General features: G+C 37.6%; 3 protein-coding genes across 3 annotated transcripts; all 3 read right to left on the minus strand.

The window, feature by feature from the left end:
• Nucleotides 1-5037: 5037 nt before the first annotated feature.
• On the minus strand, nucleotides 5038-6177 carry LOC111913223 (uncharacterized). Its single transcript, XM_023908942.3, has one exon. The coding sequence runs from the start codon at nucleotides 6175-6177 to the stop codon at nucleotides 5038-5040; it is 1140 nt and encodes a 379-aa protein (XP_023764710.1).
• Nucleotides 6178-39345: 33168 nt separating this feature from the next.
• Nucleotides 39346-40404, minus strand: LOC111913222 (uncharacterized). The gene has a single exon (XM_023908941.3). The coding sequence runs from the start codon at nucleotides 40253-40255 to the stop codon at nucleotides 39602-39604; it is 654 nt and encodes a 217-aa protein (XP_023764709.1). The 5' UTR covers nucleotides 40256-40404; the 3' UTR covers nucleotides 39346-39601.
• Nucleotides 40405-42547: 2143 nt separating this feature from the next.
• Nucleotides 42548-46850, minus strand: LOC111913221 (synaptotagmin-3). Its single transcript, XM_023908939.2, has 12 exons — nucleotides 46434-46850; nucleotides 45334-45432; nucleotides 45068-45118; nucleotides 44848-44977; nucleotides 44651-44769; nucleotides 44471-44572; nucleotides 44134-44208; nucleotides 43976-44052; nucleotides 43610-43859; nucleotides 43154-43522; nucleotides 42935-43063; nucleotides 42548-42864 (listed from the first exon to the last, which is right to left on the minus strand). Exons 1-12 carry the CDS (start codon nucleotides 46548-46550, stop codon nucleotides 42736-42738), a joined length of 1647 nt encoding a protein of 548 aa, XP_023764707.1. The 5' UTR covers nucleotides 46551-46850; the 3' UTR covers nucleotides 42548-42735.
• Nucleotides 46851-72089: the final 25239 nt, after the last annotated feature.

Genomic DNA, 72089 nt, shown 5'->3' on the forward strand with positions numbered 1-72089 from the left:
GCATAAATGAGCCGAGTACCCTACGCTTCCGCAGTTGGCTCAATCATGTACGCTATGACTTGTACTCGCCCTGATGTGGCCTTTGCATTGAGCATGGTCAGTAGATATCAAGGGAACTCGGGCAAAGCTCATTGGATTGCGGTCAAGAATATACTTAAGTACCTTCGGAGGACCAAAGAATGGTTCTTAGTTCTCAGAGGGAGTGATGACTTAAAGGTGCGAGGGTATATTGATGCCAGTTTCCAGACCGACAGGGACAACTACCGTTCGCAGTCGGGTTGGCTGTTTACCCTGAATGGAGAAGCAGTAACTTGGAAAAGTTCCAAACAAGAAACCGTAGCTGATTCAACATGCGAAGCAGAGTACATTGAAGTGAGCGAAGCGTCAAAGGAGGCGATGTGGTTGAAGAACTTCATTGGTGATCTTGGAGTTGTGCCTGCCATAAAGGAGCCTGTGGAAATTTTCTGTGATAATGAAGGAGCGGTTGCCTTGACCAAGGAACCGAGGGATCATGGTAGATCTCGGCATATCGACAAAAAATATCACTTTATTAGACATTGAGTAGAAGAAGGACACCTCGTAGTGAAGAGGGTATCGTCAGAGGATAACCCAGCAGATCCGCTTACGAAGGGACTGAGTAGGGTTAAGCATTTGTAACACGCTAGGAGCATTTGCAACACGCTAGGAGCATTGGGCTAAAAGACGATATTAGTTTAGATTAGATAGTTTGGAAACATGTAATAGATAAATGTAATTGATATTTGATAATTAAATAAAAGAGTATTATTTATGAGTAAAGCTACTGTCTTATGTTAATTGTTTAACTATTGTTTTACTTTGCATGTTTTGACTTCCTGAATAATTAAGTTATTAGGAATAATCGAATTATTCGAATGGTCCACAATCGTTCATATGTTGGAAGTAGGTATGAATGAAGATTGTCATGAATTGGTATGTAGATTGTCTAAAAGGGTATTAGACATAGCAAAAGGTTGCTGCAACATTCATGAGTGCTTATAAATAAGTTTTAAGCATTGGAATAAACCCGCGCTTGCTGGAATCACTTTATGGAATGTGACACAAGTGATCGCAAGACGATAATATCATATGGTTTTAAAACCAAGATATATGGTTTGTTGTTTATTAATTGGTTGTGCATTGATAATGTGAAACCGCATCAGTAAATTGACGTTATAAAATGCATTATTGTGTATAGTTGATTAGCAGATAGTAAATACATATAAGTCGAAGTTTATCTGTTACTTTTATCCTAAGAGAATAAAAGCGATATCACGGCTGCTCGACGATTTGATTTGACTTATGTGCCGGGCCCGGTCAGGACTGAATTGATGTGTTCAATTAAGTTCTATGTCAAATGAATCTGAGATCGAGAAAAACAATTGCTGGACAATAAGTTCCATGAGATTGTCCGCATAATATCTAAACAGAGGACTGTACGATCCCTTATCTAAAGGACAGGAGACTGATAAGATCAGAGTTGACAGCGTCTTTGAGAGCTACGATTGCTAATCGGTTTGGGTTTGCATATATAGTTACTAGACTTATCCAAGTGGGAGACTGTTGGATTAGTGTCTAAGGCTATAACTATATTTGGTAAGTACCTGACCCCGTTATGCATGGTCCTTTTGTGTTGCCTTCACCATAGCAACTTGACATGATGATTTGTTAAGAGAGAAGAAATATTATTGTTTATATATTATGAGAATAATATATTAAAGGAATAATATTGTTATTTGATTAATATAAGTCATATATTAATTAAGAATTAATTTGGTGACTTAAAGAGGTTAATTGAATAAAGGGGCATAAACTGTCAAATGTGTGATAGTTGTGTTTTGTGCTATGTATCCTTATGGATATGAGGGTGGACGAAATTTAGGGTTAGGGAACCTTAAATTCGTCCAAGCCTAGTATCTAGGAGGATATTGGATTGCTTAGGGCATAAGTTATTCAATTAGGGTTTAAGGAGAAACCCTAGTAGCTCATACTATAAATAGATCCCTAGGGTGAGGGAAATCGACACTCATGCAAGGCAAGGAACCCTAGGGCCAATTTCTCACCTTCCTTCCTCTCTCTCAAGATCATCTTCTTGTTAGTTGGTGTTTGTAAGCCATTAGAGGAGTGACAATTGTGACTCTAAGCTCCAAGAAGAAGAAGTATCAAGCAAGTAATCCAAGGTATTGTTCTAGATCCAATTTCATATGATTAGATTCAATTGTTTACATTAGATCTAGCATTGTAAGTCTTGGATTCAATGCATGTTCAACTAGAGAAACCTAGATCCAAGCAATTATGGTTTGCATGTGCACATAGGAAAGTTCTTATTGCTCAAACCCATCAATTACTTCATGACTTCCTCTCTCTCTCTCTCAATAGAACTACTCTCTAGATATCTATACAATTGGAGCTCTCTCAACCTATACAATGATACTAAGACTAGTATTTATAGGCTAGCTCAACCCAAAAACCTATATCACAAGGGGTAAGCCAAACACACCATCTAATGGAGAGCTTTATCTAACGTCCGTAGATCCGGGCTAGTCAATTTAGAGATGATAAGCATCAAAAGTGACTTTTTGATAAAAGATTATTTAGAATGAATATTCTTAACTAGGTTGTAGTGGTCGTGACAAGGATTCCGAATATTTAAAGAATGCCGAAATCCGAGTTATAACGAAGAAGTTATGACCTGTCAAAGTTTCGTGGCAGAACCGGTACGAAACTGCGTGACATAAATAGTGAATTTACGATAGAGCGATATTTAGCCTTAGTGATCTAAACGAAAGTCGTAGAATACGTTAAACCGAGAGCGTGCATAAAAAGAACGTCTAAATCTGACTTCATATGAGGAAGTTATGATTTTTCGAAGTTTCGACTTAGCGGTATGCAACCCCGAGTTCGAATATGAGTTTGAGTGATTTCTAAACGAAACAATCTAAACGAGAATCGAAGATCTCGCCGACAGTAATGCAACGGTAAAAAGACAGACGTAAACGGAAGTCATATAAAGGAGTTGTGAATTCCTAACAGAGTTCTCCTGTCCCGGCCTACTAAAAATAATATAATAAAAGTTAAAGTCAAAAATAGCCGACGGAGTCTAAACGAGAGTTGTAGAGCATAATCTCACCTGCGCGTGCATATAAAGAGCGTCGAAAACGGAGCTCGTATGCGAGAGATATGAATTTCTGAAGTTCGGAACGCAAACTTCGAGGCCTGTGTCAGAGTTCACGACGTGAGCACAGTGTTCACGACGTGAGCAGGTGATGGATGTCTTCCAGGGCAAGTGGCCTGATGACGAACGCAATGACATCGAGCTCACGATGTGATCATTAGTGGCTTGCGACCTGGGCTTAGCATTTCAGTCTCCTATAAATAGAAAGCGAGGCCAACCGAGTTTTGTTGCTCAATTTCTTTCCTCTCACCCATATTACCTCGTTTTACGTGCAAGTTATACCCCCGAAGCCCCGGTATCATCTCGACACTCGAAGCGAGTCCCGAAGCCCCGAAGATCTCGAGAAGAAAAGAGTTTCAAGCCGAAGCTCTGCCCACGAGAAGCCCGGTGCGTGAAGATATTCTGGTTTCATAGAAGAACTTCTACTTGAAAAGTCTTAGTGTTGTCCGACAATCGTCTTAACAAGTGAGTGTGTAGTTACTTTCTTCTAACACATAGATATGACATATTTGTTATGAAATACGTGTTATGTGTTTATATATTGTTTGTTTACTTGAGATGGATGTTGAATGAATGTTTTATCAGCCGCTGGGGCGGTAGTGGCGATGCAACAACGGAAGAAGGTGAAGAAGGAGAATGGGCCGGAAAAGCAACGATAGCAGTCGCGACGTCGGACGACAACTTCGTCTTCAATGGAAGCGGGCAGCGGAGACAGCAACCCCGGTCGTCGACTTCAAACCTCCCAAACAGGCGCGACTTCAGTCTTGATGCTCACTTCGTCGGCCGAGGAAAATGTGGTGGTTCACGGCGGTTCGCAACTTCGGAAACAACGGCGGCTGAAGAGAGCTCTCATGGTGGTGGCGGCTGTTGAAGGCTTAGGTTTAGGGTTTGCGTCCTTCAAACGAGAGGGAAAGAAAACACGGTTTAAATCCCGCTTCCATATAATCTTCATATGAATTTGACACTTCCAGTCCCTCCTAATCATAGTCTTCTCAACTTAAGTCCCAATAATTACCATGCAACCCCTACCTTCATAAATATTTACAATCTGAATCCAAATTTTACCTTTTAGCCCCTGTTTCCCAAAAATTTATTCAACACAAGTCCAAGTGATTACCATTTAGACCATAAATTCCCGAGTTTATTACATTTACTCCACAAGTTAACACTAATAAACAATTATGGATTTAAAGCCTTAATAAAATAATATGAAACATACTTCTCATCCCGAGGTTCATTTATTTATTTATTTTATTTAATCTTATTTATTTAAATTCCAAAATGGAATGTTACATTTTGATTAAGAATGGAGATCTGCTCCGGTTAGGATTTCCGATATTAAGCATTGTAAAACCAGGTACATATATATTCTTGTTACATTTGAGTAATGAAAAGAGTAATGTTTCACTATTTGTGAGAGTTTAATCTTGGAGCTACAAAATACGTTGTAGTTTGATTGTATTTGTATTGGGAGATCAAGTTGTAAAACAATTTTGGTTCAAAATCAATAAATTTAAGTGTATTTCAATCAGTGTGTACTGATGTGCATGTATATCAGCACATTTAAACAAGTATTTAATTTTCTAAAGTTATATTCTCGAGCTTACAACTGCAAAAGATTTCAAAATATATTATTCATGTTGCAAATCTGCTCACATGGAATATATATATAGATATATAGAGCATGGAACTTATTAGTCATCTTGATGGGGCAGGAGCTAAAAAGAATCAGAACCCATGCCCCTTTTCATAATCTACTAACTAGATCGAACATTGACTAGTCAAATTATTCACTTGCAGAAATACCTATACGATGATAAAGAAACACAAGAGGTAGGTTGATACTAGTTGATGTGATCTTTGAGTTTTGAGTTAAAACCCATGGGCTTTCTTGAGAGAGAGAGATGGACACCCGGGTCATGATGAGAAGTGGAGCAATTGTAGAGAATCGAATTGTTTACACCCTGTACGTTACTATTCATGACTGCACTCATGAGTGGCGATTTTGACTTGATTGCTTTTGACTTTCCATCTGAATTACTTCCTGACTTCTCTCCATCACTTAGTTGGCTAGCAGTAGGACTGTCTTTCTTCATGTGGAGTCTGTGTGGGTTGTCCCCGAAATTATGAGTCTTTTTGCCAAAAGGGCTCAACTCCATGATTGCTCCTTTGTTTTCACCTGCAATTGTTATAATCCTCATTCCGCCATCCTCAGAATCCGAGTGCTTCTTAGAAGTTTCTGGTTTTTTAGAGTTACGAGTACCCCAGTTACCCAAGTGTCTACGAATGTCGCCATTAAAACCCTTGTCCAGATTTTTAGGGATTTCTTTTGTTTCTTGTACGACCATGGTCTTCTGCTCGTATTCTGGCTTCAGCTGTGGTGAAGGGAGTGCCAAAGGAGACGGAGGGTGAGAAACAGGGTTGATTGGATTTGGAGGAGATGGAGGCGAGTTTTTTTGTAGTGGTTTGCTGGATTTTGGAGGGGAGTATGTAGGCGTTGATGAACGAGGGATGGGTGGTGGTGAATATGATGGCTGAGGCGGTGGAGGCGGAGGTGGAGGTGATACATGGGGAGTTGGCACCGGTGAGGGAGATCGAGATTGTTGCATTGGTGAAGTGCTAGAGGTTGAAGATGAAGTCACCTTAGGTGACGGTGGTGGTGGTGGTGGTGGTGGTGAAGCTCTGGCTGATGGCGGTTGTGGTGGTGATGTTGGTGCTACACCATTAGCAGCAGGTAAGGTTGCGATAGGTCGTGGTGGAGATACAGGCGGTGGGGTTGTGGTGGTTTGTGTAGGAGGTACAGTTGGTGGTGCTCGAAATGTCTGAGAAAATGCTGGTCGCATGAATGCTGCTGGCCTTGGTGGTGGTGGCGGGGCTTGATCAGGTTGTGGGGTTGGTGCCGGTGGAGCTGCTGGTGGTGGTGGTCGAACCATGGTTGCTAGGCGGAACCATGGACGGGATGGAGCTCCTTGCTGGGTAGCCATTGTAGCCGATGAAGAAATCTATGAGGCTGATGAGACAATATTTATAAACATTCGGAAAAAAAAAAAAACAACAACATGGAGTTACTCGTGAAATTGGAGGAAAGAATCAGATTCTGAGAGTTAATTAGCCATTACTAACGCATCAAGATTGGTATCTCATTGCATGATATATTGAACGTACAAAAGGGAAAAAGAGTAGAGCAGTAGATCTGCAATGCAATGATGAGTTGTGAATTGTGAATTGTTACAGATGAAAAAAGAAGTTATATTCCATAAAGACGTATGAGAGGTGAGCTTTGAGGCAACATCGAATAAGAATTCTTTCTTTCTTTCTGCACACACTATTAATGACATATATACCAGCCTGGTTGAAGTTCGTTTCTCATATGTTTTTATTATTTTTGGTATGGTAACAAATTCTTTTTAAAGCGGAAGTTGAGATGACATTTATTTTGTAAAGGTACAGTGAATAATATAGTTTTTGAGGGAGGAATAAATAAAAGTCAAGTATTCCTTGTTTAATTCCCACTGCACAACAAAAAAAGATATTATTTTTTTCTAAAAATGAACAAAGGAGAATGGCATACAGCTTCATCGGTGAATCTTCTTTGAGTGATCAGATTTTTGCCAATAAACACAAATGAATAGAGTTTTTTTTTTTTAAAAAAAAAAAGATGGTGTAGGAAAGTAAAAGTCACCTACAAGATATCGAAGAGAAACAGAAAAATATTGTCGTATAAGCTATATTTAAAGCAGATAGACGATCCCATGGCAGAAAGGAAGGCCGATGCTCTTTTGGTAGCAGCGTCAGTGATCGCCACCATGAATTACCAGGCGGCTATCAGCCCACCTGGTGGCTCATACCAAGATACAAGGCGCATTTTGGCAAAGCTTCCAAAAGAGTTTCGATTTTAATTTTCTCTTTACATATATATAACAAGTCTTATATCATTAAGCTAAAGCTAAGTTTTGATGATGAAGATCTGGAACACATGTTTACTCTAATGATTGATTCTTAAAGTATGTTTAAAGCTCTATCCTCAAGCTTTGGCGTCAATGATGAAAAGTTATGAGGCTGGGTCAAGTTTCTGAGTCAACTCGTATTTTTTTGGTGCTTCTTTGATGCTTCAACCACTACTAGAAAAAAAGAGCAATAACGTCTGCATGGTTCGCTTCCTATGTTACTTCCCTGTTGCTGAGGTTCTTCTGTTGTATAATGTTTATTATTTTTGGTGCTGCATTTTGAGTGGTTAGCTTTTGTGAAAATGTCATTTTTGGTTTTCTTCTTCTTGCTTGTTTCTTTTGTTTCTCTTTCTTGTGTGTTTTATAGATATGTCAGTACGATATAAGATCTATAATTTGATTCTTGAATGTGATATAAAAAATATAATAGGATCTGAGTAAAAATGAATGGTTGCATTATTATTATTATTATTTTTCTGATTTTTGTCAATGTTCAGTAGTTTTTGAAATTTTGGTAAAAGATCTCAGGAAAAAATCAACTAATCTTGAATGGTAAATGATTTGGGTATCAAAAGTATTTTGATAGAAATCCTTGATGGGATGAGATTAGATGTAGCTATCTTTCCATGTTTTTAAGACATGTGTAAATTAGCTTCTCTGATTTAGGGCATTTTGTGAAACAATATTGCGTTACAATCCTCTCCATATTCGGCAACCTTAACCAACCCAGTGTTTAGTAACACAGGCTGTCCTGATAGTTTTTCTCAAGTTTACCGTCCCAACTTTGACTTTTCAGCCGAATAAACTTCCAATTGTCTTCTTCCATATTCTGTTTAGAATATTATCTGTATGAACACTGGAATTTTTAGTTTAGTTTTGATTTATTATCATTGCCAAATATGATTATAAAGTTTCTCCAGAAGTCAAACTGCAACATTTGATGTAACATGAAAACTCATTAATCTAGCCCTACAAATTTTTCCCAATTTTTTTTTTTTTTTTTTTTTTTTTTTTTTTTTTTTTTTTTTTTTGTGTATTCTGTGTGCCTCAAATTTTAGATTATTAGGTTAAATAGGATAATATCCCCAAATGAAAGGGTCCATTGCTTGAGAGTCCACATAACATTTTGGTCATAATTAAATACCTCACCAAACTCCCCTATACAATGCATTCATCCCCACACCCTCCACATCGTTATTGTTTCCTATACTAAGCCTAAGATCCAAGAGGAGAACTCGACGTGTTGGAATAAATTGGGCACGCGGATTTTAAGATAAACTCGACGAATTGGGGAGGACCAACTCGACAAGCTGGTCGGGGTTTGGAAAACCCTTATTTTTCGGGTATTACACCCTATTTAAAGGACTTAACTTCTAGGGTTGGCCTCCCTACCAGCCTCCTTGTCCAGAGAAACCCTAGATTCGTATTCCATCTTGCATCTTGAGTGTAGTGAGCTTAAAAGTGTGGTTTTGGTGGTTCCTTGGAAGGAGCTTGAAGGCTAGGAGCATTTGGGTTGGAAGGAGTGTAGATCCAAAATCTCTTCTTTAGAATCAGCCTCTTTGAGGTATAAAGTCGACACCTTGCTTTATATCCATATAGATCTCTTTTAGCTTGAGTTTTGGGACCTTGGATGAGTTGTCCAAAATGAAGATATTTCCAAGGGTTGATGGAGTAGATCTTACCCCTAAATGACCTCTTGAGGCTTAAAGTTGCAAATTTTAATGACCTCCATGCCCCATGCTTGCCATATGTTCATCATGAAGCCTAAAATGGATCTTAGAGAGTATTTCAAGCATGCATGGACGTAACGTTAGAAACTTTACGTGATTTGTCCACCTTGGGACACCAGATCTGTGTTTTGGGACGTGGTAGTGAGGATTTAAGGGCTTAATGCGTCAAGACCTGATGGGTTTTGAGCTTTCTAACACTTCCTAAGTGTACATGCAACCTTAATAACCTTGGATCTATGTTTGTCTAATAATCATGCAAAGTTGAATTCCAAGGTTATATTCCTATCTAGCATACATGGGGAACAATTTTTTAACTTGAATGAAAGATAGAATAACATACCTTGTTGTTGCTTATGATCCTTGAAACCTTGTGAGCCTAGCACCCCAAGTGTGATGCCTCAAATGCTTCACACAATACCAAATGCAAAGGAGTAAACTTTTTGAGAGAATACACACTTGAAAAATCGGCCTAGCCCTCACTTGTTCATGTGTAGTTGATTTTGGTGGAGAACATGTTCTTTATATAGTGTTGACACATCTAGGGTTACACCATGTAAACCCTAATGTGTCATGGCTCTTCATTTCCATGACCCATGAGTTTGTAACTCCCATGGGGCATCCATGGAGCATCCTATGGGTTTAACCCAAATTGATAATCCATGGAGCCTCTTAGCCCACTATACAAGTTATGGATGATTTACATAATCAACCCATATATTTAATTAGTTATCTTTTGATCACTTAATTAATTCTAAAATAATTCTTGATCAAACTAATTAAATAATACTATTAATATATTAGAACCTATAATATATTAATAAACCACAAGTGTTACTTCTCTCATTTAGTCTATCTAATTGCATGGTGCCATGCAACCCAAATGGACCATGTCGGGTCGGGTCAAGTACATACCAGAAATAGTTATGGACTTAGACACCTTATCCAACAAGACCCTCTTTAGAGAACCTAGGGTTTGAGTTAGAAGCTTAATGGGTGACTCTTGAGAGTAAAGTTTGAAACTTTAACCTTCTAAACATCATTTTGGAAGAGATATGAGGTTTCGAGTCCTTGGATTCAAGAGAAATGTCTTAATGCACTAAGTGGGATGGCAGACTGAAGAACCCGACGAGTTGGTTTGGGATTATCCCGATCCTAATGAAAAAGGGGGCAACTTGTCGAGTTGCAAGGAAACTCGACGAGTTGGATCGAGATATCGCGACTCTGTCTTTGAGGGGAACTCGACGAGTTGAAGTATAACTTGACGAGTTGGGTTAACTCGGAGCGTTGACTTTGACTATGACATTGACTTTTGACTTTGATCAAGTTAGTCCCAAGGGGTGCTTGGAGTAAACCAACTTATAATGAAGGAGATTATGGGCTTAGGATAAGGCCGTAAGGAGTTGGGTCCCAATTTAGAAAATTAGGTCATTGATGGATTTATGCACATTATAGTGTTGGGCTTTTTTTTTTGGGGATTGGGCCTTAGTTTTGGATCATACTAGACCAAGGGTAGAATGGTCATTTTACCTTATGTATGGATTAAGGATTATAGTATGGAACCCAACTGCTAATTGGGAACATTGATTGATATTGATATCTCAGGAAACCGGTAGGGGCAGCAACTAAGGATTTCATTCGTGGAGTTTCTGCATTCGAGGTGAGTCTCCTCACCATACCAATGGGTCGAAGGCACCAAGGTTGGCCCATTATGTGTTATGTGATATGTTAGTTGTTACGCTGATATGTGATATGCTAATTGTCTCTGTGATACTTTCATGGAAGACCCCGGGAGGGGCCCGTGACATTTGGATGTGAGACCATGTGGGGGAGCCCATGGCATTCTAGGTAAAGACCATGTGTGGGAGCCCATGGCATTTTAGGTAAACACCATGGAGGGAGCCATGGCTCATAGGTATAAAACCCTGGAGGGAGCCCACATCATCCTAGAGTAAGACCCTAGAAGGAGTCCACGACATCCTTATATGTTTATACACATAGATTATATGGCTTACATGGTTTATGTGGATTTAGGTGGGGTATGTTATGGAGAACTCACTAAGATTCGTGTTTACGGTTTTGTTTATGGTGTCAGGTATCATCGGTTTGGAAAGGAAAGGTCTGACTTGATCTCAGCACACACCCATGTTTTCCGCATTATGTGATTTTGGGATGCGACTCTGATAAATATTTTTAATTAAACCATGTTTTTGAATGTTTGAAATAAGTAACATCTGTATTAGACCATAATGAAAAATGAAAATTTTCACCTTGATTTTTGGGTTGTTACAAGTTGGTATTAGAGCCTTGGTTTGAGGGATTTGGGCACACTTTCGGGTGTGTCTAAACTCAAATTGAGGACTTGGTATGAAAATTTTCAAAAAAAAAAAACATTTTTAAAAAGGATTTTTAAAAGAGAAAATGGTGTGGTGCATGCAATCAGCCAAGCTCAAGTAAGTTCTCCCAAATTACCCATACATGTTTATATTATGATATGAATTGTGAATATGTGAACTGCATGCTAGATTAGGGCTAAGGATCTATGAAGGATGCCTTTATGTGCCTGACTGTATGAGCTTTAGAATTGCATGCTAGTATGGATTCTTGATAAGCAAGTAGAATTGCTTGATTGGTGTATGGTGGTTAGAATTTCCATTGCCTGAATGTTGCTTGCATTGTGCTTTGTGGGGCTCTTAGCAATGTGAGTTAGCTACTAAGTGAATATGTTAAGTCACATGTGGCACAGGCTGGATAATTTCAAAGTGATGGAATTAACCCTATTGCGCAACTCTCGTATGAGTCCAACCGTTCTAGGGTTTAGTCTTTTACTTGAAGGATTATCTGATCTCTATTGCATGTGGCTATATTCATGAGGAGGCTAATTGACACTGGTGGAAGTCTTTCAACAGCTAAGGGATGGGTGGGTTCGGTAACCTAGGGAAATAGGATTGGTTAGTGTTGGGAGCGGCGTTAATGAAAGGGACTTGGTGGAGTCAAAGCAATCCTTGAGGAAAGTATGGATAGATGTGGAAGGTAGTATGGGCCCGTATTACTGAAAGCAAAGGATCCATACTTAATTCAAGGAGGTTGATATAAGACCAGGGAACTTGCAGTGTGTGTGATCCCTCGATATACGATGAGTACTTAAATGGTTGTTATGGTATGTTTCAGCATGATTGACGCTACATGGGAGACCAATTGGCAGTTCAGGTGCTGGTGATGGATCTGGCTCGAGCTCTGGAGTCGGGCAGCTTGATGATCGAATAAGAGAGTTTATTTCAACTGAGATTATGTGCAACATCATTGACCAGACTCCTGTGATCTACGATACGGTCAAGGAGGGTATATTGGAGATCCTTGATGAGGGTTGAGCATATTCCACACTAAGATGGTGGCTATGATGGGGGAACGTACGTTGACATTCCGGGAGTTCCGAGCTTGTGGAGCTCCAGACTATCATGGGGCTAGGGACTCCGTTGCTAGCAGCAGGTGGTTGGATGGTGTTGCCAATGCCTTTCGGATCAACCGGTGTCCCGAGGGGGACCAGGTTTGAATTGCTTCCTGCCTCCTGAAGAACGGGGCACGTGATTGGTGGGAGGAGGTTGGGCATGCTATTGGAGATGATGCAGCCATTGATTCGATGACCATGAGTGACTCTCGACCAGGTATAGGGCAGAGTTGGCACCAGTGATTGAGGTGCAACAGCTAGCACGGGAGTTCTAGGACCTCAAATAGACTATTGGGACGGTGACTAAGATCACCGCTACGTTCAGGGAAAGGGCCCTTCTCGTTATGCAGTATGTGGCGGACGAGGAGATGAAAAATGCCCGATACCACGAGATGTTGAGTAGTGACATCAGACCGTTTGTGAGCTGGTCCAGCTGAAAGACACTGGAGGATATGATTGCTCGAGCCAGGGAGAGGACGATTGATTTGGAGTCTGAGAGGAAGAGGAAGTTGGATAAGGTACAGACATCCGCGGGTTTAGGTAAGAGGCCCAAGGTGTCAGACTCGAGAGCGAGAGGCTATCAGGGCCACAACCGTTATGGCAAGTGCGGTAGGACACACGAGGGTGCGTGTAGGAGTGGCAGTGGTGGTGGTTCTAGCTGCTTCAAGTGCGGCCAAACGGGTCATTATAGCAGGGAGCGTACTGCTACCACCAGCTAGGGATCAAACTTGATTTGCTTTCATTGCAGTCAACGATGCTACAAGAAGGCCCAATGTTCGAGTTTGATTGCAGTAGGACCAATGATGGCACCAGCCCCTGCGACACTGAGGATCACCGACGGCCGTCAGGGCCGGGCAGAGGTGCCTGCAGAGAGGAGTAAGGCTTTCCAGCTAACTACGGATGAGGCACGAGCAGCTCCCACAGTTGTGGGTTTGTATCTTTTACCTTCTTTCGGTTTTATTTAATATTTTCTAGCTATTATCTTGCATCAGTCTAAGTAGTTGTACCTTGGGTTACATTTTCTACTTATGTTTGAGTTATAAAATCGGTAAATGTTATATGCCATCTGCATACTACGAATCTTAGTAGTGCAAAGTCGTCTCCTTACATAGCCAATTACTAGTATTCGGTGGACCTTTGGAGGTAGTGAGGTCGGTTTAGAGGCTTTGAGCAAAGAATTATGGTTAAGTTCCAGTGGGTCAGCTTTCCAGTATTACCAGGATTCAGTAGCTACAATAAGTGTGCTTGAAATGGTTCTTAGGACCGTCTAGGGAAGCGGGCGATGTGGAAGATCTGGGTGGAGCTCAATGTCTTGGAAATTAGGATCTAAGCATAATCTCTGGTTAAGCATCGGGGGTCATCGGTATGATTGGAACTCGAGGAGTGTTCGGCTAGTCTTCAGGGGTTGTACTGCTTTAGTATTGATTAGTTTGGAATGAAAGCATCCGAGAGCATCGGTTATGATGGGTTTTAGCCATAAGAACATCCTATGTGCTCATGCAACCCTAATGCTTGGATCTAGGTTTCTCTATTGTACATGCAATTCATCCAAGACTTTAAACCCTAGTTCTAGCGTACAATTAATCATATTAACATGTGAAAGGGTTTTTAGATCTTACCTTGATTGTTATGTAGCAATAACAATCTCAAATCCTCCTTGTAATGACTTTTGAAAGCTTAGAGTCACAAGTGTCACTCCTCTAATGGTTCATAAACACCAAGAGCAAGAGGATGAAGAACAAAGAGAGAGGAGGCTGCCCAAAACATGTAGAAACCCTAGTGGGACTCTCAGCCACGTCTTTGGGGCTTAAGGGTACTATATATACATGTAGGCTATTAGGGTTTTCAACTAGGAAACCCTAATTTGACTGCTTAAGCCCTAACTAGCCCATGGACCCTTTTAGAATATCCCTTGGACGACTTCTAATGGGTTTCCCCATAGAATTCGTCCAACCTATTATTCCAAGGTAATCCATAGCCCAAATGCAATTATCTTATAATTACAGTTCCAGTCCCTTAAGTTTAATTAATCTCTTTTAGCCACAAAATTAATTATCAATTAATTCTTGACTAATATTAATTAAACAATATGATTTCTCCTTTAATATATTATTCTCATAATATATTAATAAATCATAATTAATCTTCTCTCTCCATAATTCATCCTATCAAGTTGCTTTGGTGAAGGCAACCCAAAAGGACCATGCACCATCGGGTCAAGTACATACCAAAATAGTTATGGACTTAGACACTAATCCAACAGGTTATTAGTAGCTCGACCATTGGAAGGTGAGAAGGATTGGGAATCCTTCGATTTTCATGTGTCGAGAGGACTTAGTTGAATCTAAGTGGGGGAGAATCGTTTAGGTATCCAGGACAGAAGTAGGTATGAAGCAAGGATAGGTTCGCATCCCCATCGGGGGAGGGAAGGAGACCAAGGGACTGTCTGAATGGAGGATTATGCGAGTTGGGAGTTCGGAAAATTTCCCAACATTGGGATCATACCTCCTTGGTGTTTGATAGCAGGTTTTGGGGAACCAGGTTGAGGATCCAGTTAGGACACGAGTTTAGTTTGGGGTGTCAGACCGTGTGTGTGCTTGACTTGGGATGTATTCAGATTGGTAATCAGCAGTAAGACATAGTCAGCAGTCGAGTTAGCGTGGGAAGTGTTGTAAGACTGCAATATAGCCGTAGCATTCACCAACGGCGAGAAAGTGTGGAAAGTGTTGTAAGACTATGAGATAGCCGTAGCATTCAATAGTGGTCAGTTAGTATGGGAGTGTTGGAAGACTGCGGGGCAGACGGTAGCATTCATCGGTCCTCACTCGGCAGTGAGAATATGACGGACTGTGATTCACTCACGGATTCCTTCAGATGGTTTAGTCCAGGGCGGGTCAGTTTGCACGAATATGAGTAGGCCACAGTATGATTGGATTCGAGAAACAGTATGTCGTTGGAGACCAGACGTGATGTATGACTATAGTGGTTCTGGTGGCATCCACTTTTGTATTGGAGTCGGTGGCGGCAGGTTGTCAGGCTATTATGATCGGATGGATCAGGAGGATTGATGGAGCCTTGAGTGGCGGTATTTTAGAGCAATTATTTTTAGACGAGGATTCCTTCGGAGGTCGCGTGGGGTGAAGGTGTGGTTGTTCGATGGCTTAGCAACCGGGCAGGAATCCGGTATTCCGGGTGTGAGCATTCTTCATTTGGTTATGGTAAAGGAATTCATTCCTATATGATTTCATCCACTCCTAATTATGGAGTCCAATAGCCAAGTTTCACAACTATCAATGATTTGCAAAACAACCCCTCCATTATTAATCAGTTCCTTTAATCCCAAAATTAATATCAAATTAATTTCTGATTAATTACTAATTAAGAATATGATTTCCAAATAATATATTAATCTCATGATATATTAATAAAATCATTTTGAGTACCAGTTTATTATTCATATAATAAATCCTACTCTCTCTCTCTCTCTCTCCACTTGTCATCTTGTCAAGTTGCATGAGTGAAGGCAACCCAAAAGGACCATGCTACTATCAAATCAAGTACATACCAATTATAGTTATGGGCTTAGACACCTAATCCAACAGTAGTTTCTTGATCCACAAGCTTGCAAGCAACACTTCCTTCTTCACTAGCCTTCTTCTTCAACAAATGAGCACTAAATCACTAATAAGCTCCAAACTCTCACACACAAAGCTTAGACTCGAGATTAGGATTTTTAAGGGAAGGTGGATGATAAGGAGTGTCTAAGGGAGGCATGAGGTGTATTAAAAAGAGGAGCAAATGTAACAACGCAAATTTTCAAACAAATTTTTCATTTTTAAAATATAATTATTTTCATTCAAAACAAGGCATAAATAGTTAAGTATTCTGTCAAATACAAATATTCAAAATCCCAAGATCATAAAAAGCATTCTTCAGTGTGTATCGATCACGCCGGCGCCTTCCCACGGTCCTCGCTAGTACCTGAAACACATGCATAGCAACTGTAAGCATAAATGCTTAGTGAGTTCCCCAATATACAACTTTCGCACATACGCCTTTCCAGGCCCTGACCTTCCGGTCATCAATACCACGCCTTCCGGCCCATAACATATTCGCCTTCCGGCCCATAACATATTGCCTTCCGGCCCAACTAACATACATAGCACATATAACAATTATCTTACCACATATAGCATACATATCGCATATCGTATCTGACCTTCCGGTCATACAGTCAAACCCTTCCGGGTACAGTATAGTGAGAAGACTCACCTCGTAAATGCTGAAAGCTAGCAAATCCTGAAATCACTCGTGCACAATCCGACGAGCTACAATCTCCCTATAACATCACATATCTCATTAACACTTATCCCTTCTAAGTGTGACTATCCCTAAGAAGTCAGACTTAGGTCCACTCTGGTCAACGGTCGATGGTCAACTCGACCGGACTCGGCGAGTACCATGGCGACTCGGCGAGTCTAGACGTCCTCCAACTTTCTGAGATTCCTTATCTACTCGTCGAGTATCCTCCTCGACCCGACGAGTTACTCCTGGAAGAATCGCGGGGCCACCCCGACTCCACTCGCCGAGTCTGAAGAACAACTCGGCGAGTCCCAGTAAATCTTCAAGCTACTCGCCGAGTCTGCTCATCGAACTCGGCGAGTCCATGCCATGCAACCGCTCAAACTGCATCCTAAGGTCAGAACTGCTTCCACCATTCCTAGGTCTGGCCTTCCTAGGATGATCTACCACGTGAAGTCCTTATTTCAGTGCTCATGATACACCATGTGATTCATACTTTACATTTTGACCTAAAGCATAAGGATTCCAATCCAAAACCTTCATCAATTCCCGAAATGCATAGACATGGGACATTCTGGACCTCCATAGGTCTCAATACAGGGTTACACTCGTTTAGGGGACTAGGGTATCAGTCAATCTAATCATACAAGGGTTCCATAAACCCTAAATCCATAAATACATCAATATAGCAGAGCATACACGAATTCTTACCTGGATGATGTATTCTCTGTATCCCCAATCCTCAGAATGTGACCCCCTTGCTGCTCCTTTAGCCAATCCCTTCTCTTCCTTGCACAACCACTCTTCTATAATCAACAATGGCCTAAGATCCTTGCTCCAGATGCACACAATCGATTTAGGGTTCTTCTCAGAAGGCTAAAACGAACAATGACGGCCAATGAGTCCTTTTTATACGTCCCAAACCTGAACGGTTAGGGTTTCCGCTAAACAGCGTCGACTCGCCGAGTCCATACCCGGACTCGTCGAGTCCAGTCGCGATCCCGCGACCAAGTCTGCGATCCTACTCGGCGAGTCTAGGCTCCAACTCGCCGAGTCCCCTCTTAAATCACCCAAAAACATAATTTAAATATACCTGAGATTTCGGGCTGTTACAGCAAACCTTTAAATTTAGGGTTTATAGACATACGTACGCCCAACGTACTAGCAGGGTTTCCGTGATCCAGGTCTCTCACAAGTACGCTGCGCGTACCTCCTGTACGCCCAACATACGAGCTGAATTACAATTCTTCAAGCAAGCAAGGACCAAATGTGCAAAGTTTAAATAGACTAAGGGCTAAAATATACCTGAAAGTCGAATGTTACAATCAACGAGTACTACAACTTTCCTTTAGATTTCATTAGCTAATTAAGACTTTATTTTTAGCTCATATTTTTATAAGGAGTGTATCCAAAATGATTTTGTAAAAATCATAACTCCTTCATATGGACTCTATTTTTGGTATTCTTGATCTCACTGATTTTGTATCATGGAGGACTACGATTCTCCTTTACATTGTTCTGGTTAAAACTTAACCAATTTTCCTTCAACTTTTTATGATTCGCATTTCGTAGGGTTGATTTTAAAACTTAGAGAAATCATAACTTCCTCATACGAAGTTAGATTTTTGTGTTCCATATATTTTTGGGATCGTGTCAACGTGTACAAAATGGAAGTGATTTGTACACAACTTTTCTCTATACACAACAATTTTTGTTTAATAAGGTTGTACAATACAACATTTTAAAGCACAAATTGTTGTGTATTGAAAAAATTATTGTGTACGAATCAGCTCTCAAATATAAAACTTACATATACACACAACCGATCCTAGAAATCAAAATTCCTCTCGACACCGTTCCAACAAACGCTCATCTTCCTTCATGCCCATCGGTGCACTTCCTCCTACTAAACCATTTGCATCATCGTGTTCTTCGTTCATCGTTCGTAGTTACAAAAACATTGCCACCCTAACTGGTGGTGGTTTCAGATATAAAATTTTAGCTTTGGAACGAATTTCATCATGAGCTTGGATTTCAGTTTCAAATATATAAAATTGAGGTTTGTAGTGGTTTTCATCTTCAACTTTGATTTTCGTTTTGATGTAAATGGTTGAGGTTTGATTTTGAGATTAATTAATATATGATTTCGGATATGTTACAAGATTGATCTAGATTCAGGTTTGAGAGTTCATGCCTTGATTCAAATATGATATTAATGTTGATAGAAGAGAAGAGGGTAGTCAGTGGTGACCGGTGGTGGTGGTCGGAGGTGAACGAGAATGTTAACAGAGATTGGTGCTTTTCAAATAGGAATGGTGGGTAAACGGAGTTATGATGGGAAAATGTGATATTAATAATATAAAACAACAAGCGCTAGTCGACCGACAAGAAAACGTCTAATGATTAATCATTGTCTATACAATGAGTGAAACAGTAGCAAACGATGGAATTTTAATACTTTGAAGAAGTTCTATCGCAATAGAAACAATATGATGAATGATTATTATTGTTTTAATCTTATTAACCTATTTTGTTAAGATATTAGTGGTATTTACGAACTTTGTTATAATATTAAGTCATATTTAATTTTTTTAAAAATCAACGAATTAACAATTTAGGCTCCTCGCCTAACCGATTAATTTCTTAACCCTAGTCCACCAACTAGCTAACGTCGAGCGTTTTTCACAACATGTATGTATCTCTCTCTCTCTCTCTGTATATATATATATATATATATATATATATATATATATATATATATATATATATATATATATATATATAGAGAGAGAGAGAGAGAGAGAGAGAGAGAGCTAGGTTCAGGTATTCAAAGTAATTATTGTGTTATTGTATGCATAAATGTAGGTCAATCATTTAAATGGTAAATATGTAATATTACATTTAATTAATTATGGTAAATATATAAATCATTTAATATCCCTTTAATTTAGGAATATCAGTTTTAAAACCCAATTTCTAGTATATATCCTCACGTCCACCTCTTCCCTCTTCTCTTCTATTCATCGTCGATTTCGTAGACTCTTGCTCTGATCTCGCCGTCATCTTACTTCGTGTCATCGTCGTATCTAAACGAAGCCTTCGCAAGAACAAGTTCGTTGATTTCGTAGATACGTAATAATTAATTTATTTGCTAATCGATCCCAGCTGAATCACGATAAATTTGGGTCTTTTTCTTTATGAATGTGGTTGTGCTATAACATCCCGAAATTTCAGAAGTTCAATGAAGGGCCAAAAGAGTAACTAAAAGAAGGGAATCGACGAGTATGTCTTCTTACTTGCCGAGTCGGAGCGGGATTGAGTCGCAGACTAAGTGACCAACTCGCCAAGTCGGCGGCTTGGACTCGACGAGTTGGTGTTGAAGAGAGAAAACCCTAATCCCAGGGGTTGTGCCCTATATAAAGCACATTATAACCCACCCTCATCCTCTTTTCTACCATTTTGAGATCCAGAAACCCTAGAGTCGAGTGAGCCTCAATTAATAGAGAGAATAGAGCTTTGGAGGAGAAAATCTTGGAAATGGCTTGAAGATCAAGACGCTTGCTGCAAAGGAGTGGTGTAGATCTAAGATCTACTTCAGTTGGAACTTATATTGGAGGTAATAATCTGTTGCTTGGGCTCTTTTGCATCTAGATCTATTATCATTTGAGATTTGGGCCATTTTCGGTATGATTGAGAGCTATTTCGAGTTAGAGGCTTAAATCTGAGGTTGCTACTTCAGATCTAGGCTTGTGATGGCCCAAAATGTCATAAAGCTCCTGTCTAAGAGTTGTTAGTGAAGCCCCCTAGTCCTTAACCCTAGCCTTAGAGTGTTTTGGGCCTTTAGCTCCTTGGCTTCACGTAAAGTTTGCCACTTTATGTGAGGGTTAGACTGTAGAAGAGTGGATCTATGGATTGGAGCCCCTGCATAGCTCGAAAAGCCTCTGTATGGATTGAGAGCTAGAGAGACTCGGCGAGTCACATGGGTGTACTCGACGAGTTGTATGAACATAAGCATGGACTCGGCGAGTTGGAAGAACAAATCGGTAAGTCTGTTGAAGATTGCCTTGGACTCGGCGAGTCTGGTCGCGGAACCCTAACCTCTTCTGGTTAAGCCTCGAATCAGTGAGTCGAGGGGTGACTCTATGAGTTGATCAGGATGAGACTCGGAGATCGTTGGACTCGACGAGTCTTGGGGTGACTCGGCGAGTTGAGTCGTGTTCTAAGAGTTTTCAGAGTATAAGGACTCGACGAGTCAACTGGTTGACTCAGCGAGTAGAGTCAGTCAGGAAGTTTGACTTTGGTTTGGACTTTGACTTTGACCTTCAAGGGTGTTTTAGTATTTGGTTATTTATGTCAATGGTCCATTGATGGCAATAGGTGTTAGAGTTTGGAGTAGTGCTTCGGGTGTGTGCTTCTGTGGTTCGGTTCTTCATTTCAGGTGAGTTATCCTCACTGTACTCAAGGGTCTAAGGCACCAAGGTCGGCCCTTTGAATTGTTGTTTAGAGCTTGTTGTGCTTATGTGATGATATGCTTGCTAGTACCCTGGTAGATAGGGTAATGATATAAGGATATGCTTTGTTAGCTTAGTATCCTAGAGGAGTGGATAGTTAAGTGATGGCTAGTTCTATTGGATCAGCACCCTGGTAGTTGGGTAGTGGTTATGAGTATAGACCTGTAGTTGGTCTTGCCTTATGTATGCAGGTAGGACGTTACCTGTGGGTTATGTATGTTGAGCAGTAGCAGAGGTATTCCATATCGGTAGGATGATAGGGCCCTAGTATGTTGGTTCTGTAGAGTGTTATGTGGTTGCATGTTATATGTGCATGTTTGCTAGTGTGGGGCATTCCAACCCGATGGTTGTGGGCCAGGATTATTCCATCCCGATAGGATGATTGGACTCATAGTAGGTTGGCATTACAACCCAATGGTTGAGGGGCCTGGGGTATTCCATCCTGAGGGATGATTGGACCCATAGTAGTAGTAGTTATTGTATGTATAGGAAGTGAGGCATTCCAACCCGATGGTTATGGGCCAGGAGTATTCCATCCCGGTAGGATGATTGGACTCATATTATGTTGGCATGCCAACCCGATGGTTGAGGGGCCTGGGGTATTCCATCTTGTGAGATGATTGGACCCATAGTAGTTATTGTTGTATGTATAGGTGTATGGGTATTCCAACCCGATGGTTGTGGGCCGAGAGTATTCCATCTCGGTAGGATGATTGGGCTCGTAGTATGTAGGCATTCCAACCCGATGGTTGAGGGCCATGGGTATTCTAACCGGAAGGTTGATTGGACCCATAGTATGTTGTTCTTTGCTGTATGCGTATGTTTATGTGTGTATGGGTACTTGTTGGATTAGTGTCTAAGTCCATAACTATTTTGGTATGTACTTGACCCGATGGTGCATGGTCCTTTTGGGTTTCCTTCACCAAAGCAACTTGATAGGATGAATTATGGAGAGAAAGGATTAAATATGATTTATTAATATATTATGAGAATAATATATTAAAGGAGAAATCATATTGTTTAATTAATATTAGTCAATAATTAATTGGTAATTAGTTTTGTGACTAAAAGAGATTAATTAAACTTAAGGGACTGGAATTGTAATTATAAGATAATTGCAATTAGGGCCATGGATTGCCTTTTATTATAAGGTGGACGAATCCTAATGGGGAAGCCCATATGAAGTCGTCCAAGGCTTTAAGAAAAGGGCTCCATGGGTTGCTTAGTGCTTAAGCAACCAAATTAGGGTTTCCTTGTTAGATAACCCTAATAGCCTTACTATATAATGACCCCTTATGCCTCAAAAACGTGAAAAAAGCAACCTTCTAGGGTTTCACACGTTTTTGGGCAGCCTCTAACCTCTCTCCTATTCATCCTCTTGCTTATGGTGCTTGTGAACCATTAGAGGAGTGACACTTGTGACTCTAAGCCTTCCAAAGTCAATTCAAGGAGGAATTGGGATTGTTATTGCTACATAACAATCAAGGTAACATTATAAACTTATTCTAATATCTAATATGATTACTTGTATGCTAGAATTAGGGTTTATAGTCTTGGATTCAAAGCATGTACAATAGAGAAACCTAGATCCAAGCATTAGGGTTTGTATGAGCACATAGGATGTCTTATGCCCAAAACCCATCAGTGGTATCAGAGCCTAGCTTGGTTTCAATTGTATTGATGCATTTGATAACTAAAAAAATTTGATTTTTTGCATTCTGGAGGCTGGAATCGCCGAGTCCATAGCTGAACTCGCCGAGTCCAAGGTGACTCGACGAGTCCAAGCCTGACTCGACGAGTCAGCTCGTCAGATGGAGGGTACTTCGGGATTTCTTGCTGTTTTTGCTTATGGATAGTTACCTTATCATGTTAGATCAATATTAATCCGATTATATGATATATTTGACCATAATTTTGATCTAATTGAAGATATTTATCAATTAATAAGATAATTGTTTCCTTATGTGATAATTGATTAATTATTTTGAGTAAATTGATAAATTGTTTTGCAAGAAATCATTAAATAAATCAAATATGGATAATTATTTGATTAATTGTTAATTTAGATTATTTGTTATTTGATCCTTATTGTTATGAAAAGTTTCATATTTGGCCCTTTAGGTTTTATAGTTTAAATTTGAACCCAAAAGTTTTGTTGTTTTGAAATTTAAATAGTTGAAACTCTAATGTTTTGAAAAAGATTTCAAAAACTTGCCCTCAAGTTTTGGAATTTAATTTTTGATTAAATAGTTTAATTTTGATGCATATTTAAATTCTAAACCCTAATGTGTTGAAATGTTTCAAAACTTGCCCTCAAGTTTTGGAATTTAAAAGTTGATTAAAAGTTTAATTATGAATGTTAAATTCTAATACTCTAGTATTGTTTTGAAAAAGTTCACATCACACCCTTATGGTTTTATTAATTAATTAAGGTGTATAATTAAAAGAGGTTTAATAAATCCATAAAAGTTTAGGTTAACCATTTAATAAAATTAAAAGTGTAATTGTTAAAGTTAACCACATAGTATTTTAAAAGTTATAAAATACACCCTATACTATATATAACATTAAAGGTCTAACATTATATATATATATATATATATATATATATATATATATATATATATATATATATATATGTATATATATGTATAACTAAAAGTCAGTCTTACCGTTAGTAGGCCTCATTCACGAAGCTGGTCTATAAGGGGTGTTTAAGGAAATTGCCTATAAAATGACGATTGAATGGGTATCCACTCTTACCCACCGCACTCTTGACTAGTGGAGGGTCGTTAGCCGAACGGGTAGGATAGGACGAAACCTTCCATTATAAGTATAATGAATTACTAAAGTAACTAAATGTTTTCATAAAATTCCCAATCTTAGTTACTTAGGCAAAAGTGAATTGATGCAATTACATGAAATTACACTTTGTGCCCTTGCGAAGACGTTAGTGGAGCGTGTGTGGTTAACCGGCACACTAAATGGGTCTAAGCAAAGGTAGCAAAGGGTGACTCAATGTTTGTCATAGTTCGGTGGAGCGTGTGTGGTTTACCGGCACATCGAATAGGTGATTGTAACATGTGAGGGCACCATGTAGTTTGCATGGTTATTCACACCCGCTTTGTGATCCTCGGCATCCCAGTCACAAACAAGAGGGGCATATCGAGATATAAACATGCCATTGAAAGTTCAATGTATCTCAAAGGATCTAGGAGTTTTCATAGATTTAAAACTTAAATTTCTTTTTCGTTTTTCATGGTGGAAATTAGTGAATCGTCATTCACTTACCTTCAAATATTCTGCAACTAGATTACGGCATCCCTTTTCTAGGTTGTAGAATATTGTGTTGGATCCTAGCCTTAGTATTTCATTTGGGTGATTTACTAAGGACTCAATCAATCAACTAACTTGAATTTGTTTTTTCTCCCGTTTTGTAGATGTCAAAGTTCGACAACTATGGTCTTCCCAAATCCCGTGGAACAAGCATTCCACATGAAGATGGTATTCCACGATTCAATCGAGGAACGAAAAATCATGCTTCACTTCCTCCTCCTCCTCCTATTGTTCTCCCAACCCCCAAGATCGAAGAATTGAAAGGTTCAATATCACTAAAGCCCTATTGGAAATGAAACATGAAGATGGTAAACCCGTGTGTGCCCACGTTCTAGGAATGAAATCACACATTGATAGGTTGATAATGTTGGATGTGTCATTCCCGAATGGTTTGGCTGTGAATTGGGTTTTGCAGTCACTTCCAGAATCATATAATGAGTTCAAAAGAAAGTATTATATGATGGATCATGACGACGACCTCATTGACCTAACTTACATGCTCATTGCTGCTGAATCAGAAATGATTTGGCGAAGCAATGGAGCGTATTTGTTGGGAGAGTCAACCGACCATACATCCGAGGACGTTCTAGGAGAACCGACCTGCGTTTGCTGCCAAAAGAAAGGGCGTTGGATACAAGTCTGCCCAAAGAGCCTGAAGAGTCCAGAAGATGGGAGAGTCAAAGAGTATGGCTGCGCTTCAGGTGAAATCCACTATCTAACTCCATTAAGTTCCTATTCATTAATTCTTAATACATAATGTAATAAGATTGCATTTGAATGTTTTACAGGATCGGTGAAAAGAAAGGAAGCTTGGTGAAAGAGCAAGATGAATCTAATCACAAGGAATGGATCTTGATCGCATGGACTTGAAGATTAGATTTTGATCTTAGATAGTTATGATAGAGTTGTGAGAAAATTTTCTTTTGAAATACATAGTTTTCAATGGATTTTGCATTGTAAGGACATATGTTTTCCGCTGCTTTTATAAATAAAATAAATTTTCGTTTGACTTATTTATTTATTTGTTTATTTCCTTGCAATGAAATCGTTATGAAAATTGGTGTTTGAATACTTCTACAACAAATGGATTTGGTTCTTATTTTATTATGGAAAGTCGAGAATTTACCAAATAGGAAGAGTTTCTCATCGCCCAAGTTTCAATTGGACAGAAACTTGGAATCATGCAACGTGGATGCACGATGAATGAGAAATTTCGTATTTGGAAATTAGACTAATTCATTGACAAAGTGTCAAGTGAAGGACTAGGAGATCGAATACACAAAGTTGTGTGTTGATCAAAGTCTACCATAAGAGTAACAATGATATTCGTCATGATTTACTAAAGGTTTAGTAAATATGATTGTACTTACAAGATTAAGTATAATTCTGAATTGATTAAAGGGTTTAGATCAATAGCAGAACGAATAAGAAGAATCAAGTAGGCAGAAAGATAAAAGTTACTCCATTCTAAGATGAAGGGAGAGTACCTTTTATGCCTTATGATAGGTCTTAATGATTAAGAACCATATCTCAATTGATCCTCTAAGTGAGTCTTAGTACAATTGTATGTCTAAGAAGAGGAATCAAAGAATTGAAGAAATGGTTAAATCAATAAGTCAATCATACTTCGTTCCAATAACAAGTCTTAAAGTTAAGATTGTGACATTGAGTGAAAAAGTCTTAAGAAGGTTTGAAACATTCGTCAAATGTGGAAAGTTGTGATGTCTTGGATAAGACAAAGACCAACTAGGACCAATTTATGAAGAGTTTTGATAAAAGCTACACTAACTCTTGAATATTTGTTTGTCAAGAAATGTTTTGACAAGAGAATCGTATATGTCAAGGAGTCAGTGGGAGTCTTAATGGTCTTGAAAGGTTCTAAGAACAAATCAAATAAACCTTACCGATCATCACTAGCACACGAGTTGAGGTTTATACCTATCGTGTTGACATTATTTTGATTCTGTGCCAATCCAATCGAGTTAATTATGCATGTGAGTTCTATGAGTTCTCATTTTGAACGCATAAAAGGCAAAGCGCCTTAATCAATGAAAGGTACATTGATAGGAAAGGGTGAGCTGCTTAACTACTTGGAAGACATGGTGGGCAGCTGTGCTACCATAAAGGCAAGAAATCGAGATTAAGAAAGTTCGATCCATAAGAGTTTGAATTTGTCGTAAACTTTAGTTTTAACAAATTTACATGGATAAGAACACATACACCGCTCAAATCTAAGTGTCATAAGATTTCCTCCTTCATGAAAATGATTGTGAAGAAATGCTTTCACTAAGAGAGATTTTAAGAAGATAGTGATTGTAAAATTGCATTCTCAAATTCAATCATGGTTACGGCATCCCTTTCCATAATTTGAATTGTGAGGTTTGGCAATTAGTCTTAATTGTTTAGGCACACATATGAACTATCGAAGGCAAAGGTGTATAAGTTCAAGAATCATTGATAAAGGATTATCAAAGCACTAAGTATTAGAAACATGAACTTAAGAAATTCAATAAGTATTGTCTTTCTGGAAGTTGAGATGTTTATGAATACATGTCGAAGCTAGTGGGAGCATAAGTGTTATGTTTTACAATAATCATCATGATAGTGGGAGCATAAAAGTTATGATTGTATGATTATTAAGAAAAGTATTGCAAGGTTAGCAATATTAATTATAGAAAACAAGAGTCATACCTTGCAAAGTTGTAAGAGTTGAAAGGTTGTTTTGCTATAATTAAGGGAGAGAATATTATGCTTCATTTCAAATCTAAAGGCTTAGGTTGTGGAATAATAATAAAATTTAGTCAAAGGTACATAGTGTGTTCTTAAAATTTCGATTATGATTACGGCATCCCTCTTCACAATTCGAATTTTGAGAACATAGCAAATAAAACATTATGCGTCGTGTCCCATACGCTTCAGGTATAGGATCGATTGCAAATGCTTTAATGTTTGACCATTCTAAAATTTTCAAAATGTCTAGCACATTTAGAGGGAAAAGGGACTAGAATTGGTTTTGACTAAAACAATTAAACAACTATCAAAGGACAACCCAAAGTTCGACGAGGATTGGTCGCTTGTGAATAGTTGGAAGTATAGTATTGGAAAATATGGAAATGTTTCCATATTGGATGGACCATATCGACATCATTACGAATAGATAAGATTCTATTAAGAATGAGTTGTCATATGGAACATATGGAAGTGTGTCCATATTGGGAATTGAATATTGAGAAATCTATGATTAGATTAGAAACTTCTATGCAAAAGGATGTTCAAAGAATGTACTTTGAGTGAGAGACATCACGTCTATGGAATTGTCTTGTAACAATCTCCGATAGAGGACTTTGTAATATCATTGGCAATAGTCTTTGTGACTTTGGTGCAGTGACATTACGAAAGGATAAGTTGCATAGAATATTAGAATCTAGCATATTCTATAAGTAGCAAGAATTTGATATTCTTTAACTTATGGAAAAAGGATTTGGAGTTGAGAAATGAGAATGATTGGAAATGTGTTCAATATGATCTATTTCACAAAATAAGAACCATAAGTAAACATTGTGTGCATGCTAGGAGCATGGGACAAGTGTTGTAATTCTAGTAAGAAGTTGATTAACCGAAACGACAAATAATGAGTAATCAATATGGTGATAAATAAAAGGTGTTTTATTTATGCTCAAAGGGTTGAGGCCATATGGGATTAGTATTATTCTTGTGTTTCACATTTGCATGTTTTGACTTCCAGAATAATTGAGTTTATTAAGAATAATCGAATTATTCGAACGGGCCACAGTCATTCATATGTTGGAAGTAGATATGAATGAAGACTGTCATGAATTGGTGTGTGGATTGTCTATAAGGTATTAGACATAAGCAAATGTTTGCTGCAACGTTCATGAGTGCTTATGAATATGATTTGAGCATTGGATCAAACCCACGCTCACTTGGATCACTCCATGAATTGTATCACGAGTGATTGGTGAGACGATAACATCTTATATTCTTGAAACCGAGATGTGTGAGTTGTATCTTGCGAATCGGTTGCACATTGATAATATGTAAACGCACTAGTAACTTGGTGTTATAAAACATATTGTTGTGTGTGATTCGGTGCGTGAGTGCAAGCGAGCATTGTATCAAAGTTTATCCGTTCCTTTTATTCAAAGTAGAATAAAAGCGATATCTTTGGGCCCCTCGATGGTTTAGTGATGACAAACGTAAATGCTCGGCCGGGCTAGGGCTAATTTGATTTGTTCAATTAGTCAGTCGTCATAAATCGGAAATCGAGACATAGTACAAAGAGAATGATTTGAAATCATATCTCATATGATATCTAGAATGGAGGAATATATGATCCCTTATCTAAGGACACGCGTATCTGATAGGATCAGAGTTGACAGCGGCTTTGGAAAGCTACGATTGCAGATCGGGATCCGAAGTCATACGCAGAATAGTTGTTAGACTTATCCAAGTGGGAGACTATTGGATTAGTGTCTAAGTCCATAACTATTTTGGTATGTACTTGACCTGATGGTGCATGGTCCTTTTGGGTTGCCTTCACCAAAGCAACTTGATAGGATGAATTATGGAGAGAAAGGATTAAATATGATTTATTAATATATTATGAGAATAATATATTAAAGGAGAAATCATATTGTTTAATTAATATTAGTCAATAATTAATTGGTAATTAGTTTTGTGACTAAAAGAGATTAATTAAACTTAAGGGACTGGAATTGTAATTATAAGATAATTGCAATTAGGGCCATGGATTGCCTTTTATTATAAGGTGGACGAATCCTAATGGGGAAGCCCATATGAAGTCGTCCAAGGCTTTAAGAAAAGGGCTCCATGGGTTGCTTAGTGCTTAAGCAACCAAATTAGGGTTTCCTTGTTAGATAACCCTAATAGCCTTACTATATAATGACCCCTTATGCCTCAAAAACGTGAAAAAAGCAACCTTCTAGGGTTTCACACGTTTTTGGGCAGCCTCTAACCTCTCTCATATTCATCCTCTTGCTTATGGTGCTTGTGAACCATTAGAGGAGTGACACTTGTGACTCTAAGCCTTCCAAAGTCAATTCAAGGAGGAATTGGGATTGTTATTGCTACAGAACAATCAAGGTAACATTATAAACTTATTCTAATATCTAATATGATTACTTGTATGCTAGAATTAGGGTTTATAGTCTTGGATTCAAAGCATGTACAATAGAGAAACCTAGATCCAAGCATTAGGGTTTGTATGAGCACATAGGATGTCTTATGCCCAAAACCCATCAGTACTTTGGGGGAACTCACTAAGCTTTCGGGCTTACAGTTTTGGTTTATTGTTTCAGGTGCTTTAGGAGATCGTGACAAGGCGAAGGCGTGATCGTACCGCTCCTCATGTTTTATGATATATGTGATATGGTTTTGGGGGATACTCTGATGTTTAAACTATTTTGAAAACAAGATGTATGAACTTAATGGTTTTTGAATAAAATAAAATGTTTTAAATTGGTTGAAATTCTCTGTCGTTACATGTGCTTTTGATTAATTACTTTCACTCTTTTCATCTCTTTATCATAAATGATAAATTTATCGTTTTTTATGAACAAAACGACGGAATCATGTCGATAAAACGATAATTAATTGTCATAGGTGTTTTTCTTTTAATTATCAGGCAAGTATCATGTAGATCTTATAGTCGGATATGGAGTTGTTCGCGTGATTGTACCCCGGGTAGCGGGTGTTCATACGTTGTTGCACAGTTCGGACCTGCCCTCATCCTCACTTCGATCATCGGTGTTCTCCTCTGATGGTGGACTAGGTTTTTTTTTGGGAAAGATTCTTCTAAACTCGTCAAACAGGTTTCTTCCTTCTGCTTCTTATTTTGACTGATTTACTATAAACTAATGAAGTTTAATTTGATTTGATTTCAATATATAGAATGAATGTTTGGGTTGATTGTTTGACAGAAATCAAAGAAATTTTGGATGTGTTTAGGTTTATTGTCTAATTCTTTCAAGGTGTAATATTTTTGTTGAATTGGGAATTTGTTCCGATTGTCTAATTTTTACAGGAAATTAAAAGTTGTTTTGATGCACACCAAGCGCTCGCTAAAATGCTTCAATTGAATGGTATTTCTTCGTTATAGTATTCTATCAGAAAAAAAACGTTTTTTATAATAATCATGAACATATTCTGTTAGAATGCCCCGAATTAATATAATCATTGGTAAATGAATTTCAATTCTATCAGAATGGAATCACGAATTCCAATTATGTTGGAATGGAATATGGATATTTTCTCATTAATTTATTCATTGGATTTGTTTCCACAGAAGCTGATGCTTGAAGAACGGGCCATGAAATTTGAACGACGCCTCTTAGCAACATTATTCTTTTAGAATGAATTAGTGTATTTGTTAGATTTTCATGTTTTTTTTCCCGATTTGCAAGTTTTTTAGTTTTATTCTTTAACAATAAATGTAATTTTTAGCAATTGTTACATGTATTCTATAAGAATTAATGTAATTTTTGTTTTAATTCTTCAATTGCTGGTTCGAGAATTTGTTATTCTACAAGAATTTTTTAAAGTTATGATCAAGAAATACGTTTAAGAATATTTTTATTATTTTATGGTTCTAGAATATTTTTATTTTTGAACATACTCAAACATATTCTCTCAGAATATCCGAATTAAAAATCTTAAATCGGATTTTTAAAATTAATAGAATCTATGATCCCTTAAAATATGTAAATTTCCTTTATTAAATCTATATTAATTGACTAAAATACCATTCTAGTTAAATTAGATGGTATTTTTCAATTATATTTAATTCAATAATATATATTAATCACTTTCTTAAAATAAGTAAAATGATTGGCCTACATTTATACATACAATAACACAATAATTACTTTGAATATAATAACCTAAGCGTATATATATATATATATATATATATATATATATATATATATATATATATATATATATATATATATATATATATATGAGGTTCAATAGAAAACCATTATTAACAAGGAACCAATCGTGAACATAAAATATTATGATGATCAATGCCCAAGAGAAGGACTGTAGATTTATATATTGGACACGAATGCACCTTATACCAAAAAAACTCACTTCGTTTTTTCGTTTATTTTTTTAGGTCATGTTTTTTATCGAAAATATACTAAAATTCATAATTTTTATCATCTTTCTATAGATATCCATATTGATATATAAAAACTAAAATTAAAAAAAAAAAAAAAAAAAAAAAAACAAAACTCACTTGCTTTTGTTGTTTTTTTTTTCCAATATTTAGGTTTATTTTTTTTATCCAAGAAAAAAAAAACTAAATATATAAAAATGCTCAACTTTTTGTCTTCTATAAATAAACATCAATATTGATATATAAAAAATCAATTTGATTTGACCAGATTCACAATGAATTTGAAATGTAAATATTTCAGTTCTTAGTATGCACAATGTGAATTTAACATACTATTGTAGTTGGAAGGTGTAGAATGTAGAACATTTGTTATTCATAAATAAGAGAAAAATGTTCAATGTAGTAGTTCTACAACTACATTCCATGTAAATGAAATTCAAAGTTTTACATTTGCCCTCATGAAGCGGCATGGAGACTTCTAAATTTTCATGCCTTCTAAATTTTTGAATACGTCATCCAGCTGTTCAAGTACTAATTGTTCATATAGAGAACATGTAGAATGCAATTTTCAAAGAAAATAATTGTTTAGATTCAGTTGTCGGAGATCTAAGTTTTGGAAAAAAACACCAATTATGTGTAGGTTTGCTAATAGTTGAAGAGAATCTAATGGGTTGGACTTAGCGTATAGTTACTCATGTGCTAAGCAGTTATCGCGGTCGAAATTTCAATAGCGGTCACATGCCGCTATTTGAAATCACGGTTATCGCGGTGGTATAGTAGTGATATAGCGGTTTTTTAATATTATGTATAATTTATATTATATATTTATACATAATTTATATATTAGATTATTAATACTATAAAGAATTAATATCATAAAAAATCATATAAAACATAACATAATCCATATAAAATATTCTAATATAGTAATATGGAAACTAAAAAGTGTCAAAATATCATCGTAACTCAAGTCATTCGTGGTTCCTAAGTACTGAAACAGATGAGAAATGGAAGTTGTCATTTTTTGCTTTGTAGTTTGTAATTAACTATATTTATTTTTTGGACTTATTAAGACAAAAAGTGTAGTGGACTAGTTAAAAAAATAAAGATTTAATATCGAAATAATACATAATCGTTTTTTTCTTTGTCAAAGTAACCAAATATGTACGAAATTGTAAAAGCGGGTGTAGCATCGCTATAGCGCTGATGAGGTTCGTGGTAAATAGCGTCGCTAATAGCGACACCGCTATTCGTAAACGCTATTTCAAAATAGCGGTTTAGTAACACCGCAAAACGCTATAGTGCTGCTATAGCACCGCTATAGCGCGCTATTGATAGCATAGCTCATGTGTATGTAAATCCGTCTATTAAAAAAAAACTTTTTAATCGAGGATGCTACTAAATAAACACCATTAACACCTCTTTTTTAAGTTGATTCTGTTGGAATCCTAAGTCGATGAGGACTTGGAGACCAAGCAATCTAATTTATGGAAAGTTTATTTTATGGCAAGTTGGTCATAAGTTTCCTAGTCTAATACAAGTTGGTATGTTAGGCTATATATACATGTTCATAATTGAGTTTATGATTATGAGAACAGATTGTAAAAACATTGGTTTTGAGTGATTTTCCAATTAATCAAAGAGTTATTTTGGTTATTTGTTTTGCATTCTTGTTTTCAAAACTTTAATTGGTATCAGAGCTTGAGTCAAGAAGCTGTGAGATCAAATTCCTTACCTGTTGACAACATGACAGATACAGGGGGAGAAGGAGAAGCTCCGGTAAGGGTAAAGGAGGTTGGTACAACCTCAGTCTCCTGTCCGATGCTTACATCCACAAATTACACCGTATGGGCAATGCGTATGAAAGTCGTCCTGCGAATCCACAAAGCCTGGACTGTGATTGATCCAGGAACCGAGGACAATGAAGAGAAAGACTGTCTCGCTGTGGGTCTACTGTACCAAGCCCTACCAGAAAACCTCATAATGCAAATCGGAGAACAGGATTCGGCCAAGAAGCTATGGGAAGCGATTAGAACACGAAATATGGGTGCTGATAGAGTTAAAGAAGCCAGATTACAAACCTTAATGTCGGAATTCGATCGATTAAAGATGCTGGAATCAGAGACAATCGACAGCTTTGCCGGAAAGCTGTCCGGAATCGCATCAAAATCAGCGACGCTGGGAGAATCGATTGAGGAATCGAAGTTAGTCAAGAAATTTCTGAAATCGGTGCCAAGGAACTTCATCCATATTGTCGCTTCCTTGGAACAAGTACTTGACCTGAAGACAATCGGGTTCGAGGATATTGTGGGAAGACTTAAGGCATACGATGAGAGAATTAGGGAGGACGAGACCGGCAGTGAAGGTCAGACGAGGGCCCTGTTCGTCGACCATAGTGGAAACTCGAATCGGAAGAATATAGCGTCGAAGGGCAAATGGAAAGGGGCTGGAGGATCGGGTGGGTACAATCAGCATGAAGGATCCGGGTCTGGGTCTGCTGGATCACAAAACTCAAATGGGCCAAAATTCAAAAAAACCCCACACGGAATTAACCAAAATAAAACAACACAAGCCCAAAGAGGAAAGCCCAATTCTAATTTTGAAACGAACCGCAAACCTAAAAAGGACCGCTCCAATATTATTTGTTACCGGTGCGATAAACCGGGCCATTTTGCGTCTCAATGCCCGGACCGAATCAAAAAATTACAAGAAAGTAATTTTGTTGAATATGACGATACCGACGAGGCCGTATTTTTACACGAGACCGTGTTTTTGAATGAAGAGAAGGTGATACCGTCTTGATACGATCCACAAGAAAACGATGTGTGGTATTTGGATAATGGGGCGAGCAATCACATGACGGGGAACCGGTCATTTTTCTCCGAGCTTGACGAAAGCATAACCGGGAGGGTTAAATTTGGAGATAATTCGTGTGTAAAAATCAAGGGAAAAGGTGCTATACTTTTCCAAGGCAAGAAAGGTCAACAAAGGCTGATGACGGAGATTTACTACATACCGGATCTCAAGAACAACATTATAAGTCTCGGACAAGCAACTGAAGCCGGGTGTGATATTCGAATGAAAGACAACTTTTTAACCATGCACGATGCCGATAATTGCTTATTAATGAAAGTACAAAGAACTTCAAACCGCCTTTATAAAATAAAATTACAAATTGGAGTTCCTATTTGCCTACATTCAAGACTAAGTGAAGATGCGTGGCGATGGCATGCAAGACTTGGGCACATCAATTTCGAGTCAATGAAAAAGATGTCCAAAAAGGGTTTAGTCAAAGGGTTACCGAAATTAGATCATGAGAATCAATTATGTGAATCATGCTTAGTCGGCAAGCAAACGAGAAAGTCCTTCCCAACCATGACGACATACAAAGCGAAACAACCATTGGAGCTTGTTCACGGAGATTTATGCGGTCCGATCACGCCGGCAACCAAGGGTCAAAATAGGTACATTTTTACACTAATTGATGATTTTTCACGATTTATGTGGATTTATCTCATAAAAGAAAAGAGTGAGGCGTTTACACACTTCAAAAAATTCAAAGCTTTGGTGGAAAATGAAATTGGAAAGCCTTTGAAAGTGTTTAGAAGTGATCGAGGAGGTGAGTTTACCTCTCTCGAGTTTAATTCTTTTTGTGAGCAAAACGGAGTTAAACGCAATCTCACCGCCCCATACTCTCCACAACAAAACGGAATTGTGGAACGAAGAAACCGAACTCTTATGGACATGACACGAAGTATAATGAAGGCAATGCATGTTCCAAACTACTTATGGGGAGAAGCGGTAAATCACTCAACAAATCTAATCAATCGAGTTTACACAAGAGTCCTTGGTGATACAACTCCATACGAAAAGTTGTATAAAAGAAAACCGAATTTAGAAAATGTTCGTATATTTGGGTGTCTAGCACATGCAAAAGTTGAACCGGTTAATCAAAAGAAGTTGGATGCAAGATCAAGACCACTAGTACATGTTGGTTCCGAATCGGGTACGAAAGCTTACCGGTTATTTAACCCGGTAACACAAAAAATAATCGTGAGTCGAGATGTTATTTTTGATGAAACCAAAGGGTGGGATTGGATTAAAGAAGCAGGAATCAACAATGAAGAACCGGGTTCATTCATAATACCATGGGACTATCCAAGAGAAGATGTGAACAACAACCAAGGAAACGATGTAAACAATGATCCAATTGAATCGGATCAAGAGATTGGAGACGGAGCGGATGTACAAGATAATCAACAATCAAGTCCGGTAAATAATAATGTTCAACAAGGAGCTACAAGTCAAAGACCCTCGAGAGCAAGAGTACCTCCAAGACGATTTCAAGATTATGAGCTTGATCTTGACAATCTCGAAGAACTCCTTCTAACAACCAATGACGAGCCGGTATCGGTTGAAGAAGCGAAGAAAGAACCAGAATGGGTCAAGGCCATGGATGCGGAAATCAAGTCAATAAACAAAAATAATACTTGGACTCTTATGAACAAACCTATGGGGGTGAAGCCAATTGGACTCAAGTGGGTGTTCAAATTAAAGAAAAATGCAGATGGCACCATTAATAAATACAAGGCAAGGTTGGTTGCTAAAGGTTACGTGCAACAACCCGGTATTGATTTTCAGGAAGTGTTTGCCCCGGTAGCTCGAATTGAAACTATTCGATTTCTTATAGCCTTAGCAGCTACTCATGGGTGGGAGCTTCACCACTTAGATGTAAAAACAACATTCTTACATGGAGAATTAAAAGAAACTGTTTATGTGTCACAACCGGAAGGCTATATAAAGAAGGGCAACGAGCATAAAGTATATCGCCTTACAAAAGCACTATATGGTCTAAGACAAGCACCTCGAGCATGGAACACGAAGCTTGATGGGATTTTGAAGAATATGAAATTTCAAAAGTGCATGAAAGAACCATCGGTGTACCGGAAATGTGAAGGATCTAACTTGCTAATTTTAGCAATTTATGTTGATGACTTATTTGTCACAGGTACAAACTTGAGCATGATCAAGAGGTTCAAATTAGAAATGTCCAAGAACTTTGAGATGTCGGATCTTGGAAGATTAACTTATTACCTTGGCATTGAAGTTAAGCAAGAAGAATCGGGGATTACTATAAACCAAGAAGCATATGCTCAACGCATTTTAAAAGAAGCCGGTTTACATGATTGCAATCCGACCCACATACCGATGGAACCGGGAAATAAATTGTCGAAGGCCGAAGATGAACCCGAAATCGACCCAACACAATATCGAAAGGTGGTAGGATGTCTTAGATACCTCTTGCAAACAAGACCCGATATGACATATGCGGTTGGAGTTGTTAGCCGATATATGCAAAGTCCAAGAGAATCACATGGTGGTGCAATCAAACACATTCTAAGGTACTTACGAGGAACAACGGGATACGGAATCAAGTACGAGAGAATGGGACAAAAGCGGCTTATTGGTTATAGTGATAGTAGTCACAATGTTGACCCGGATGACGGAAGAAGCACAACCGGTCACATTTTCTACTATGGGTCATCACCAATTACATGGTGTTCACAAAAGCAAGACACCGTTGCTTTATCATCTTGTGAGGCTGAGTTCATGGCAGCCATAGCGAGTGCATGTCAAGCAATATGGCTTCAAGATTTGCTTGGGGAAATAATGAACAAAGCACAAGAGAAAGTTATTCTTAGAGTTGATAACAAGTCGGCTATCGAACTAACTAAGAATCCCGTTTTTCATGGAAGGAGTAAACACATTCACACGAGGTTTCACTTCATTCGTAATTGTGTCGAAAGGGAACAAGTGGAGGTGGAATACATTCCCGGTGGAGAACAAAGGGCGGATATTCTTACGAAACCATTAGCTCGAACCAAGTTCAAGGAAATGCGGAGCTTGATCGGGGTTAAAGAATTCTCTAGAAGGACTTAGAGATTCGGGGGTGATTGTTGGAATCCTAAGTTGATGAGGACTTGGAGACCAAGCAATCTAATTTATGGAAAGTTTAGTTTATGGCAAGTTGGTCATAAGTTTCCTAGTCTAATACAAGTTGGTATGTTAGGCTATATATACATGTTCATAATTGAGTTTATGATTATGAGAACAGATTGTAAAAACATTGGTTTTGAGTGATTTTCCAATTAATCAAAGAGTTATTTTGGTTATTTGTTTTGCATTCTTGTTTTCAAAACTTTAGATTCTTTTCTACCAAAAAAAACCATCCTATTTTTTACCTCTCAGATCTTGAATAACATTGAAAAGTGAAATCATTGTAAATGTGAATAGTTTTTTCCTTAAATGTGATAATATTTTAAGTTAACTTAATATTTTTTGTTTACATCAGAACCTCACTATACATTAGAGTTCAATTATCCAAAAAGACATCCATTACTGTCAACATTAACCATCACAACTGATGGACACAATCACCACCGGCAGCAACAATCCTCGCCGTTGAAATCAAATTGCCGAAAATTACCATGAGAGAGAGAGAGAGAGACCGTCGACTTCAACCATCCACATGGCGTATACTATCACCGCCGTTGGAAACCTACACCCGGTAACCACCAGAGGAAAACAAAAACCATAAATAGAGAGAGAGAGAGAGAGAGAGAGAGAGAGAGAGAGAGAACGCGAAACCAAATGCCGACGAGTGGCTTGAGTTGCATGGTGATGTTGGTGTTCCGACACTCTGATGACAGTGGTGGCGTTGGTTCGATGACGTTGGTGTTCCAACAGATAGTGACGAAGTTGGCCCGGTGACGTTAGTTTTCCAACAGTCTAATGACAATGGCGGACTGATGACCACGATGGTCTGATAGTTGAGGTGGTATTTGATGGTGATGTGATGCTCTCTCTCGAGAGAAAAGATAGAAAAATATAGTTTTTAAACTTTGCTAGGGTTTTAAGGGTTAAAAGAAAAAATGGGTTGGGTTTCAAGTAATTTTCAATTGCTTTTATTAAATAATAGTATAGAATTATAGATATTTATTAATATATATTAAGTGAAAGTAAATGAATAATTAAAATATATTAAGTAAAAGTAAATGAAGTAATTATTAAAAGGTATTTTTAATTATTAGTATAATAATTAAAATATATTAAGTAAAAGTAAATGAAGTAAAGGGTGTGTTTTTGATAAATTTGGGACCCCTTAATCTAAAGGTACTGCAATTAATATCTGATTGCAAAAGACACATTTCTCCAATAAACATTTCAACATTTACAGCCACAAGCTATCTGCAACAATTACTCATCCTACATTTTATTTGTGGCTACCAAAGGTCCTTTCAATTGAAGCATTAAATTCTTAACAAACCTATCGCTGAATGAGTTGATATCTCATACTTCTAAATTCTAATTGGATCCGTTTTGGGGGATTAACAACTTTTAAAACTGGTTTTCATTCTAATATGCTTGATTTCGTAATTTTTTTTCCAAGAATTTCAGAAGATGGGGTAACATGTCATCACACGAAAGATTATTAAAAGGTTGATGATAACTAAATGATAGAAATTAGAATCATTTGTAATATAATTTCATGTATATTAAATATGATAAGATACGAGTTGAGTTGATGCCTCCATCTATGCACATGTTTTGTAAACAAAATGTTAGACGATTATAATAAATACATATTGTAACAAACATGTAATAGACTATTTCTCAAAAATCCATTAAAAAAAAAACTATGACAACTGCCTAAATCAGTTCAATTAACAACTATTCTTCAATTACCATTTCCCAAATGTATATATATAAGAAGCCTACTCCTTTATCAGAAAGATTTTCAAGAGTATACAACAATAGCAAAGGAATTAACTTAGATAGAGTGCACGAAAAGATGAGATTTGTGGCTGAATATTGTGTGTTCTTTCGGCTGTCATTTGATTGAAAAGAAAAAGAAGCATTTATATCATAAAATGGAAGATAAAAAGTACGAATTTTTGTCCCTACTTGTTAGATCTCACTGTGTTGAAATTGAACTTGAACCCAATCGATTCAATGCATCTTGAGCCGGAGTACACTTGGGGTCAACCTTGAGTGCACCTTCATACGCCTCCACCGCTTCCTCCTTCATTTCTTTCTTCTCATAACACTCTCCCAACAACCGAAACGCCGTCGCTTTATCCCCTTTCAACTTCACTGATTGCTGCAGATCATCAATCGCTGAGTCAACTAGCCCTCTCTTACTACCCTTAATTTTGATCTCTGCCCTCTTCAACAACGCATCTCCTCTCTCTTCGCTGCTCAACGACTTCGACGTCAATGGCGACAGCGCGACATCCAGCGCTTCCAAAGCCGATGTGCCAAAACCTTGCACATCGAGAGCTAGGGCTTTGAGTATGTGTGACGCGGCGTCCTTTGGATCGAGAGCGATGGATTTGTCAGCTTCTTCGGCGGCGGTTTTGGCTAGTTTAACGGCGGACGATCGGTCTTTGGTAGATCTGGATTTAGCCAATAGCTGAGCGCCGATGATGAAGTGACGCTTGGCGGAGTAGCTGGATCGGTTTCTGTAACGGAATTTGGTGAAGAGATTTTGAGGGATCTTTTGCATCCATAGGAACATGAAGAGGGTGATGAGAATTAGAGCAACTTGCATCACTATATCGATTATCATTTTGAGTGAATTATCTTGTAATTCGTTCGGATCTTGATATGGATGAATGTGAGTTCAGGTTGTGGAGAAAAGTAGTCGATTTGATCGAGACCAGTGTTGAGGTCGTTGGGGGTATATAGTAATAAAGGTTATTTGGCTTTATAGGAGAGGTTTTAGCAGATTTTCAAAGAAAGTTCCTGAGGACTTTAAGATATTTTCAAAGAAAAGAAAGTTTCTCTTCTAGATATTTTGAATTTTAGTTGAAAAATGAGTTTTTAAAATATTATTTTAAGGTACGAGTGTACTTTTTTGCTTTGAAAAAAAAATCTAAAAAAATAGAAAATAGTTTTGTGAGTTTTTTATGTTGATTTTACGTAACTTAAAATTTTTAAACTTTTTTTTTGGTAAATATTTTAACAAAAATACAAATCACAACTTTCAAATATATATCAACTTCGAAATAACAACTTTCAACTACGGACTATCAGTTAGTTTTGAATCATCTACTAAATAAATTTGCAAATTTGGGCGTGGACAAAAATTATGGCAAAAAACTATAGACATGTTTCATTTACCAAAAATATATTTAATAAGATAGGACCACACTTATCCAACCCAACTCATCCCAACCATATTCATTTCTTTTTCTCTAAAGTTCCAACAATAAGCATCCAACACGAGGTAAAATCAAAACAAAAACAACCATGAGTAAAATTTTGAGATTGGTGAAAGAACTAAACCTTTCTTCATCTCTATATCTAGCCCTGTCTCTTAAAGACTATGCACTACCACATTTTGATCCCCACCTAACACCAACCCATACACGCCCAATGCTTATACCACACCCTCTCTCTATACTCCATCTCTTTGCGTTTTCCACTTGTATTGCATAAATGTCTACAAAATTTATTAATATTACGATAAGATCGACAGTTAATAGACCGTTGTTAGTTATATTATTGATTAGGAAAAAAAACCTTCAATTACGGTGATCAGAACCACGAACCACGAACGATAGAAGCCACCTTCCAACGGATTAGCGGCTAATTGGCAATAAGTTAGGGATGAATTGACGACAGATTAACAACAGATTTCCAATGAGAATATCCGTTTATATAAAAAATCGACCCCCTTGATGACATGTGTCATATGCAGTTACACACCTCACACTTCCTCAGGACTGACCATTTAAAACGGTGAAAGATGAGCATTTCTTAGATGAAAAGAAAAGGGAGAGAAAATGGGGTGATGTTGAGGAGACATACAAAAAATAAGAGGTGTGATACAACACACTATAACTCTAGAAGAAAACATCATTTTAAGGACTTATAATTGTAATAAACTTTATTATATGTATATATTTAGTCATTTATGTTTTTGACATATATGATCATTAAACTTATATTTTTTGGTATACATCATGATTAATTTTTTTTTTTTCACATATTAGTGGTTATATGTGTATGAAAAAGTATAAATGAATAAATATATACGAAAAAAATGTATAATTTTCATGTGTACGAAAATAGCTTACATGACTTTAAGATAAAACTTATTGCATTTATAAATCATTAATCCAAACAAATACCTCAAAAAGCATATTTTGAAAACTGGTTCGTATCGACCCGTTGGGACCGATGAGTACTCCAGTTCGGTCGGTCACAAAACCGTTTGAAATTGAATAAGTCTAAACCGAGTAGTTTAGTAAAAATCAGACCAGTTGAACAAGTTAGAAACCAGATTTTGAAAAGCAAAATACAACAGTGCCACTTCTCCGATCCTCCATTCCACCGGCAAACTCCTAACAGGGTTGGTTTGTTGATTTTCGGCCTTGTGCAAAAACTACAAAATAAGCTCTTAATTTGTTTGCTTATAACCAAAATTCACTAATACTACTATAATATTTATAGTAATGATCAAATAAAAATACGATAATGAAATAGATAGGCCATGGGCAGCCGCACACCCGCTTAGGGTCGGGCCTGTCTCCTACACCGCCCACATCTGTCATTGCTACATAATGAGCAACGGGGCTTCTCGTGCTCCTCTTAACTGTGGTGATAAAGCTAAACTAATAAGGAGAGATGTGGAGGAGAACCTATGGAAATGAATGTTTATTCTCACTTTTGAGACTTTGGGAAATATCAAGAATAGATGCAGATAACCTCGTAACCCAAATTTTCAAAATTGGGCTTTTTTTTACTTATTCCTAAGATTTGTGGCCCATGTCAAAAGTTTGCTGCGGTTCTAAAAAGAATTACATTATCTTTATTATTATTATTATTATTATTTTGGAAAATTAGCACAATGAAATATCGCAAAATGAATTCAGAATTTCAGATCTTAACCAATTCCAGTTATATATATTTATGTATTTTTTTCCCAATATGTATAGAACTAATTCACATCTCATCAACTTAAACACTATTTCAAAAAAACTCAAAAATATATCACGTTGACTATATCACTCCCGATTTTGACTCCGCCATCATCGAGTAACATCAAGTTTCTCTCCACCGGAGCTCGACATGTACCAGGCCGTTCTTCGAATCTATGAGATGAAACTTATTGTTTATCCGCCCATTGTACACTACATCAGCAAGGTTTATCACCACATGTCCTAGTGATTCCTGCACATCATTCAAATCGGTAGTTAAAAACTACGAAATTCATGAAATTAGTAAATTAAGAGCAGAAAACCTTTGCATAGAAACTCATTCGCGTTCTCTTGCTCATAATCTGGATGTGGATCTTGTCATGTATCGGAGGTTCTTCAAGCATAAACTGAAACTCTTCATTCCACTTCGGATCTCGAGTTTTTCTAATAATCTGTTATGAAAAGTTGAAGATCATTACTATCATTAGGGCAAAGAATGCGATTTCAACTTCAGAATTGGTATGAAAGAACTCTCAATTGACCTTTGTTTTCTTTGTTTCTCCTCTAAATATAATCACGGCGTATGGATTGTTGTGATGCTCTCCTTCAACATCTTCAGCCCCTTGCACAGTCACCAAAAGTACGCCGGCACCAATTGGGGTTTCGCCGCCGAACCCTGCACCATTCTCTTTCTTAGTCGGCGTATTGAGGGTCCCGGTTACTACTACATCACTATCCTCCCTGAATGGCGCATAAGTCACCTCCAACATAATCTGCCCTCTCTGTTGTTTCTTCAGTGGATCTGTTACGTTAGTGTTCTTCAATAGATCAAGGGTTAGTTCTTTTGTCTCGTTTGGTTGTAGTATCTTCAATGGCACCACTTGCATCCCCAACCTATCATGGCTCCCTACCTAAAGAACAAAGAACAGATATCATCACATTTCTAACAAAGAGTGCTTTGGTTGTATTTCTACCCAAGGGTGTTTTGGTCATTTTACCTTGTCCCAATCAAAGACATTAACTTGAAGGGTTTGAGCTTGAGGGTCCTTGACTACAAGCTTGAAGGTCTCATTCCACACTGGATTTAATGTCTTTTTCTTGATTGTTGTTTTTTTGGAAGGTAACATTTCTCCACTTAATTTAAGCTTTACATATGGATCGGAAAGTCCCAATATGTCCATCTTCATCAGCTTCGTTGCCCGTATCACTTTCACATGTAACACTCCAACAGGCTTTTTCACAGCACCACTGACCAGAAAATATTGTGAGAAATTTACCAATTTTCCCCCTTTGTTTGTCTTTCTTTAAAGGGTAGTTTAGGTATTTAACAAATGTTCAAAGATTAAAACGTTTGATTGACTTACAGAGAAGAATCAAGAATGGGTATTTGAAGAGTTTGTGGCCAAAGGTAGAGTTTTGCGACTTCTTTTTTAATAATATCCTGAAAAACCAGACAAAAGTTTGAGATTGTTTAATCTTGTAAGTTTTAATTAATTGGAAGAGAAATGGAGAAAATATAAACCTGAACTAGTGGATATAGGCCAGGGATAGACATAACATCTCCTCCTAGTACCTTCAGCCCAAAGTCCACATGTGGCTTTAAAAAAAAAGGATTAGAATTAGATACATATAAATAAATCCAATAAAACAAGGTGATAAAAGAACTGTAAGTATCAAATTATTAAGTCGCTATTTGGTTAAATGGAATGTAATGACTAATGACTAATGAATGGAATTAAAAAAAACCCCGTCGCCTAAGAAATTAAACGGTCTATTCCATTCCATCACGTGAAATGGAATGAACCATTCCGTTCCATTCTCCTGTGATTCCATCATACCAAACACTACCTAAACTGTACCTTCTCCAACAAAGATACAACGACATTAGCAAAGCATGGAAAAGCCGAGACAAGAGGCTTCAAAGTCACCCTTGGAACCGCAAACACTTGTAAATCCACCAACTAAAAACCAACCACAAATTCACAATCAGAATTCTATAACCAAAAGGGGCATAATTGTCATTTACCACATTGTCATACCTGAATCTTGATGCGCAAAAACGATATCTTCACAACTATGACTATATTCGGATTTCCAGCCCATTTAATCGCCGGTTCCATTACTAGTTGGTTCTCATTCGTCTCATAAACTTTAATACCTAGCACAACAAATAATATACGAGGGGCATAATCGTCATTTACCACATCATAAATTCACAATCAGATCAAGAATTTACCTTGAACTATAGGAGGAAGGGTCCCGAGGCTTAAGGTCTCAAAAGTAATTGCCTCTATAGGGCGATGCCCTTGCCCAACATAATCAGCCACTATTGGTTCTGTTGTTTGCCTTATCGCAGCACAAATTGCCTGAAATTTAACATTTTGGACACTTTTCTCCCCGAAAGAATAAAAAAATAAATAAAAACTTTATAGATTTTTTGTTTTCTTACAATGTACCTTGTCAAGATAAGGCCACATGTTCAAAAGAAATGTATTCAGCCAATCAACCTGTAAACAAGGCAAGTTAAAGAAACAAGAAACGATATACTGACAGAAATAGTCAAGGGTTATTGTCTGAATGTGGTTTGGACTCCTTATAGACAGTGGGTCCCACTATATACCTGATTTAAATCTCACATTATGCTTTGAGGTGTATTGATCAGCTCAGGGGTTGATAAAAGAATAAGTTAAAGAATCAAAAAGATAGTTTTTGAAATACTTACACGATCATAATCGGGATTCTTCAACCATAGAGGAATCTCGGGCACTAAATCTTGTAAACTAGTTGTATCAAGTTCAGAAATTGGCTTCACAATTGGATCCTGAAGTAGCAAAATCATTAAAAATGCATTATAATTAGTTAATTTGAACTTTATGTTGAATATATTAACCATAAGTCAAACCATGAAATTATGAAAAATATTAGGTTGGAAAAAAAAACAAAACAGCTAATAAGACGGTTTTTCAACAAGGAAAACAAGTGTTACTTGTTAGAAGCCTACAAGTTATCACAACACCAATAGTTACTAAATCAATAAATATTATATCAAAGATTAAAATAATGATTTAATGAGAATCACATAAAAGAACAGAAAGGATAAACAAAAGTTCAAAAGTAAATAAAGGTGACCACTTTACATAAAATAAAGCTTAAATACGTCCCAAAAAAGACCAGAGAATTTCAAAGAATCGTTAGCTTTTGTGTGCTTACATCAAAGATTATCAACAAAAAACCAAAAAAAAAAAAAAAAAAGCTAATTATCGGATAAATATACCATAATAGCATAAACCTAAAAAAGTATCAAATCAATAAAATTTAAAATTAAAGATTGTAAATTGATTAGCATATGAGCATTGAACAAAAATTCAAAGATTATCGAGAAAACCCCCAAAAGTGAAAACCTAGATAACAACTACTAATTTGTCACTATCTATCAATCACATCCACTGTAAGTTTCAAGAAAAAATCATGAAATAAGATTAAAAAAAAGGAATTACAGGTGAAAATTGAATTAACACAAATCTTTAAATCATTCATCGTTTGCTCTTTGCAGTTCTTCCATAATAAAATATTAATTAATTAATTAGTATTTAAATCATCGCAGCAACAATCAGGGAACAAGAAACTGCTATTAAAACTAGCACAAAATCAAATGTACCCATTTGATTAATTAAATGCATCAAAATTGAATCAAGAATCGGGACAAACTATTCAAAACGATGAACAACCCAAATGACACAAATTCAAACTTTTCTTGAAACATCCAACATTCAGTATTGACATGCAAGTAAGAAATTACAGAAATTAAAGATTACAGATTACCTCGAAGGGTTCGTTTTGGGGGTCGGAATAGATAAACAAGTAAAACCCAAGAACAAGACCAATAACAATCCCAATTCCGACACCAATGATTCCCAAGAAAATGCCAAGAAACCCCATTGATGATCGATTTCAGAAACAGAGCATGTGAATAAAAAAACAGAGTGCGTGGACTCTTAAGGAATAAGGAAGGAAGATTCTTTTATCGAAGCGGCGATAAAACCTGTGAAAGATTTATTACTCACAGACGCTAACGAAAGAGTTGGCTAAAATATAGATGAGCTATTATTTATGCTATTGGGAATTTGATTTACTTTGGGAAGTCTATATATGTACGCACATAGAGAAGTGTAGCCTCGGAAAACGATTTGTGTGTGTTTGTGTGTGTTTGTGGTGTGAAGAGGTGGGGGGACTGCTGCCTTCCAACTGTCAAAGCTTTTCTTCTACAAAACGGAAATCGAACATTTAACTTGTTAGCATGATGGCATTTGGTCAAATGGCTGACTTCATGTGAGAATGTAAGTTACACCATTAGACCCTGAAGTTTACAATAATGACAAATATTTGATATTTCCTTCTCCCAACCAATAAGTTAAGGGTTCAAGTCTTACGTGTTGATACAAAATATAGAATTAGAAGTAGATTAAGGGGTGTATGAAAAATATTATTATCATGCTAAGACTGATTTAGGGTCAAAATTGTTCCTTGGGTTAATTAGGATTCGACAAAATTGTTCCAAGAACAAAAAAAATGTAAAACTGTATTTTTGGTTGTATAACTATACAAACATACATTTGCCATGTAGTGCAATTCAAACGAGGGATTATGCGGAACAAAAATAAGAGCAATGAGTTAACCAACCAATAATCTTTAAAAGTCAGTTGGCCAAGAATTTGAACTCATTTGAGGATCAACCCAATTGACTCACTAATCGACGAGCAATTGATCCTACAAAAATGATAAATGATGTAAACGGTTTCCTTAAACTACTTCAAGTTAAGTAGATTAGAGGGGTGGGGTGGGGGGTGTTTGTCATTTTAAAAGAAAAAATTATTTAGACTTTTGCATACTTCTATAGACATGTTCAGTTATTCTTAATAAAAGGTTGGTGGTGAGTTCTGAATGACATCTCCATTTTTGTAGGTAATCTCAACCCTATAACTAAAATTTTGTTATAAAGAATGATAGCTAGGTCAATGATGATGCTCCTTTTTCTCTTTTTGATTTGAGTTTGAATGTATTTTGAGTAAAACACACACACACATATATATATATATATATATATATATATATATATATATATATATATATATATATATATATATATATATATATATATATATGCATTTTATTGTGTATAGAAGTTTTTTGCTTTTGTTGTGTAATATTTGATAATATTAGACTTGATGTTATGGATGAGATGGTACTAGCTAGGGTCAAAGAAGGTTAATTTGTAACTCAAACTTATGAAAAAAAAAAAAAAAAAAGGTAGTGGTGGATTCTTCCATTCTAAAAGATTAGGGTAGAATTGAATTGATACAAAACCTGAGGGAAATCGTTGCAACTTTTACCCATTAATATAAAGAATATCCCAAAAATATCTAGAAATACTATTTTCAAAACTCATAACTCCTTGTATATATCTAGAAAAAAATTAAAATTGGTATAAGATGGTAATTAATATGCAAAATTTCAATCCACACTCTTAATTGTTGCCTAAATATTAAAGGAATCATCAAAGCAATGTCAATTTTCGAATTTAATCATGTGAAAACTAATGCTTCAAATTTTGGCTAAATGACAACACCATATTGTATTATTATTATTATTTATGTGGTTCAACTTATAGGCAAGTGGACAACAAAATTTATGGTATGTGTTTATATTACAAGTATTTTTACAAATAAAGAGTTATATTTATCACTTAGTTATTATTTGTATTTTATATATATATATATATATATATATATATATATATATATATATATATATATATATATATATATATATATATATATATATATATATATATATATATATAATTTACTAGGAAACGTATAAGTTTGAGATTCAGTTTTAAAAAATCTCCAGAAAAACCTTAAACTTTTAAACCAATTTATAATGTAGTCATAAATTAAATTTCATTAACAAAAAAAAAAGGGAAAAAGGAAACCGGCTATTGTCATTTTGCATTAATAAATTTAATTTATGACTAAATCATAAACTGACGCAAAAATTTGAGATTTTTATATAGATTTTCCTTCAAATTAAGACCCCAAATCCCACAAATTTAAACAAACTCAATTGACCATCCTTTACTTTCAAATCGTTTCTTGTTTCATGGATTTGAAAGAAGTTGTTTTAAATCAATTGCATTATGTTCTTCTGTCCTAAATGTAACTTATGTTTTGGAACCATTGAAATTTTATCAATTAACAAGGTGCTAGAAAAAGTAAAACACATTAAAAGACGGAAATAACAAGAGTTGGATTTCAGAGTCATTTAACCCAATTAAGTTTCAACTTATTGTTTAAAAAAATGTAGAAAAAAATCGTCTTCATTAGTTTAACCGTTCTAAATAAAATAGTATTTTTGTAGTTCAAACAACATCCAAAGCAAGGATCACCTCCTCAAAGAACTCTTCATCCACCACATTAGAAGGTGAATAGCATGCAAAGTTACCCAATTTGCAACGAAAAAAGCGACCAAATCATCATACGTAAACGGCAGGTGATCAACATGATTGGTGGTTCAATGTTTGAGCCACAATCAGGACATAAAATGGAACCAATGCCAATCCTTCTTTTGTCGATCTGATTTTTATATACATTTAGTTCAGTCTAATTCTCCAAAAAAAAAAAAACTTATATGATGTGGAAGAGCTCATTACAAATGATTGAATCGTGACCAACCAACACTATGTCATTATCTATAAGAGCTCTAGTTGAAGGATAAATCAGAATATTTCAAAAAACTTAAGGGTTTTTATGTCATTTGTCCTTTATGGCAACCACCCTTAGCGGAGAGGAATTTTCAAAAATATTTGTCAATCATATCTAAGATTGTTATTAAACTAGGTATGAGACACATGTATTACATAGGTTAAATAAACAAATTAAATACCAAAATGTAATATTAAGTATTTTTTAAAATTAAATTTTAAAATAAGGAAGGAAAAAACATATTTATTGCAATTTATGATCACATCTATTACATTTAATACTTTACTAATATAACTATATATATTATTACTAATATAACTATATGTATTATGTGACTTTTTAATTTTAAAAATTAAAAAAAATCTAGAAATTGATATGTGAATATTATTTATTTCAAAAATACTATAAAATAATAAGTGCCAAAACTTATAAGAGATGACAAAATAGATTTTTATTTATTAGATGAGATAGACCGAGATACAAATTTGGTCTTTATGATTTACAGAGAAGTACAACTTCAATTCAAATATTGAAATTATCTTATCGTTGTCTTTAAGTTTGTGTTTTCCAAGGCCGGCTCTACCATTTGCAAAACTAAGCAAGGGCTTAGGGCCTCCAATTATAAAGGGCCCCCAAGTTTAAAGCTTTTATATATATATATATATATATATATATATATATATATATATATATATATCTTGGGATATAAAGATAAGTTGAAGCTTAGCTTGGTGGTAAAAGAACTGGTTTATAAAACTAAAGGTCTCAAATTCTAAATTGTTTGCTTACTTGAAGGGCCCAATTTTTTTGTTTGCTTAGAGTCTCTAAATTCGTTGAGTCACCCCGGTGTTTTCTTATGGTCCATATGCTTTTATCAAAATCCAAAGTTCATTCCAAATTTCGAAGTTATTGTATATGGATCAAGGGGCTAAATCCATACTAAATACAACTTCAAGGACGACATTGATACGATTATAAATTCTAAACTCAACCGGTGAGTTTAGATAAAACATAATGATAATTTCTATAATATACTCTAAAAAATAGAATGCATTACCCAATACTAATTACGATAGTTAATATATTATCATGCACACGATTTATCATTACTTTATATTAATTAATTATGCGAACATATGATATTATTCCATTTTAATCTTAACAACTTAGAATATCTTTTTTTTTTCACGTCAAAAAAACAACATTATAATAACAAGACGAGCCAGAGGCTAGTTAAAGGAAATGAGTACGCATAGAGATTAGAGACAACAAAGAAAAGAAAAGAGAAAAATAGCAAAATTACAAAAAAAAATAGGAAGGCAAAATACTCCAAGCAACCCAACACAAAATATCAATTTTATTCAACAGAAGAAAAGACCATTGCCAATATGTGATTCATCATTTTCATCGAACACGGTTTCTTTTGTATCTTTTGGAATATCTAAATCTTCTTTTGAGTTTATATACAATCTCATGTGAATCTTACGATATATGCATGTTAAATGTTTATTGCCAAAAGTCATGCAATAATCATTACCATGTTATTCTAAACTTTTTTTTTTTCTTTTATTATTGTAAGTTTTCTAAAAATTACCGTTGTGTAATCGTAGTTACCATTTTATAGAATACTAAAGGGCTTATGAATCTTTGGTGATGTTTGTTTTCTAATGGTTATAGTATTTATAGTCTTTTCTATTGTATGTAATTAATACCTATGCGTCAGGAATTTACAGTATGTATAAAAAAGACAGTTTGTTTTTATTTTAAAGTTTGCATCCTAAAATTTATTATGTATATTCAAATAAAATAAAATTAAATGGGATCATTATTTGCCAGCAACAATATCAAAGTCATTACCACCACCACTATCATCTTCGAAAACCACCACATTCCAGAACTCAATAAGAATTATGTTTAAATTCAAAACAAATCAACCAAATAATTAAGCAATATATCCTTTAACAAAAATAATAAATAAATAACTTTCAAAAATCTAAAGTTTTTTTTTTTTTTTAATTTTTTTAATTTTTTAAAGGTTTCAAAAGGAACTATTCAAAGTCAATAAGATAAGACTGTACGTTATATCATAAATAATAGATAAATAATTAGAAGTTAGAACCTATTACTTAAGAATTAAGGTTTTCAATCAATGGTTAAATTTTTCTTTGGTTATTATAGAGGTAAAAAAGAATCAACCACTTCTTGAAAAACATAATCAATAGGTGTTGAAGTTATTAAACTAAATAAATGTCACACAAGTGCAATACGCCACTAAAAAGTATTAACATTATTAAAACATGAGGGTAATTGTTAACAGAAAGTATTGATATTTCTCTTATAACATGTAAAAGGCTTTTCATTTTCTTTTTAAAGTATCGTATTTGTTTGTAAATTTCATTGTCAATTTTCGGCTACCATACATAGCCTTGATCATGGCAGTTTTAGGTGGCATTCGAGTGTCGCCTTATGCTTTTAGAAAGAAAAATAAAAGAAATAAAAAACAACGTTCTTTTATATGCACATACAATTTAATAATTTAACTTTTTAGTTGCATGGGATATTATTTCTTTTATAATATGGCAAAAGTTTATATCCTCATGGAGGATTAAATACACACTAATAACTTGTTTAATATTTCGTAATTACAACTTTCAGTAGAAATTAGTTAATTATTGGTAATAACAAATTATATCAATAGTTTGTAGTAAAACCTAGTCGCAACTCTCGATTAAAACCACATAAGCTATTTAAAAAAAAGATTCCAATGATCATTTATGTAATTTTGTCTATAACTATATATTTGCTAAATATTTGTAAGTTGTAACTCTTGATTACTAAAAAAAATAACACAAAAGACATCAAATTTTAATATTTTTCCAATATGAATATTGTGTTTTTCAATTTTGTCAAATATTGATCATTTTCTGGTTGCAACGACATGGTATGACCGCGTGTCACTATTTTGTGACATCACATTATGTGTCAAAATTGAACAAAAAAAATATAATGATTTTTATGATAGTTATCCAAAATTTGATGATCTTTGTCTGGTCTTGGTATAAAAATATTAAAATTAAGCACTTATTGAGCATGCGAAAGGAGTTGTTAATAGTAGAGTATAATTTCAAAGGACGATTGTTTTTTGATATGAAATATAAAATGTTGTAATTCGTGATGGAGTTAGTGGAAGTGAAGACATGTAGAACTAAAAAGATTTTAATTGATTTTGGTCATCATTCCCCAAATCTCCAGGGTCCTGATCCTGATCATAACACCAGTAAGAATATTAGACAATAGTGAGACAACACATAAAGAACAATCGATACCCTTGAAAACATTTATATGCTTATGCAGATAATAAAAAATGTCAGCCTTGCACATTCCCAAGGGCTTGTGATTCATCACATTTGGTCATCTTGTTTTTCATGTTATCATTTAGTCATGTATCGTTTATAGAATCTACATCCATGTTGGCTTGGTGCTCTTCATCGGAAAGTTGTTGGAGGTCAAAGTTAGGGAACTTTTGATGTTTATTGACTTCTTGAGGTATGTCTTATGATTTTATCTTCAAGTTAACACCACGGGTTATCTTATTCTATAACCTACTTTGTGTTTATTTCCATGAACAATTATGTTACGTTTGTAATTAACCAAATGAAAAGAAACAAGTATGTCTACCTTTAATTACTTATTCTTTCCTCTAATGTTTCATTGTAAGTGCCCCAAAAGCCTTCTTTTCCATGTGCGTATTGCACTCATTTCTCTTTTCTAGTTACAAGGTGAGCTTTTCAATGAACATATAAAAAAGTTAGATGTAAGAGAAGTTTTAATTAAGCTTGAAGAAAAGATAGTCGAGCAAGAGATGATGATGGGGTTTCGTTATATTTGTGACAAAGAAAGCATGAAGCTTTAAATTGTGTACACAAGGGGTTTTAAAGTTCATTTCATACACTAAGTTAAAAGTTAAGGAAAAATTGAAACAAAGTGGTTTTTTGAATTTTTCAAACCATGTATGCTCTTTGGGTTTTGATCGTTGCAACATCATGTATTAATTTTACAAAACTCGATGATGTTATTCGGTCCTTAACTTTGTTTTATCATAGAAGTCATCAATATAACAATTACGTAAATACGGGGATGTTATTCTTAACCAGATAATGAATAGGGAGTAAATGTTTAAGCATGAGTGATGCAATGATGTTTTATGATTCGTTGATGTTTAAGTTGTAACACTAAAAAAATCAAAGAAATTTGATATTTTCAAAATCATCCATTAACCAATATTATTTACAAAATGAGTCATTGTTTCAAAAACATTATTTCAGAATCAAAGTTTTCCTAAGACCCAGTGACATAAAACAGGAAGATGTGCATGATCACGCATTTGATTTCCCACGATCCTCAGAAGTACCTGAAACAATAAACTAAAATTGTAATTCAAAGCTTAGTGAGATCCTCAAAGTACCAACACAAACACACACACACATATCAACATATATTGGGTCCACAGCTTAAAAATATTGGATTACCCGTGAGCCTACAGTATGAGTATGGCATGCCTATCGGGCCATCAGCTCATATCTAGATTGCTCCCGAACCCACAGTATAAGTCTAGCACGCCTATCAGGCCCTTAGCTCATATCTGGATTGCTCGAGAGCCCACAACATAAGTTTGGCTTGCCCTCGCGGTCCACAACTTATGTCTGGATTACTCCGGGTTTGTTGGTTTCCACACAAAGCAATACAACCTCAACCCAACACAATATGTCGACATATGTAACAGATAAACATAACATATAACCAGTAATTTTAAATAATCATACAGATCTACTAATCAACTATCAACTAGCATAATAATATCCTAACCAAGATAAATAATCTAGTGGGTCGACATTGGTGCCTTCAACCCATGGTACTGTGAGGAAAAATCACATCTCATTTTTAACAAATAGTTGAATAAATCTCTACTTCGAATACCGGCTCTATCCGTCACCTATTATTCAAATCATGGCCCAACTTAACTTAATATCAAAATACCCAAAATACCCTTTGGTCAACCCTGGTCCAAGTCAAAGTCAACGGTCAAGGTCCAAAAGAAAATATCCCTTCCCAGCAGAGTACCCCCTGTGTACCAAGAGAGTACGCCCAACGTACTCTGATGTTGATAAAAAAGTGGGGCGCTGACCGCGTACGTGCAATGTACCTACATGCACGCCCAACATACATTGTCTAGTCCCAAAACTTCAGTAAGAGCTTATGCCATTAATCCCTTCCATCCAAAACTCAGATCCAAGCCCAAAATGATATCCTAAGTTATAAAGTTTCCAACTTTATGACTTTGCATGGTTATTAAGTGCAAAATGTCCAATTCTTAACCCAATAAGACCATCTAACACATGTATGGGTTACATACAACACTCAAGATCATATTTTTATGCACAACGACACTCTGAAATGTACAAAAGGATGGCTCGAATGACTTAGAATAACCCATACTCAAAATGTCAAGCTAATGGTACCAAATGCTCACAACTTCAAGGCTAACAAGATCTTAAATAAATCACTATCAAGTTCAGAGCTTTTTACCTTAAAATGATGTCAATTGGTCACTCGGAACCCTCTAAAAATCATGAAGATCTAAAGTAAAAGGGAAACAACGCGAGCAAAGAGATCTCTCAAACATCCATTGTTATCAGTGTGATAAATATCGACACTTCGCTTCAAGATGCCCAGATTGAACCAAAAACCATGAGGCAAATCTTAATCAAACACACGACGGAGATAGGAATCATGAAGAAGGGATGTTCTTGATGATGAATACAATTCAAGAAACAGTGTTCTTGAACGAAGACAAATATATCCCTCCAAAAGTTGAAGCAAATGCCGATGAAGACGAGATTTGGTACTTAGACAATGGCGTGAGCAACCACATGTCTGACAACTATGATGGGTTTTGAACACTATAACATCCCTATGGTGCACATACAACCCTAATGCTTTGGATCTAAGTTTTCTCAAGTTATACATGCAATTTCATTCTATCCAAAGCATGTACCCTAGCTATCATGCAATTGGAGGTATACAATATAAAAACTAGTTAGATGAATAGCTCTTTGTTGTAGCTTGTAATCCTTGGCCTTTCAAGAGCTTAGTATCTCAAGTGTGATACCTCTAATGTTTCACAAAACATCAAAAATAAGAGGAGGCTTATTAGAGAGAGGTTAGGAGGCACAAAAATCAGCTAGGGTTTCTTCTTAGAACACAAGTGCCGATTTTGGGAGTGCAAGGGTTCAATTTATAGTGTGGAATCCTTAGGGTTTCATACATAAAACCCTAAAAACTTTGGTATTCCAATGATCCATATGATAGGCCCTTTGGACTAACTCTTCATGGACCTCCACATAGATTTAGCCCATCCCTAATCAACATGAATCATTAGCCCAAACTATAAAGATTACTGATTTACCTAATCAGCCCCTGTAAATTTAATCAGTCTCTTTTGATCATTAAATTAATTCCAAATTAATTCTTGACCAATATTAATTAAATAATATGATTTCTCAATTAATATATTATTCCTATAATATATTAATAAATCACAAATAACCTCTTTCTCAAATATCCATCCTATCAAATTGCTCTGGTGAATGCAACCCAAAAGGACCATGCTACTATCGGTTCAAGCACATACCAATCATAGTTATGGGCTTAGACACCTAATCCAACAAACTATTCTAATTTTTATGAATTAAATAAGAACATAACGAGAAAGGTGAGATGGATTGTGTGTTAGCATTAATGGAAAAGGATCAATTTTGTTCGAAGGAAAAAGAGGTGAACAATAACTAATGAAGTATATTTATTATATCCCATCATTTTGTAGCAATGTTATTAGCCTCAAGCTATCTACAATAACCTATTGTGACATTCGGATGAGAGGTGATTTCTTAACCACACGAGATGGAGACGAAATACTGCTTATGAAAGTCCCGAGAATTGCAAACAGACTCTACAAAATAAAGTTAAAAGTTGGAACCACATTTCTTGCAAGTCAAATTCAATGAAGAAGCTTGGGTATGGCACACACGACTTGGAGACATTAATTTTGGCGCGATTAAGTTGATGTAAAAGCTAGCTAAAAGATTACCGACAATCCTACATCAAGACCAACTTTGTGAATCTTGCATGGTTGAAAAAACAATACAATCATTTCCAAAGAAAGCTAAGTATAGAGCTACAAATATTCTTGAGATGGTGCATGGAAATATTTATGGACCGGTTGATCCCCCCACCCAAGTGGGTAATATTTATATTTTAGTTCTTAATGATGATTATTCTAGATACATGTGGTCTTTTCTTTTGAAGCACAAAAGTGATGCATATGGAATTATTAAGAGCTTCAAGAGTTCAATTGAAAAAAAAACATGTAAAGAGATCAAGACATTTCATACGGGTGGAGGTGGAGAATTCACATCGCATGAATTGAACCGTTTTTGTGATGAAGATGGGATAGTACGTATGTTGACGGCTCCTTATGCACCTGAAACATCCCAAAAATACGGTCTAAAAATTTCATTTTCAATCATTAATAAAAACCATACGTATAATTCATCATATAAAAGTCATAAATTGTGTATCTCAAAAATATCATAACATATGTCAATATATCAAAATCATATGTCAAAACATCAGAGTGAATCCTCCCTGGCTAAAAGCTGTGGTGTGTGCAATGCAGTCATCCCGAGCTCTTCCCCTTACTAGCGGAAGTACCTGAAACCATAATTGAAAACTGCAAGCACGAAGCTTAGTGAGTCTCCCCAAACTACTACATACCATACACATAATCACATAATCGCATATAACATACATTGGGCCCCGTCCTGCTACATCGGTCACTGCCCGACATCGGCCTTGTCCGGCCATCGGGCCCCGCCCGGCATCAAACCGCATCCGGCATCGGGCCCCTCCCATCATCGAGCAAAAATCATGCATAACCACCTAATCATTGACATATAAACATTCCTCGGGCCCCGCCCGACATCAAACAGAAATTCAGAAGCATACAAGCATTCCTCGGGAACCACCCCTCATCAGACCGTAGTCTGGAAACATACAAATAACAAACACATGCAAGAATTACAAAGACATCAAGCATACTAACTTTCTTTAGGTACCGCCCTGGCATCGGATCGAAATCTGAAAAAACATATAAACCTACATCGGGCCCCACTCGACATCGGACCTTAATCCGGAACATACTAACATACATAAACAGGCCGACCTTGGTTCCTTCGACCCGTTCCTACTGTAGGAAAACTCACCTCAAATGTCGAGTGAAGTAGCTGAACTTCTCTGCTCCCGCAATTGGCTCTACTCGCGCCCTATACAAAAGAACCCCTTAGATACCATTCCTCACTTCAAGACCCCTTCACAGGTCAACCTTGGTCAAAGTCAATGTCCAAGTCAAAGTCAACGTTCAGTCAAAGTCAAAGTCAATAATCCGAGTTGACTCAACTCGTCGAGTCATCCCCCCTAATTTGTTGAGTTCTCTTGCTACTCATAGTCGTGATAACACGAGCTAACTCGTCGAGTCCTTTGACAGACTCGTCGAGTTCTACCTTGTACAGAATCGGGACAAATCGACTCAACTCGTCGAGTCCCTCTCTATACTCGCCAAGTTCCTCAGTCTGTTTGGGCCATCTTAATAGATTAATCCCCAACTCTTCAGATCTAAGCTTCTTGTCTCTCATACATACTAAAAACGTCCTTTTAAGGGTAAAGTTTCCAACTTTACCCACTATTATCCTCATTTGACGGGTTTGGCTCAAACATAACTCTTTAGAACTTAGATCTTGGTCCACAAGTCATCCATACTCCAAACTAAAGCATGTAAACAGAGATCTAGGCCTTAGACATCATTTGAACACGTAAAGCTTCTGCATTTTCCTCCATGCATGGCCTTTTGGGGCTTAAAAGGCCAAGATGACATCTTAGAGCTTGCATGGGGGCTCCAATGGCATAAAGTTTGCACCTTTATGCCCTAACATCCCTTAATGATTCCAAATCTGATGGTTCACTGTTAAGGGTGTCAGACCCAACAAATAAAGGGGTACAATAGACTCCAAATACAGTGCTTTAATGCACTACAAAGTAGTACAAGGCAAGTAGGTTCGAACCACAGAGACACGGGACAAAAGTATATACCCTTTTGCACAAGATACTTTGGTCACAAAGGGGGGGGGGGGTTGTTTGCAAAAGTAAATAACTAAATAACAATCTACTTTAAAAGCATGCACAAAATGAAATAGATTTGTAAACAAATTGATTGAATGGTTCTAGTTCTAGTTTTCAATGTTGTTGTTCAACTTGATTATGACTTGATGTAATTCATGATTGCTATTCTAAGTTAGTACTGAAAGATATTAACACACTCTAATACCTCTCGCTTACCAAATTATCTAACCAAAACACGCTCTTTGACTAGACCTAGCTTTACTAATTCAACCTAAACACGCTCTTAGATTGCATTGAAAAACTGCATTAAGTTTTGTACAAGCTTCCCAACAATGTTCATTTCTTCTCATACGTCCGAAAGTGTGAAAACATGTGATATATGTTTTACAATAAGAAAACTTATTGCTTGTTACCAATTATGAACTCAATAGAACGATTAGGTGCCCTAAAAGTTAATTAACTGCACAAAAATTCAATTCATGAAAGTGGCCAATCAAACACAAATCAAATTCAAGGATTCTAGTTTAAACAAAAACATAATCACTAGAATAGAATCACAAATTGAACATCAAATCATATGCTTCAAGTCAAGCAATCAACATGTTTTGAACAAGAACTAGAAACTAGGGTTTCTTAGCCACACATGGCTAAGAACAAATCAAACAAGAATAAATATGAAATTGGAATGTTTAATCCTTACAAAAATGAAATCCAAAGTGTTTGCAATGATTAGGTCTTCTCAAAAGCTCCAATAATTCTCCCCAAGATCTCCCAAACTGCTCCCAAAACCGTTCTCCCTTCAAATGACGTTCTTCTGCTCTTTTAATTAAAGTTCACGTGACTTGCCATAAGGCCATGCGTTTTTAGCATGGCCATGCCTTTTGCCCATGTGTTTTTGGCATGGCCATTTGTCATGACCATGTGTTTTTGGCATAGCCCATGCTTTTTGCTAAAAATCAAATACATCTTCACTGTGGCTCCCTCTTTAGTCTAGCTTCACCACGCGTCATGTTGCTCAAATATGAGATGATAAAGGACAACAATGACCCGCATGAATGTGACAAGAACTGCATTTCAAACGTAATCCTTTGCTATGATGACAATGCAACAATGACTCGAGTTATTGCTTTCATGTATTCTGCCATGGAATGACCGGTTCATCTTCTCTTCATGTTCCAAAGCTCCATGCTCCAAGCATCCAAGCATCCATGCTCCACGTTCTATGCTCCATAATGCCTACAAAATAAATCAAAAATAGTGAAGTACCAGGCATTCTTAATGAAATATGCAATTACCCTAATAATCAACTAAATGCAAGAATTATGAAGTAGAATGCTATAAAAAGACGGAAATAAACATGCAAAATAGGTGCATAAAATGCACCTATCATTCACTCACTTGGGATGTCCATATCCCAAGGTTTAAGCTTCTTGGACCAAAAACCCCAATAAAGAGAAAATAAGGAGATCTAAGAAACTACTAAGCAAGTTAGAGACTTGATTACCAGAAAATGATGAGGATGAAAGGAAGTCTCTGGATCTACTATCTTCTCCTTGAATCCTCTAGCTTCTTCTTCTTCCATAAGCTTCAAGACACACAAAGATCACTAAAAAATGGCTAACAAGCTCATAATGCATCAGGGTTTCTGAAACTAGGGTTTGGGACTTGGAGGCTGAAAATGAGGCCAACAAGTGGGGATTAGAATGCTTAAATAGTGTGCAAACCCCCAAAATTAGGGTTTCATCCTGGCACCCCTACTCGTCGAGTCGAGTCTATCAACTCGTCGAGTAGGCAATTTAAAATCTCACGCCTATTCTGGTTTCTACTCGACGAGTTTGGGGATCCCAAATCGTCGAGTAGCTCTACAAAAGTGAATAAATTATAATTAAATGCGTACCAGGAACCAAGTTACAACACCTTAACAAAACGAAATTGTTGAACGGAGAAATCGGACTCAACACGAGATGACATGGTGCCTAATGAAAGCAAAAGATATTCCTAACCAATTTTGGGGTGAAGCAATTAGTCATGCACCTTACATCATAAATCGGACACCAACTCGAGCTTTGATAGATGTTACACCATTCGAGAAATTCTTTGGTGAAGAACCAAACCTTGAATATTTGAAATTATTTGGTTGTGTTGCATATGAAAGAATAGTCTCAAAACATTTGAAGAAACTTGATGATAGTCATGTCCGTTTGTATATTTTGGAAAAGGAACCTAATTCGGGAGGATTTCGGATATACAATATGTGGAAAATAAAATTATTATAACGGCCTATGCAATTTGGGATGAATAAGACATGGCAGTGGAGTAATGCACCCAAAAATCAAGCTAGAAATGAACCGGGTACACTCACAGTTTTTTGGAGTATTGAATAAGTAGTCCAATTTAATGGTGGTTCAAGTCCAACTACAACTGGAACCGAACAACCCACCGATCATGCTAACCCCAATCAAACTGATGGCACTTCTCAGGATGACACCAACCCATCGCAACCTAGTGACGCTAATAATGATGCAGATTTTGTCGTACTTCGACAGTCCACTCGAACTCTAGTGTTGCCAAGAAGATTAAATGAATACGAGCTAAGTTTGGATCATTTAATGTTAACATTCGATGAAGAACCAAAGAATTTTAAGGAAACCAAAGTGAACAAGAATCGATTTAAATCAATGAAGGTCGAAATTGATTCCATCGAAAAGAACAACACGTGGAAATTAGTTCCTCCACCTAAAGATGTTAAACATATCGGGTTAAGATGGTTGTATAAAATTAAAAGAAATATGAGTGGATCAATTACAAGGTAAAAAGCGTATCTAGTGGCTAAAGACTATGTACAAGAGCAAGGTATTGATTTTGACGAAGTATCCACGCTGGTAGCTCGACTCAAGACAATAAGACTATTGATTGATCTCACAGACAGGAATGGATGGAAGATACATCACTTGGACATGAAAACGGAATTCTTATATGGTGACTTAAAAGAAGAAGTGTATGTTAGCCAATTGGAAGGTTTCGTGAAGCAAGGTGAAGAAATGAAAGTCTACAAATTGGTAAAAATTTTATACAGTCTTCGTGAATCTCCAAGAGCTTGGAGTTTTTGTAGCACCTAGTTCCTGGTACATAAAATTTATCTAAGTATTTGTCATTTTAGCCTTGAACTCGGCGAGTTGTAGGTCCGACTCGGCGAATAGGGACGCGGTCCGGGGGTACGTTTAAGTTGGCGACTCGGCGAGTCCATATTCTGGACTCGGCGAGTCACCGCTGTCTGTTGAAACCCTAAATTTCAAGGGTTTGCACCCTATTTAAACCCTCATTTCCGCCCCAAGCTCGCCCCCATTCACTCTCAAAGCTCCCATCATCGTTTTACCCTCATTCCTTGTGAGATTAAAGTGTTTTTGTGTGTTCTTGAAGTTTTTGAGGAGAAAGAAGAGTAGATCAAGAAGAAGAGAAGGAGGCCAAGCATTTTTGTGACATCTCAACGTTTTCCTTGAGGTATAGTTCGTTTCCCCTCTGTTTTCAAGCTTGTAGTCCCTAATAGCTTCATGAAAGTCCTTTTCGAGCCATTCTTCAAGCTTGTATGTGCTTGGTGGGTTGTAATAAGTTGTTAGCCTTTAGATCTAGGCATGATTTAGTCCCTGGAGCTTGAATCTACTGCCTTTATGGAGTCTTATTGCATGAAAGTCCTAGATCTACCCCTTTTGGTGCACTTTGAGCCCTAAAACCATCATTGGTGATTATCTACACGTAAAGTTGGAAACTTTACGTGTAAACCAGGCCCTAGGAACCCATATCTATGAATGGCATGGACTGGATTCAAGCAAAATTGCGTGTATAGTTTTTGCATGAGGCAAACTCGGCGAGTCGTTCATCTGACTCGGCGAGTCGGGTCGCGAGTCCCCGGGTTGTTCCCTCTTTTGGTGTTGCGAGTTGGAGTGGTGAGTCATAGGGTACGACTCAGTGGGTCGGAAGCCAAACTCACTCATGAAGTCACTTGGCGAGTCAATGCCATGACTCGGCGAGTTCATGGCAATCTTCTTGTCTCAAGAACAACTCGGCGAGTTGTTCATACAACTCGGCGAGTCACAGCTTAGAGTGTTTCGGATGAAGATGAACTCGGCGAGTAGGATGAAGGACTATTGGCCTTGGGTATAGGAGGAAAACTCGTCGAGTCTACGCTTAACTCGAAGAGTAGAGACGGACTTATGGTCAGGTTATAGGAGAGGGACTCGGTGAGTTGGCTAGCCAACTCGGCGAGTCTGGTCAACTGGCAGTTTACTAAGACTTGACTCTTGATTTGTAAGGGTAAATGGTCAATTTACCCTGCAATCGATTAGCAGTATTTGAGTAAGGGTTTGTGGGAATTATAGCCGGAAGATCTCCGGAGCGGCAGTAGCAGCAGGCAGTCAGTTCCCACACAGATCGACAGTTACCTTGAGGTGAGTTTCCTTTTAGTAGGAACGGGTCTAAGGCACCAAGGCCGACCCGTGTAGACCAGATGTTAGTACTAGAGTGTGGGTCGAGCCCGTATCTCTTGGTTGAGTTGATTATGATATATGCCTGTATGATAGAGTTGTATATACTTGTTGTCTGCGTGATACTTGTATATTATGGGTTAGCGGCTGAGTGTGGGCAAGGCCCGTATCTCTCCGAGAGTAGAGTGTGGACGAGGCCCGTACCTCCCAGATAGTGTAGTGTGGGCAAGGCCCGTATCCCTTGGCTAGCAGAGTGTGGGCAAGGCCCGTATCTTCATGAGTGTGGGCAAGGCCCGTATCTCCTAGCTGTATGTTGTATGCTTTTATGGTATGAGGTATTATGGGGGAACTCACTAAGCTTCGTGCTTACAGTTTTCAGTTTTGGTTTCAGGTACCTCTTCGTCAAAGGGGAAGGAGTTGGCGCGGTAGCGGTAGCGGTACATCACACACACACCTGCTTGTATTCCGCATTATGACATCTACCTGGGAGATTGTACTCTGACATTTTTATGATTATGACAATGTTTTCTGACATGCAACATCTTTTGTGAAATGAAATGGTTGTTGAGTGATTTATTTCTAAACGTTTTGCTAAGTACATGTTTTAAAAACGAAATTTTTGGCTCGTATTTTTGGGATGTTACAAGTTGGTATCAGAGCCCTGGTTTGAGGGATTCGAACACACCTTCGGGGGTGTTTGAACTCAAATCGAGGGATCAAAAGATTTAGAAAGAGAAAATGTTTTCTAAAAGCTAGTAAAGTGTTCTAAGAAAGAACGAAGTGTGTAATGTGCGCGACCGGCCAAGCTCAAGTAAGTATTCCCCAAAGTACCCATACAAGTTTATGTTATGCTTATCAGTTTCAGTAGAACAACATGCTAGAATAGGACTAAGGATCTAGGAGTGATGCCTTGTGTGCCTGCTTTATGTGCTTCAGTGTGTGAAGAGTTGTATGCTAGAATTGAGTAGACAGCATTAGGATGGTCTGTTTAGGTTATGCCTGATAGTGCGAGTTTAGCATTGTATGCTAGTTCAGTTTCTCTCTAAGAGGATAGAGTTGATTGAGATTGTTTCCTTTATGTCCAAATGTTGTTTGCTTTGTGCTATGTGGGCTTTGAAGTGATGGGAGTTAGCTGTTAGGTGAATACGATAAAGTCACATGTGATCAGGGTTGAATAATCTCAGAGTGTTGGATTTGACCCTATTGCGTAGCTCTTGTTTGAGTCCTAACCGTGGTAGGGATGAGTCCCTTACTCGAAGGATTATCCGAGCCTCGTCACATGTGATTGTGTCCAGGTAATGGCTAATTGGCATCACCAAGAGGCCTTCAGCAGCTGAGGACTAGTTTGGGTGAAGTCAGAGGTTTCCTAGGGTAAGCCTAGGATAGGAGTAGCAGAGATCAGCGGTAGTGAAAGGGACCTGGTGGAGTCAAGGCAGTCCTTGGAGAAGGTACGGATAGATGTGGAAGGTAGTATGGGCCCGTACTACTGAAAGCAGAGGACCCGTACCCGAATCGAGGAATGCCAAGATAAGACCAGGGAACTTGTAGTAATTATGATCCCTCCAGAGGTATCAGTATCGCTAATAGTTGTCATTTCCTTTGTATTTTAGAATGGTGGTGCTACGTTCGAGGCCAGCAGTTGGCAGTGCAGGTTCAGGATCAGGTTCCGAGCCAGTGGATGAGCGGCTACGCGAGTTCATCGCGTCTGAGATCACCAGAGGCATCCTTGAGTTGACCCCCATCATCTTTGGGTCGATCAAGGAAGGGATATTGGAGTTGATGGAGGATCGCCTCCGGGCATTCAGGAGCGACATGGCATCTGGCCAGTCGGGATCTCGCACGCTGTCCTTCAAGGACTTTCTAGACAGTGGTGCGCCGGATTTTCACGGGGCGAAGGACCCCATAGCTGCCAGATGATGGATTGCAGACATTGAGTCTGCACAAATGATTAGCTTCTGCCCTGAGGGGTCGAAGGTGAGGTTCGCAGTAGGGTGTTTACGAGATCGAGCTAGGGATTGGTGGGAGTCCGTGGGGGACTCATTGGGAGCCTCGGTTGTCGAGGCTATGACTTGGTCGGACTTTGTGACCAGGTTCAGGGTGGAGTTCGCGCCAGCTGTCAAGCTTCAGCAGCTGGCCAGAGTGTTCTTGGACATGAGGCAGACGACGGAGACTGTGGCGTAGATCACCGCCAAGTTCTGAGAGAGGGCACTGTTGGTGCCCCAGTATGCAGGTGATGAGGATATGAGGAGGACCCGTTATCATGACATGCTACGGGCTGACATCCGGGAGCATGTTATCTTTTCAGCTTGCCCTACCCTGGATTCCATGATTGCCAAGGTGAGGGAAAGGGAGATTGATTTGGAGCACATTCGGAAGAGGAAAGCAGAAGCGGTACAGGTGGTTGGGGCTTCGGGGAAGAAGCCCAGAGGATCAGATGGGAGGCCGAAAGGCCAAGGAGGGCCGGGCCGCTGCGGGAAATGCGGCAGGACGCATGAGGGAGCATGTAGGATGGGATCAGAAGGTTGATACAAGTGCGGAAAGGTAGGGCACTTTAGCAGGGATTGTACTACTCCTGCTTCGGCTATTTAGACATCGGAGTTGCTGTGTTTTCACTACAATCAGAGGGGCCACAAGAAGGCCAATTGCCCTCAGTTGACAGCATCAGCGCCGGTTAGGGCGCCGGCTCCAGCTACCCTGCGGATTACAGATGGCTGACAGGGCAAGGCAGAGGCTCTAGTGGTGAGGAGTCGGGCATTCCAGCTGACGGCAGAGGAGGCACGCGCCGCACCCGATGTGGTGACGGGTATGATTCTTTCCCTCTACTTTATTTTTATGATGTTGTGTTATTGATATGTGCTCTGTGTATATGCATTAGGATTGTTCCATGTGAACGGTATTCCTGTCCAGGTGTTGTTCGATTCGGGTGCCACCCGATCATTTGTTTCCCTTGCGCTTAGCAAGAGGTTTACTGAGTCTTCAGGCATGTTGGATTGCCCTTTAGAGGTAGAGATCGCCGACGATCGATCGGTGCGAGTGTCATTTGTATTCAGGGATTGTGTCCTGAGGCTTTTCGAGGAACGCTATTTGGTGGATCTAGTTCCCATCCCGTTGCGGGGGAACAAGGTAATTATAGGCATTGTGACAACCCGATATTTCAACTCTTTGTAATGACCTAAAAGGTCAAGTATTGTAACCACTTTTGAGTTAATAAAATTAACTTTGATAATAAATTGTCCAAAAAGTTTCTATTTAAATTCTTCTATGTTTAAATGTCATCAAACCATGATCGTACGTAAAAAGAACGCCCAAATCCGACTTCGTATATTGAAGTTATGATTTTTCCAAGTTCGGCTTAGCAACAGACAACTAAAAACTCGAATCGGAGATCGAGTGACTTTTGGCCGGAATGACCTAAACGAAAATCGAAGGTCTCGACAATGGTATTTCAGCGGTAAAAAGTCTGGCAAAAACCGACGTCAGATAAAGAAGTTATGAATTTTTAAAGAAATTCCTTAATCACGTCATTTTAATAAATAAATAATAAAAAAATAACTTTGGAATTTGCCGACGGAGTCTAAACGAAAGTTATAGATCGTAGTCTCACCTACGCGTGGATATAAAGACTATCGAAAACGGACATCGTATGAAGAAGATATGATTTTTTGAATTTTATTAAATAAATTATATATAAATTTAATTCAAAACCCGGTAATATCCGAAGGAGGAGTCAGCATCCTCATCCGAGTTACGCGCTGCGTAACCCCGTACGCCCCGCGTACCCGAAGGTTGCGGTCTCGGTCCATCCACGTCGCCCCTATGCGAAGCTACCGACCCGCCCCATCCGACCCGCTGTCCCATCCGACCCGCCGTCCCATCCGACCCGTCCCATCTGAAGCCGAGGCAGTCAAGGACTCGCTCATGCGTGACGTACGCGTACGCGCTGCGTACAAGCGTACGCCCCGCGTACCGAGGCGGTTCAGCATCCCTATAAATAGAATGCGAGGGCTTCCGAAAAACTTGCTCATTTCTTCTCATTTCCCTTGCGTTTTGCCTCGTTTTCCGTGCCCGCTCTACCCCGAAGCTCTAGTCTTTTTGCTCAAGTCCCGATGGTCGATTTTACTCCCGAGATTCCCGAGAATCCCGAGGAAAATCCGTTTCCCGAGACGAAACTCTGCCCGGTTTTCCATCTCGTTATCTTCAAACTTTCAAGTGAGTTCATACCCCTTAATCAACCTTTTTAAATATTCTAAATGCTTTTATATGCTCTCAAGGGGGGGGGGGGGGAATACAAGTAAACACATGAGTATTATCGTGTGATACATAAACAATTATTTTATGTGCTTTTGTATATTCAAATCGCATGTGATTTATAAACTATATAGTGAACTTTTATATATACAAAATATGTTATATTCCATCTTTTGAAATATAAATTGTTATAATGCATGTATCAACTAAACTTTTCTTAGATTATATGTATACTTGTCTATTTTAATCTTTACAAAATCTACGCTTTCATAACAAATGATTCCTTTTCTAGGTATTTCTAAACAAACGAGACACACTTTTAGAAAACTATAATAGGTATAGTTTTACGAACAAATTTCTAACTCCTTCGTACTAGAAACATGAATTTCAAGAAGTCACTTTCATATACAAGAACAAATGAAACATTTTAACAAGTAGATCTGTTTTTATACCACGATTTTGTGAGACGCTAACTTCACGTACGGTCGAGTACACATTTCAAGTCCTGTATTATATACCAGAATCCCTTGGAGGGGGAGCATGGTGTTTGTGTATAGATCTATACGGGCTTGACAACCCGCGCCCTGACTGTTAGCTACAGTCCACTGTTTGGGGTGACAAACGTCATAACATTCCAACGCCTGAAGAACGTTGTGTATAGGCATTCCAAGTCAATAGTATGGTTATAAAACTCACATGGGGTATTAAAAATGCATTGATTTACAAGGTTTTCAAACACATTGATTTACAAGGTTTTTCAAACACATTGGTTATGTTACACTTACATACATTTTAGAAACAAACATTGGTCTTGAGTGAAGGCTACTTTTATACTAGTAGAAAATATAGGATTTTCTAAACACAAACAAACAAGGACAAAACATTTCATTTTATAAAAACATTGTCACTTAAATAATTATGAAACTCACCAGCTTAAATGCTGATTTACTCTTTCAAAATTACTTGTATGTCCCAGGAAATCAGTAATTTCAGGTACTATTATGCTTTTGAAGAAGGGATGCTGTAGCGCCAGTTTAATCTCATATTTTGACATCATATTGTAATTGGTTTTGAACATTTAACTTTTGACAAATGTAAACTTTCAATTATATATATATATATATATATATATATATATATATATATATATATATATATGATGGTTGTATTGCTTTCTTTACTATGTATTCATTTGTTACGTTATCACATGAAGTCATCTGCCCCCGAACGTTTCCGCCATTCAGGTTTGGGGGTGTGACAGATTGGTATCAGAGCAATGTTTATAGTGAACTAAGTATATCGAACCACATAAGATATACAAACTATAAATGCTTAAGGGACTAATACTCTCTGACAAAACATTTTTCTTTCGCTTAAGCAGCGTTACGTTTAACTTAAATTAATAGTTCATTTAAGTAGAATTGCATGCATACAACAAATTATTTTCATGATATCTAACTATACAACAAGTATTTAGACAAGTTGACACTACGATTAGGACTCGATATACGTAATCAGATTTTGGACAAATATAGCGTGATCAACTATATTTGCCCGAGATTGGACCAATGTATATCGAGGAATGATCGTAGTAAGCAACAAGTCAAAACTTACCAAACCATTACAAGAATCAAACACAAGAATTTAAATACTATAGGAGTATTTGCTACCTAAACTAGTTTAACTTACATGTTTTACATGTTTCAACCTTATCCAATTCTTTTAACCCTATTTCTCGTACAGTCAAATGGCTGGATTTCACCACCCTGGCGACCCCTACTTTCCCAACCAAGGCAACGGAGGATGGATCGAAGATGATCCCGAAGAGGACGAGGAACCCATAGAAGTGGGTGATGACTCCGGTACCGACTCAGAGCCGGAAGTGATCGACCCACCACCCATTCAACCTCCCGTCTTCGTAAGGAACTTTCAAGGACCGACTCCCGTTTGGGGAAGTTACCTCCACCATTGGAGCCAACAGCAAAACCTACGCCCTCCCTACGGCATGTGCCGGGACTTCTATGATGTTCGCGGCGGAGGTTCGGCTGATCGAGCACTCCCGGTAATGGTGGGTAAGCTAGCCAATCAGTCCTATCAATCCGGAGTTCAAGCTAGCCGACTCCGGGATGTCAATGTGGAAGTGCAGGTTCACACTTCTAACATCCGTAGGTTGGACAAGATGCAAGACAATGCTCAACTCCAAATTGAGGCATTCCAAGCACAAATGATTGCAGCCCTCGCTGAACTGAGGGAACAACAAGCCACTTTTAATAGGCGTCTAATGGAGTCGAAGCAATCAGATGCGGAGTCAAGCTCCAAGCGCCACGTTCGTCGCAAGTAGTGCTTGTCAAAGACTCAAATTTTGTTATAGCTTAGGACCTCGGCTAAAAGTCTTTAAATTTCTTGAACTTTGTAATCGGAGACCCTTTTAGGGGTCAAATTTTCATGATCGTTGTAACAACTTTTATATTAATATAAGTAACACTATTATTACTACGTTGAGTATTTCGTTCAAACCTTGAATGGTCTTTAAGAAACCAAATACTTGTTTCATACTTTCAGTCTTACAAATAACTTTCATCCTTCTATTTTAAGACTCATACTATCATCTGTTGTTGAACTATAGCGATTTAGTTCATGAGATACATACATTTTCTATTCTATGGAATTCTTATCTTTACCCTTTTCAACCTATAGTTGAAGGATGCCTCCGCGTAGGAACCCAAGGCGAAACAACGGTGAGGAAACACCTGTACCACCACCACCTCCACCACCTCAATTTGATGCGGTTATGTTCCAAGTAGCAGTCACTACAGTGGTAGCAGCTGCCATGTCACAAATCAATAACTCGAGTACTAATGGCTCGGGATCTGGCACACACCCATCCAACCATGGCGAGAGTCATGGACCACCCCGAGAATGTACCTATAAGGACTTCACTAATGCCAAACCCCGGATGTTTTATGGAACTAGTGGTGTGATGGCCCTGAGGCAGTGGATTGAAAGGACGGAGGCAGTCTTTGAAATCTGCTCCTGTCCCGAGCACAACAAAGTCAAATTTGCAACTTTCACCCTTATTGATAAAGCTTTAACTTGGTGGAATGGCCACGTTAAAGTACTTACCCTAATAGTGGAAAACTCCATAACCTAGGAGAGCCTAAAAGCCATGATGATGAGAGAATACTGCCCGCGGGGAGAGATTCAAAAGCTCGAACACGAACTATGGACACTCGGAATGGTTGGTACCGACATCGCTACTTATACCAACAGATTCTGCGAGCTGGCAATCCTTTGTCCAAATATGATTGCTCCCGAAAGCAAGAAGATAGAGAGGTACATCTGGGGACTGACGCCCCAAATGCGATCAAGCGTGTTAGCTTCCAAACCTAACACCTTTGAAAGTGCTAAGGAACTGGCACAATCTCTGATTGACTACGAAGGTCATCAGAACTCAACCACTTCTGCACCAGAACCACAGAAAGGAACTAACAACAACAACAAGAACTACAAAAACAACAACAATAACAAGAAGAGGGTATGGAATAAAGGGAAGGGTGGGTCTTCCCAAGAGACCGCAAAGAAACAACTGGTTTCAGTGAATGCTGCCACTGTACCTACTACAGCTCCTACAAATACCTACCCAACAAAGCCTTATGTAGGTAACCTTCCAAAGTGCACCAAATGCACTTACCACCACCATGGACCTTGTCGGGAAATGCAGTGCGCCAACTGCAACAGAAAGGGACACACAGCCCGTTTCTGCAAGGACCCCGCGAAGCCGATCACTCAAGTCCCTAGCGCGGGTGTAGGCCAAACTTGCTACGGTTGTGGCGAGGTGGGCCACTACAGGAGGAACTGCCCTAAGGCAGCAGGCACCGGCGGTGTGGGACGAGTTTTGGTATAGGCCACGACGAAGCAGTAGCTGAACCAACTATAGTTGCTGGTACGTTCCTTCTCGATAATTCATATGCATGCATATCATTCGATAGTGGAGCGGAGAGAAGCTTCGTGAGTCAAAACTTTATTCACTTACTTAAACCTAAACCTAGCACGTTAGAAAAATCATTCACTGTAGAGATGGCCAATGGAAAAACCGAAAACACTAACTACATATACATGGGCTGTACGTTAACTTTAGACGGCCATTCTTTTCCAATCAATCTCATGCCGGTCCAAGTTAAAAGTTTCGACGTCATAGTCGGCATGGATTGGTTGAGTCTTCTTCGAGCCGACATCATGTGCTTTGAGAAAGCAGTCCGTCTCAATCTCCCTAACAACGAAACTTTAGTTATCTACGGCGACAAATCGAGTACAAACCTTCGCATTATTTCGTGCATCCAAGCTCGAAAGTGCTTGCGGAAGGATTGTCGAGCATTCCTAGCGCACATCGTTGATACAAGTCAAGAACTGAAGGACATCAAGAACATTTCCGTAGTACGCGACTTTCCCGATATCTTCCCAGAAGAACTACCAGGATTACCACCTCAACGTCAAGTCGAATTCAGAATCGACTTAGTTCCGGGGGCTACCCCAGTAGCGAAGTCGCCTTATCGTCTCGCACCAGCAGAGATGCAGGAACTTTCCAGTCAACTTAATGAACTCCTTCAAAAAGGATTCATAATACCAAGTTTCTCACCATGGGGAGCACCGGTCTTGTTTGTAAAGAAGAAAGACGGATCGTTCCGTATGTGCATCGACTACAGAGAGCTGAACAAACTTACTGTCAAGAACCGTTATCCTTTACCCCGTATTGA

Source organism: Lactuca sativa, chromosome 8 (genome assembly GCF_002870075.4).
Source record: "Lactuca sativa cultivar Salinas chromosome 8, Lsat_Salinas_v11, whole genome shotgun sequence".
NCBI classification, from domain to species: Eukaryota; Viridiplantae; Streptophyta; class Magnoliopsida; order Asterales; family Asteraceae; genus Lactuca; species Lactuca sativa.

Excerpts from the sequence above, each read along its gene's own strand:
- LOC111913223 (XM_023908942.3), bottom strand. The coding sequence starts at position 6,177 with ATGGCTACCCAGCAAGGAGCTCCATCCCGTCCATGGTTCCGCCTAGCA.
- LOC111913222 (XM_023908941.3), bottom strand. The coding sequence starts at position 40,255 with ATGATAATCGATATAGTGATGCAAGTTGCTCTAATTCTCATCACCCTC.
- LOC111913221 (XM_023908939.2), bottom strand. The coding sequence starts at position 46,550 with ATGGGGTTTCTTGGCATTTTCTTGGGAATCATTGGTGTCGGAATTGGG. Across the intron at positions 45,433-46,433 it reads CCCAAAACGAACCCTTCGAG|GATCCAATTGTGAAGCCAAT; the intron begins GTAATCTGTAAT and ends TTGCTACTTCAG. Across the intron at positions 43,860-43,975 it reads CCCATTCTTGATTCTTCTCT|TGGTGCTGTGAAAAAGCCTG; the intron begins GTAAGTCAATCA and ends TTTTCTGGTCAG.